The sequence below is a fragment of the Schistocerca nitens genome, chromosome 1 (genome assembly GCF_023898315.1).
Source record: "Schistocerca nitens isolate TAMUIC-IGC-003100 chromosome 1, iqSchNite1.1, whole genome shotgun sequence".
In the NCBI taxonomy this organism is placed as follows: Eukaryota; Metazoa; Arthropoda; class Insecta; order Orthoptera; family Acrididae; genus Schistocerca; species Schistocerca nitens.
In genome coordinates, this window is record NC_064614.1 from 1,102,437,241 (window position 1) to 1,102,509,329 (window position 72,089).

Sequence of the window (72,089 nt, forward strand, 5' to 3'; positions counted from 1 at the left end):
GCCGGCCGAAGTGGCCGTGCGGTTAAAGGCGCTGCAGTCTGGAACCGCAAGACCGCTACGGTCGCAGGTTCGAATCCTGCCTCGGGCATGGATGTTTGTGATGTCCTTAGGTTAGTTAGGTTTAACTAGTTCTAAGTTCTAGGGGACTAATAACCTCAGCAGTTGAGTCCCATAGTGCTCAGAGCCATTTTTTTGGTAAAGGAAAGAAGACAGACAACAAGAAACCAGGAGAGAAGCCTTGAAGGGAAAGACGATCCAGAGTACAAATGTGGTGCCTTCTGAAGAAGTAAGGAAAAAAGTTATGCTGAACTTTAAATTGCGTTTCCTGAAAAGTTTGTTTTTTAAAGTTTATGTACCTTTTCGTTAGATTCTATGGAAGCTAGAATTATGAAATTTTGTACACCTATTTCTGTAAACCTAATAAACGTTGTCTCAAGAGAAAATTTTGAAATTCTGATTGCAAGCTGAGATATGGGGCAAAGTGCTTAGAATTTTGCACGAATTTAAAATTGTACTTGTGGAATTATAATTAAAAAATTATGATAATTCTCCTATTTGACCTATTCCAAAAACCTCATGAGGCAAGCTTAAAACATATAAAGAGATGAAACAGAGAAATGTTTGTAGAAATCTCTTGAATACTTTCTGAGGAAAAGGAACATACATTATTTTTTGAAAATAGAACTTCAAATTTCATTCAAAAAAAGTTGAATATATATAATCAAAGTATTTTACATGTAAATGTGTTACGTTCATGTAAAGCGTGGTACAAAATTTCGTTGCCATATCTCCAAAACTGTGGATTTGGTGCATTTTTGAAATAGTGCGTGTTTTTCATCAATGTCCGCCCTTAACAATTCATTCATAGTCTACAAAAATAAATAAATAAATAAATCCTGAAAGTAGCTGAGTTGCTTCCTGGGACAGAGTAAATTATTACGTATCATGCTTTATATCTGCTTGTAGCTAACGGACAAAATAACACGAAAAGCAGAGTCCTTCAATCTCACTTTTCAATCTTTGGTACAGACTATTCCTAATGCCTAAATAGTGGAATGGTCCTCGAGTACAACATGATTTTTGAGCAGAATTTCAAAAAATCAAAATCCATAGGAAAATTGTGGTAGTTTTTTTGTAGTATTGAAGCACTTATCACTTTTCGTGAAAATCAGCGAATGATAGACCAATTAAGTTTTCTTTTTTTCTCTATTTACTTTACTACTTCGATTCTATTTATCTTTAAACTGAGGGAGCCAAAATGTTTTGAATGTTTGTACGACTTCTACCCTTATTGGAGGAAATAATAGGAATAAAAAACCGAAAATCGGTAACTTCTTTAACCGGTTATTTTGAGCTGTTTCAACACTCGGGCTTGAACTGGGGTGGACAAAAACCGATATAATCGAAAAACCGGTGGTTTCAGCGACAACCGCCATTCCTACGGGTCGACCTACCGTAGAGACGAGAGTCGTCGGCGCAGTGTCTTAGCGGGCGACGCGTCACGGAATTTGATTCCGCGGCCGTCCAAGCGACGCCCAGAATGGGGTTATGGTCATTACGGCGGAGGCGAAAATCGCATTCGGCAGGCGGCGTGATTCGATTTGGAGGAATCGAGCCACTCAGGACAGGTTCTCCGCACCGGAAGGGAGTGTCGCAGCGCGTTTCTGTCCTTTTCCCCAGTGCGTCTCCTGCCCGGGCACTCTCGGAGCGCGGAAACCCCGTGTGGCCGGAGCGCGCTCTGAGGCAGGCCTGTGAAATACACGCACACTTCGTTCAGGACTTTCCCTCCTCCCCCAACTCCCCCCACCATTGCCACACCATCTTCCTCGTCTGTGGTCGGGCAGCATAGGCGTTTCTCTGAACTCACGGGATAACGCCTGCTGTAGCCTTCACAGATGTAATTTACGCTAATAGACGTTACTTTCGGCTAACAGGTCCTCATAGCTCCAAGTTTCCTGCTTGTTCCCAAAGGGACACTAGTGAGTAGCCTGAGCTAATTAATACACTGCGTTGCGGGAGGGCTTATTCGATTCATCTTCTAAGCAAAAGCGGCCCTGGGTAACATCATCTATATCCAATGGCCCCAATTCCGCCAGTCTACAAAGTTCTTCTAATATGCCACATACAGCTAAAGTCACACATTGATGACTAGCTTAGCTCCCGCTGCTTCGCTCGCTTAGACTGTATGATCTACAAACGCCTTTTTTCTTTTTCTTTTTTAAATAGAGATTTATGTTGTATACAGATTGCAAAACTAAAATTTTTCATGCCAATTCCGAATATACTTGTGGCCAAAAAGAAATTCTGGTAGCTCAAGTTAACGTTTTTCGTGGAGGTATGTACCGTCTATGCAACTAATTCAAGGCAGTTTGTTTATTGCCATACGCGTTTCGCTTCTTTTATTTGGGAATCATCATCAGTGGCCTGTAATACATGTTTCCTTTTATACATACATGTGATAAATATAACATGCTGCTATATTACATTTTGTCGTGTCTTTCTCTTGTTTTTTAGATTAAAATCAACTTTTACAGCACAACGTTCGTAATATGAACTTATCGTTCGGTGTTACTTACGATTTCATCGTTTTTATTTAACATGCCCTTGGAGCTCTTGTGATGATACTTCCACACAAACATTCATTTCCTAGCACATATTTCTTCATAACCAAGAAAGAAGTTAATTCTCTGTTTTCATAGATTTAGCTTTAAAATTTTTTTAATACAACAAAATACTCTCTTGAGAAATTTCATCCCGTCTTTCATGCCCCTAGGGACTGTATCTCCAAACACAACGAAACACGTATTTTTTATTTCTGACAGAGAAATACAATTAATAACTGATTTATCTTTGAAAATGCGTTTGTAATTAAATAATTTCATAAAACTTTTCACCTATTTCACTCCCTTAGGAGGTTGAATCCCAAGAACACTGTAAACTTATTTTCTTATTTCTAACCGAGAAGTCAAATACCAATTTTCGAATATGTAGATTTAAAAATTACTTTAGTAGTTCTTTAATAATTTATTTTCAAAAAAGCTTTCACCCAATATTTAATCCGTGTAGTTATTGACTTTCGACAAATGCTGAAACACGAATTTTTTTTATCTCTGACAGACAAACCGTTTACCGATTTCCGTAGTTCTAGCTTCAAAATTGCCATAATAGCGACATATTTTCAAAAAGTCTTTCATCCCCTCTTTTACCCTCTTAGTAGTGGAACTTCGAATACTCCGCTCTAAATCTTGCCTACAGTATAAGATCCGCATCTTCTCCAAATACCACGTTTCTATGCTTTGGGCTGGGTGATAATGACTCAGTGAATCAGTTTGACTTATTTCAGCCCTTAGGGTTTGAAATTCCAAAAGCAGTGAAATATGTATTTTTTCTACTCTAACCGAGAAGCCAAATATCAGTTTTCATAGATTTAGCTTTAAAAATGCTTTCACAATCAAATATTTCATAAAAAATTGCATGCCCTCTTTCACCGCTTTACGGGTTGAGTTTCCAAAAATACTCAAACACGAATTTTTTTTATTTTGTAACCGAAAACTCAAATACCAATTTTCATAAGGTAGCTTTAAAAATAAAAAAAAACTTCTCACGTCTATTTCATCCCCATAGGTATTAAATTTCCAAAAATGCTTAAACACGTATTTCTCTAGTTCTGACGGGGAAACCTTTAAAATTGCCTTAATAGCGACATACTTCCAAAAAAAAAAAAAAAAAGGTAGCTTTAAAAATAAAAAAAAACTTCTCACGTCTATTTCATCCCCATAGGTATTAAATTTCCAAAAATGCTTAAACACGTATTTCTCTAGTTCTGACGGGGAAACCTTTAAAATTGCCTTAATAGCGACATACTTCCAAAAAAAAAACCTTTCATTCCCAGTTTCACTGTTTACCAGAACTGGCATCATGAATCTGTGTAATCGTTGTCTGTGGGGTACAGATAATCCTAAGGGAATGGCTGAGGCTTCTCATCGGCATATGGTCGGCATCAGTGTGCAGGCGGGGATTCTTGGCGACCACATACTTGAATCCGTTTGGCTTCCTACTGAATCCTCTGCCTCGGCTGCTTGAGAATGTCTCTTTGGCAGTACGACAGGTTATGTGGTTAACATGACGGAGCAACACACCACTTCCGCATTACAGCTCGCCGACACCTCAACAAGATTTTCCCGGGACGGATAGGACGCGAATGCCCTAGACTTAGAGGATGGCCTGCTAGATCACGGGACTAAAGCCCCATGGATTTTTACGTCTGGGGGCATCAGAAAAGCGTTGCGAATGCTAAACCATTTCCTGATGTGCAGACCCTTCACAAAGCCTGTGACGCTATTCGGAGAATGGCTGGAACGTGCGAAAGAGTGCGGCAGTCCATGACGCGACGCATGAACTCGTGCATTGCATGCCATGGAGGGCACTTTAAACATCTGTTGTAACGTGGGTTCGGTGCAGCTGCTTACTGTGTCCCGGGACAGTTTGTTGTCGTTGCACGCACACCGACCATTTCCGGACACATGTTCATTGGACCTTTTTCCCCCTATCTCCGGCCAGTAATCCGTCCCTCCAGGCTGTCGGTTTTATTAATGTTCGCACTGTATAGATTAGATCCTCCAGAGCTTCCAATTTGCGGAGATATTGACTGTTATGTTTTACCCACAGTTCCATACAGTCACAGACGTTTCTCGTGGGATTACATTTAGCGGAATACTCTTGGTTCGATAGGGTGCCTGAGCAAATCAGAAACGTATGCACGCAGAACGGTGAACGCGTAAACTTGGAAGATGGGAGTGTACACATCATACTCATGATAAAAAATATACAACATAGGACAATACTTGCACACCGAGAATGCTGAAATAATCGTCGTAGTTCACGCTGAAACCTGTGTGGTCGGGTCTAAGCATCACAGAACCACATCCATCCAGGAAAATACCTTCCACAGATTGCTGGTTAAACGCTTCAGTGGGCACACTCCGCGTAGCGTTGTTTCAACGGAGGCAAAATCGCGACTTACCGGACCACGGTGCGCACTTTTTGACCACTACTATTCATGATTTATACAATATATACAATATCTGTATTCATACAGTGTCATATTACGTTAGAATCTCCTTCAGGCATACATGTACGTCTAAAGTGAATCGTAATTTAATATACCGACACTGTATAAACACAGACATTGCATTAATCATTTGATATACAGGGTGTTCATAAATTATAGATAATTATCTTTACAACTTAAGACTTTGATAACTTTAAAACTACACTAGATATTAACAACTGGTTTTCAAAATGTGAAAAGATAACTCACAAAATTTTATTATCTCATTGACACACATCAATGTGTGCACCTTTAGTAGCACGGGTAGTTTGTAGTCGCAATTTCATTTCTCTCCAAGTACGGTTTAAGATCTCCACGGTGACATGTCGGAACGCATTACGAATGCATGTCTTCAAGGCCTGTACGTCCCTAACCTTAATTCAGTGCGCTATATCCTTTACAAAATCCCACATAAAGAAGTCTAGAGGCGTGAATTCAGGGAATCTTGGCGGCCATCGAATTGGACATCGCCGAGTTAGAGGAAGGGTTGATACACGGTTCTGGAACTGCAGACCAAACGTAAGCAACTAAAACACTTTTTTTGGTAAAATTTGGTTAAAATTTGTCAAAACATAATTCTTGGTCCGCGATGTAGAACTAGCCATTTTGAATGTGGAAATCTAACTTTACATAAAAAATATATAAAAACATGTAGTTTTTATGCAATGTGAAATAATAATACACATAAAAGTTTCCCTAAGCTTTAAACAGGTTTTTGTCGAAAATCGACTTTACAACGCTGGGTCCAGCATAAAATATAAACGGTTCAACCTATTAACCTCTAACTTCGACGCCCGGAAAGTATACACTTTTCTTGGGAGCTTATAACTATAATATATGAAATTTGATGTTATTAACTATTTTTGTAAAACCATAAAGAGTGAATAAAGCAAAAATCGAACTCAAAGTTCAAGTTAGCACCATATCGTTAAATTTAAGGTTATTTCATTGTGGTTAGATATAAGCTCCCATAAGTTTAATGTAGTCTCGACTGATGTTATCCATTTTTGATTTCAGGTAGCTCCTGAGGGGCTGCACTGCATGCAGTCTGCGTATTTCAGCCTCGTAGCCCCTTGATCAAACTATAATTACGGCCACCATACTGTTTGTCTTTGGATCGAAAATCTAAAATAAAGTTCAATGTATTATCAGTCATAATCTCCAAACAGATCCTTTGGATGTCTTTTCTTTGTCTCAAAAAATTTCCAAACTATTACCATTTTTTGATAATTTGAATGAAAACCTGGCCTTAACGTGCTCTTTAGAGGAGCTGACTATCGCTTTTTTCCTATGAGTCCACTAGAAGGGAAAGACAGGCAATATACAACATGTACAAGAATCAAGATGAGGCAATAGGAACGAAATAAAAGGGATACGCGCTCGGATTAAAAAGTGCGTTAGTGATTAAATCTCTCACCTTGTGTACCGTCAAAGCCAAGTGAAGTCCACCCCATACTCAGGAGAGTCTCGTTGAGGCTAGATGTGGTAATCGCTGTTTCCCGTCCTGGGCAAGGTTCTAATGGAGGTGTCTTGCCGTTGAAATTCTCTGACAAGTTATGAGGCGACGAGTGTGTGTTTATTTGCATCACTTTGATGATGTTCGTATGATGTTGTGTTGTGTTGTTATACATGCACGGAAGGGAGAGGGTGTCATCCGACGTCAGTGTAACTACGTATACGTACACATCATTTGCGAGTATCTAAATGATTAAGAGTTGAAGCTCTCGGTGACTGGGAGAACGGCTACCAGAGTGCATTACTGTTGTTAGTGTTTAGTGTTGTTTCCAAGCCTGGTAGGGCATAGAAGGGGCGTATACAGCGTCAACTGCTGAGTGATTACTGCCAACGACTCTAAGATGTCGTGTACTGGCGTGAGAAGAGTTTGGAATTGGCCTCATTATGGGTCTCCATTTGGTCAGCTGATCAAACCACGCAACATCCAGATTTGTTGTGCATTTGGATGTCATAATGACCCAATGTTGGACAGCGTGGGAACGTTAGGGCAGGCGCACACGTCGTCAAGGAACCAGTCGACCATGTCATATCACAAGGAGAACCTCCATACTGTGTGCCAAACAAATAGGATCACCATCACATCTGCGCCCGTCATCCGAAAACACCTAATGGTCTCCCTGTAACACTCTGGGTTCTCCAGCACCATTGGTCTGAGACCAGAAGCAGCCAGACTGGAGAAGTACCGTGCTATGCGTAGGCCGCCGGTAACGCCACAACGTACCGGCTGCCTTTGGAGAGGTGGTGTGACCTGGAAACATCGACTGGCGTCATGTTGCGCATAGTGATGATCTAGGTTAGCGGTCGCTGCTTCGCTCGTATAAACTGTACGGCCTGCGCATTTTTTTTTTCTTCAACCGAATTTTCATGTTGTTCACAAACTGCAACAGCACTCCGTCTTCAGGCCACGAGTGGCCTAGCGGGACCATCCGACCGCCGTGTCAACCTCGGAGGAGGATGCGGATAGGAGGGGCGTGGGGTCAGCACACCGCTCTCCCGGTCGTTATGATGGTATTCTCGACCGAAGCCGCTACTATTCGATCGACTAACTCCACAATTGGCATCACGAGGCTGAGTGCACCCCGAAAAATGGCAACAGCGCATGGCGGCTGGATGGTCACCCATCCAAGTGCCGGCCACGCCGAACAGCGCTTAACTTCGGTGATCGCACGGGAACCGGTGCATCCACTGCGGCAAGGCCGTTGCCACAAACTGCAACACCTTTTAAACATTTCATGCTGATTAAGTCATAGAAGCATGAACTGCTCCATATGTACTGCTGACCAAAAAGCTAGTCTGTTAGCTGCAGTCCAAAGTGTTTTTAGTCATACCTTTTACGTCCTTGTGGTGATATTTCATAAGAAACTTTCATCTCCTGACACATATTTCTGTATATCTGACCGACAAGCCAAATACCAGTTTTCAAAGGTTTAACCCTTTTTAATACAACTAAATATTGCTTAAAAATTTTCATCCATTATTCCACTCTATAAAGGTTTCAATGCCGTAATAGGTCTGTAACAATGATTTATCTTAAAAATTAGCTTTCACCCACTATTTCGTCCCCATAGGCGTTGAATTTTCACAAATACTGAAACACATATTCTTTATTTTTGACTCAGAAATCAAATACCAATTTTCGTTGGTCTAGCTTCAAAACTGCCTTAATAGCGACATTTTTGAAAAACTTTCATCCCCTATTTCACCCCTTTAAATGCAAAATTTAAAAAAAAACTCTTTTTAAACGACGGCTACAGTATAGGATCAACATCCTCTGCAAATTTTCAGTTTCTATTCTCAGTGGCTTCGGCTGGTGAGTCAGCCAGTCTGGCCATTGCCATTTGTATACAGAGATCGCAGGTCTCCACCGTCCTGGGTGACTAACGTAGGCGACTGTGGTGTCGACGAGGCAGGGATCTCATTTAAAAAACCTCTTTTTAAACGACGTCTGCAGTATAAGGTCAACACTCTCTGCCAATTTCAAGTTTCTATCCTTAATGGCTTCTGATGGGCTATGATGAGTCAGTGGGTCAGTTAGTCTAGACACTGACATTTGTGTGTAGAGATTACGGTTCTCCACTGTCCTGGGTGACTAACGTAGGGGAGTGTGACGTTGACCAGGGCAGAGATCTAATTCTTTCATTGTTTTATTTCCCTAGCGTCATCGTGTTAGGAGCCATCGAGTGTGACTTGAAGTCATGGGTGATAGTGACTGAGGGAAGAATGATGTCACAATGGTCCGTCACGGTCATTCCCATTGTCGTGTGTTACCTCTCACGCGACAGTATGATTGTGTAAACTTTCAACAGGAAAATCGCCCAGGCATGGTACATGTCTCTACGAACTGTGCGCGTGAAAATGAGGAACTACCCTCGACAGTGAGATCTCTGCATCTGTCCCCAATACGACGTGTGAGAGCACTTCGGACGTCATCTTCGCCCAGTGCCACTATCGAGGAATTGAAGGGCCACTTAACAACAGTTGTGTGCCAGCTTGCCTACCGGATCAGAGTATGCATGCAGTCCAGAGGGGGTGCCACGGCACAGTGATACATAGGCTCAAACTGCCAAGTCCTTTGTAAATTGGGCTCCATTTTGCAATGACTGAAATACCCTCTCAACACCAGAAGTTTCATTTCACACCCGCCTCTCCCGAGTGCTTCACATTTTTGTTCGTCAGTTAGAACCAACGGGATCGCCAAGCTTAACGTCCCGGACTGACAGACTGTTCACCGTCAACAGTGTCACGTGCTCTTACTATTGATACGCTGGCCGGTGTGGCCGTGCGGTTAAAGACGCTTCAGTCTGGAACCGCGTGACCGCTACGGTCGCAGGTTCGAATCCTGCCTCGGGCATGGATGTGTGTGGTGTCTTTAGGTTAGTTAGGTTTAATTAGTTCTAAGTTCTAGGGGACTGATGACCACAGATGTTAAGTCCCATAGTGCTCAGAGCCATCTTACTATTGATACAAAGTTTTCAAACCGGTCTATTAATAAATTTCGTAACATTTGTGGCTATGTGGTGTATTTCCTACCTGTAGAAAAAATTAGTGACAGCTGGAGCTGTTCCTCACTACTGCTGTCGAATAACTGAAACTGATCGAAAAGGAAAGCTGGAACTGGTTGTTCACAGCGTTGTGCAATGCTGCCGCTCCGATGAAGAGCGTAAAGCTGCTATAATATATTCTCACAGGCGTTTTATTGTGGTGATTTGTATCTATAGTTCCAAGAGCTTTGCTGCAGGACACAGGTCATTTGATATTTTTATGTTTAGCTTTTGAGCTTACTGTTGGGTGCGTTTGCCGAAAACTGCGAGTGAGAGTCGGAGGGCCTAAGTAATGTGCACCGGAGATTGACTTGAACGATTGAATAACAACGATTTAATTTTTGCTCTCTCAGTAGAGCGATTTCGCAGAAGTCGTAGATTGAGAACAGTAGAGACTGAGTAATGCGTATGTTACATATGCTTGAACGATTCTATAATAGAAATGATGTGGAAAGAGTCAGCTACCGGATATGTATACATGATTAGTATTAACGCCAGTCAACACATTTTTATAGCAACTCGCGCGGCTACACTTCGAAAGATTATTTTTTTCACGCTACCAGTTTTTAAACTTGCTCTCTCAGTAGAGCGATTTCGCAGAAGTCGTAGATTGAGAACAGTAGACAATGAGTAATGCGTATCTTACATATGCTTGAACGATTCTATAATAGAAATGATGTGTAAAGAGTCAGCTACAGGGTATGTATACATGATTAGTATTAACGCCAGTCAACACATTTTTATAGCAACTCGCGCGGCTACACTTCGAAAGATTATTTTTTTCACGCTACCAGTTTTTAAACAGAAATTTGTCCATGGAACAGAAGAAATTGTGCTGGAGAAATGATTTTAAGTAAGATTTAAACCTTGCTCTGCTACCTGTCAGACATTTTATATTATTACACAAATGATCAAAAATCTTTATTTGTGCGTATTGATCTGTTTGTGAGCCTCTGACAGCCTTAACAACAGTAACAGGTAAAAAGATCATTATTTGCACTAATGTTGTAGGTATGAACATCACTGTTCTCAGATTGATACGAATCATTTATGACAAATTACATTGGAGAATATATGTGATGACGATGCAGTTAAATGCCTATTCCTTGAAAGAGGTTCTACATGACTATTGCGGGAAATATGAAAATATATGTCATGCTATTGATTCGTTAGTTTGCAAGACGAATAACCGTATGAAGGGGAGAGGTAGCTGAACTCAACTGTTTGAGAAGATCAGTAATAAGTTCCTTCAAGACTTTTTATCAATAAGAACACCCAGAAATTTGGAGTATTCTGCCTTCTTAACTGATTTCTGTTAATTAACTGTTGGTATTCCACTATTTGTTATACAGAAATGGATGCAGTGTGTTTCCTCAGACTTTAGGGAGAGTCCGTTTTCAGAGAGCCCGCAATAACCCTTTGAAGAACATCATTAAAGAGTAGTCTCACATTTAAGCAGAAACAATTTACATAGCATATCACAGTTATGATTCTAGAAGGGTTGCTCAACTGAGAATGCTATTTATACGTTCACCTCTTCTCTAGCCTTCTCTCTAATGGGATTTATTAAAAGGCTAGTATCGTCTGCGAAAGTACAAATTCTGCTTCTTGAATGTTAAGTAGAAGGTCCATCACATATATAAGAAACAGCAGTAGACCTAAAACTCAACCCTGTCAAACGGCTTATTTGATTTGTCACCAGTTACTCAAATTTTCTACCCCTGCTGCATTGATTGAATTATTCAGCAGAACTTCTGCATTCTGTGTGCTGTGTAGGATTCAAACAAGATGCGTGTAAAGCCATCAAGTACATGTAACTCGACTTTTTTCTTAGAGCGTAACATGGTCAACACAATCAAACGCCTTGAAGAGATCGCAAAAAATACCAGTTGGCGATAATTCATTATTTAAGGCTAGTAATATTGTTGAGTGAATGTATAAATAGCATTCTCAGTTGAGCAACCCTTCTACAATCATAACTGTGATATGCTATGTAAATTGTTTCTGCTTAAATGTGAGACTACTCTTTTGCACATAATTTTATCTGGTATTTTGCAAAAAAGATGTAAGAAAGGAAACTGGGCAATAATTATTTAAATCTTTGTTGTTGCTTTATATGACTACTGAAATTAGACTGAAACACTCAAACAACGATATCAGCTGAATTTTCAGTCTGTATCTTTCAATAAATCTACACTGAAATCTATGCAAACTACTAACTGTTCCTCCTTGTGTGATAGGTTACTCAATAACGAATCTTCATTTCTCACAACTAGCTGAAAGTTTCCTAGAGGATGTCTTTAGACTGTTATAATTAGCAGAGATGTGTTCTGTAGTAACACCTCACAAGAACATGCTTCTGAGTACTGACCTACACAAAAACTATTTGTTTCAAGCTTTTTGACTTACGGTCCAACTTTCTTTTATGACGCAGCCCTCCCTTTATATGTTAAAACTACGAGGGCAGTTCAATAAGTAATGCAACACATTTTTTTCTGAAACAGGGGTTGTTTTATTCAGCATTGTAATACACCAGGTTATTCCCCAATCTTTTAGCTACACAACACTATTTTTCAACGTAATCTCCATTCAATGCTACGGCCTTACGCCATCTTGAAATGAGGGCCTGTATGCCTGCACGGTACCATTCCACTGGTCGATGTCGGAGCCAACGTCGTACTGCATCAATAACTTCTTCATCATCCGCGTAGTGCCTCCCACGGATTGCGTCCTTCATTGGGCCAAACATATGGAAATCCGACGGTGCGAGATCGGGGCTGTAGGGTGCATGAGGAAGAACAGTCCACTGAAGTTTTGTGAGCTCCTCTCGGGTGCGAAGACTTGTGTGAGGTCTTGCGTTGTCATGAAGAGGGAGAAGTTCGTTCAGATTTTTGTGCCTACGAATACGCTGAAGTCATTTCTTCAATTTCTGAAGAGTAGCACAATACACTTCAGAGTTGATCGTTTGACCATGGGGAAGGACATCGAACAGAATAACCCCTTTAGCGTCCCAGAAGACTGTAACCACGACTTTACCAGCTGTGGGTATGGCTTTAAACTTTTTCTTGGTAGGGGAGTGGGTGTGGCGCCACTCCATTGATTGCCGTTTTGTTTCAGGTTCGAAGTGATGAACCCATGTTTCATCGTCTGTAACAATCTTTGACAAGAAATTGTCACCCTCAGCCACATGACGAGCAAGCAATTCCGCACACATGGTTCTCCTTTGCTCTTTATGGTGTTCGGTTAGACAACGAGGGACCCAGCGGGAACAAACCTTTGAATATCCCAACTGGTGAACAATTGTGACAGCACTACCAACAGAGATGTAAAGTTGAGCACTGAGTTGTTTGATGGTGATCCGTCGATCATCTCGAACGAGTGTGTTCGCACGCTCCGCCATTGCAGGAGTCTTGCTTGACCTTGCAGCGATGATGACACACGCTTTGCCCAACGACTCACCGTGCTTTTGTCCACTGCCAGATCACCGTAGACATTCTGCAAGCGCCTATGAATATCTGAGATGCCCTGGTTTTCCGCCAAAAGAAACTCGATCACTGCCCGTTGTTTGCAACGCACATCCGTTACAGACGCCATTTTAACAGCTCCGTACAGCGCTGCCACCTGTCGGAAGTCAATGAAACTATACGAGACGAAGCGGGAATGTTTGAAAATATTCCACAAGAAATTCCCCGTTTTTTCAACCAAAATTGGCCGAGAAAAAAAATGTGTTGCATTACTTGTTGAACTGCCCTCGTACACAAAAATGGTGCTACTCCTGACATTTAATTTCTTCATCCCTATGGTTACACGCTGTTCAGAGGGTCACGGAACATCAATCACTTCAGAGTCTTCCACATCGAAGCATAAAAGATGCTCGCCTGTCTTCTTTTTAAAATTTTCTGATGAAACAAATTAAGTTTAGTTTTCTGGAAATTGTTACAAGTACATTCTTATGGTCCTATTCTGCTTCAATTTCTTTCCGTACTGTCACTATGTAAACTGACTACAATATAAAACATGTGCCTCTCGGCCTCCAGTAAACACAGGGATTTTGTTTTGGGTACCTGTGGCCCCCCTTATACTTTCTGCAAGATTCTCTGCTAATCTGTCCTCAGATGCTATTTTTTTGTTTCCGAAACAGTTCTTATAGTTGTGCTAAGTTTAAGAATTCCGATTCATAAATAAAATTGCAGGAGATCATTCCTCTTGAACCACTTAAGGAGGATTATACTACAAATAATGCTTACGTGAATGCATTACGTGACGTTAATAGCGATTGCGACAATATACAAAGTGATCTGAACAATAAACCTGAAAAGATCTCGAGCAACGGTCTTATGTATCACGAGACTTTAATTTCCTTTCAAAAACTGTCATAAAACTACATTCCATTCCTTTCAATGAAATGCTCATAAAATGTTGAGGTATTATTCTTACCAGTAAGTAACAGGTGCTCGAAATTCCGATGTCTTACCTGAAAGAAAGAACAGACTGATTAGATTTTGTCTGACAAGAAACAATAATCATGTGTAATATTTCGAGAACAGAGTGTTACAATTAAATAGTCGTCGATCTGATTTATTATAGATTACAGTTTGCACGCACAGAAGTGTGAAAGTATCACATTCCTTTTAGTGGATAAAATGCACCGATGCTTCATGGAGAGGCAGAACGCAAGTGAATCTAGACTGCGGACAAGCAGATAACAATGAAAAGACCTTACACGAACGAGGAAAAGGGTGAAGTGAGCGAAAAAGCAAAGGGACAGTGGTAGAATGTTAAAACAGTTGTAATGAGAACTGATGCATAGGCTTCGAAACGCAGTCCGTAGTTCACCTAACTAAAAACCAAACGACAGAATTCGAAAATCAACCACATCTGTTTCCACTGCTATTTCCAATCGTATAGTTCAAGCGAGTATTACAGGAGATTTCACACGTTCAGTGTCTTTCTTCCTCACAACAATGCAGTGTAGCAGTTCTGAATGCAAATATAATGAATACATTTGCTTAGTACAGTTGACTTCACGTTTTTCATTTCTTTACATTTTGATTGCTTAGGACTACAGTCCTACAGCATTTCAGAAAGACAAAATGTTCGTCTGAAGTGTTACTGTAATTATGTGACTCACAATAGCGATTTTGGCGTGCGAATAACCTAACGTGACGTACATCAGCATACATTCTTCCAATTATAAGAGGGGATATGTAACGCCACCAGTACAAGACCAGGCAGATTTTTCGTCACACACACACACACACACAATTAAAACGCACATGAATGCTTTAGACGCGAGGCAGACTTGCGAGCTCGGTGTTATGGGTTCTCCGTGTTATTACGCTGGCGGAAATGAAAAGCATTACAACTTGAACGCGTTGACCAAACGCTACCAGACGTATACTGCAGTATTTCCATGCCCGTAGGATATGTTCAATCGAAATTCATCACTATATCATTTCATGTTCAGTAAAAAAGTAAATAAAGAAGGAAAGAAAAAGATTGTTACAAGTGAAGAACGGTGAGTGAATGAGTGTGTCTACTGGAACTTTTTTGGCGGAGATCACAATACAGCATCCCCAGAGGACAAGTCCGTGAAGTTTGTATCCATCTTTCGGACTCTGAAACAGGTAGAAGTGGCGTGAGAGAGACTTGAGCAGACACATCAAAAAGAGAGCTAGCTGCAGTGCAATAGCTGCGTAGCTGCTATTTACCATATTAACGGCCGTGTCGATGTCGCGACTTCCGTTCCCACGAGCTTACCGAAGTTAAGCACCGTCGGGCGTGGAAAGTACTTGGATGGGTGACCGTTCTGGTACGGCGCGTGAAGTTCGCACTTTTCGCTTTACCTTTACGGCAGAGGTAACAGGAACGGTGGAAGGGTTGTTTAAGTCCCTGATCAGCAGTGTCTCATGAATCACTGCTATGGCGATCCGTCCGTCGGATGAGGGCGTTAAGCTTGGCGGTCCTCTTCATGATTTTCGACAGCAATGGGCTATGTGCCGGCACCGTGTTTCACCACCTCCATTCTCTCTTCATCTCCAACACGAACTTGATACGGCACTTCACACTTTCGGATACTTTGCGAGGGATAGGGAAAACCTTACCACAAAAATAGCAGAACTTGCCCTTCGGTATCTCCGTCTCATGACGCTTTACTACTACGTGGACACAGTAGAAAAGTGCGGATAGAATATTATGCACCGGATCCTTGAAGAAAGCCTACACCCCGAGATAATTGTATGATCCTTCGACTGCATCTGACCAACAGACAAACGACAACAGAAGTTACACCGGTGTGCCGTCATGAAGCGTCGAAAGCAGAGCACCAGAGGCCAAGATGAGATCTTGAGTTGCCATTCCTCGGGTACGTCTGGGTGCATATCATGGAGTCTTGGCTGACATAGAGCCCGAGTCAACTGCGGCACTGAGTGGCATTTTATGGTCTTCAGTAATGAGTCTCTCTTCTGTTCGTGGCAATGAGGGGAACTAAGAGCTAGTCAACTAAACAGGAGCCGATAAATCGTGGAAGAAGCACCAAGCAGCCACCGCAAATCAAGGTAGCCGCGAAATTTGACAAGAATCTTCCGCCGGCCGGAGTGGCCGTGCGGTTCTAGGCGCTACAGTCTGGAGCCGAGCGACCGCTACGGTCGCAGGTTCGAATCCTGCCTCGGGCATGGATGTGTGTGATGTCCTTAGGTTAGTTAGGTTTAATTAGTTCTAAGTTCTAGGCGACTGATGACCTCAGAAGTTAAGTCGCATAGTGCTCAGAGCCATTTGAACCATTTTTGAAGAATCTTCCACAAATATCACACATAAAAGTTACCCGCCGCGTTTACTTGTCGGTACGTGAAGGCTAGTCTCAGGCGTTGCATCATGAATGTTGAGAAAGGGAGAGAGAGAGACGATGCATCACGAACGTTGAGAGAGAGAGAGAGATGGACGGTGCATCACGAATGTTGGGACAGAGCGAGAGAGAGAGAGAGGGAGAGAGAGAGAGAGAGAGAGAGAGAGACGATGCACCAAGATGTTATCTTACGCTCTGATATTATCTTTCTGAAAAGTAAGCCCAGTATGGCTTGACTTGAAGGGCAACGAAACGGGGCCTAGAAGATTGTCGACGTACAGCTGTGCTGTAAGGGTATCGCGGATGAAGGGTAGCGCAGTATGGCGAGCGATAGTCTGGTTGATAGCCCACCGCTGTCCGGGTCGTCTATAGACAAACCTTCGGCCTGGAATCTAGAGTGATGAGTCCCGCATCGAACTGAGCCACGGTGACCACAATGCCCTCCCACACACGGCGAGAGTTTCTACTGCTCGTCTTCGTGCTCGCCAAACCATACATTGGCCGTATCTCTCCCCGACTGAGAACATTTGGAGCATTATGATCAGGTCCCTCTAGTTTGACAGGACGTCCTACAACTTTGTCAATCAATGCCGAACCGAATAACTGCTCGCGTAAGCGGCAGAGGTGGACCAATGCGTTATTCACTTCCAGAGTTCGCGAATCTCTTTCTGTTGAATAATTCATCCTGCTTTCTGCAATTGTACAAATGGCTCTGAGCACTATGGGACTCAACATCTTAGGTCATAAGTCCCCTAGAACTTAGAACTACTTAAACCTAACTAACCTAAGGACATCACACACACCCATGCCCGAGGCAGGATTCGAACCTGCGACCGTAGCAGTCCCGCGGTTCCGGACTGCAGCGCCAGAACCGCTAGACCACCGCGGCCGGCTTTCTGCAATTCTAATCATTTGTTTGTTTGTAAATGTGCATCACACATACTGATTTGCGTCCTGTTCGGATAATTCCTTTGTGATGAGTAGAATATCTTTTTTTTACGTGCAGTGTATATGACGTAGATATTATACACTGGAGAGCCAAAGAAAAAGATTCACTTGCCTAATATCGCATATGGCCGCCACGATTACACAGAAGTGCCGCAACACGACGTGGCATGGACTCCACTAATGCCAGAAGTAGTGCCGGAGGGAACTGACACCATAAATCCTGCAGCGCTGTCCACAAATCCGTAACAGCACATTGCAAGGCATCGCAGAAATGCTCAATATAGTTCATGTCTGGGGAGTTTGGTGGACAGCGCAAATGTTTAAATTCAGAAAAGTGTTCCTGGAGCGCAGTGGACATGAATGGCTGCAGATGACCAGACAAAATGCTTACATGCGTGTCAGCAGTAAGAGTCGTATCTAGACGTATCAGGGCTCCCATATCACTCAAACTGGTCACGCCCCACACCATTACAGAGCCTCCGCCAGCTTCAACAGTCCCCTGCTGACGTGCAGGGTCCGTGCGTTCATGAGGTTGTCTGCATACCTGTACCCGTCCATCCGCTCGATACAATTTGAAACGAGGATCATCCGATCAGGGAACATGTTTACAGCCGTCAAGAGTCCAGAGTGAGTGTCGTCGGGCCCAAGCGAGGCGTAAAGCTTTGTGTCGTGCAGTCATCAAGGGTAAACGAGTGGGCCTTCGACTTCGAAAGCCCAATCGACGATGTTTCGTTGAACGGTTCGCACGCTGACGCTTGTTGATGGCCCAGCATTGAAATCTGCAGCAATTTGCGGGAGTCGTCGTTGGTCTCGTTCTTACAGGATCTTTTTTCGTCCGCGGCCTTGGAGATTTGTTGTTTTACCAGATTCCTGATATTCACGGTACACTCGTGAAGTGGTCTTACGGGAAAATCCCCACTTCATCGCTACCTCGGAGACGCTGTGTCCCATCGCTCGTACGCCGGCTACAACACCACTTTCAGACTCATTTAAATCTTGATAACCTGCCACTGTAGCAGCAGTAACCGATCTAACAGCTGCGCCACACTCTACTCTTACACTGGCGTTGCCGACCACAGTGCCGGATTCTGCCTGTTTACGTGTCTCCGTATCTGAATACACATGCCTGTACCAGTGTATTATGTGGTTTTTCTATGGCCTTTAACCCAATCTTTGTGTTAATTTTTCTCTTACTGAACTGCAGGTCACCTGAAGCAGCTCATTTACAAAGAAATCGATTGTGGTATAGTAAACTTACGTCAAATACGGATGTGGCTGTTTTGTTTTTTTAAACATTTACACCATTCAGCTAAGGAGCACTAGATGATCAACATTATTTAATGCCCGTTATGTGACGAATATCACCAACCCGCCAGGACAGCCGAGAGTGTGCAAATGTCAGCATACTTCCGTCGGGTAACGCCGAATCATATCGACCCCAAGACTATCTTATTCCCGGATGAAACGTATTACCCACGCACTAAAACTAATGCAATGCCGTGGCTTCGTGGACATGCAGTGCATTATTTGTTTCAAGACGGCACTAAGGACACTTTAGACTTTTGGAACTATTTGCAGGAACGACATTGCAAGATCCTCCGTAACCCTAAGTATCGACAATATTTTTCCAACTTTTTGTGGAGTGTATTCCACGACCCTCCACGTAGCTAGAACATCACGGGTAAGAGAAGCTAAAATTACAATACGATGATAGAACACTACACGGTACAACGTGGGATCTACTTTCATCATTACGAGAAGTCATACCTGGATGATACAGCAGATGGAGAGTTTCGTTGTGAAGCCTCACACTCTGTAGCAGTATTTGCCCCATTTCCTCTTTTTGTCCCCGGTGCGAAAAGGTCTTCGCAGTTTTAGTTTTCCCATCCGGTGCAAGATGTAGCACTGGTTAATGGTGGTATGGATTCCACCCTTCAGTTTTGTTTCATGGTTTCCTTTGCCCCGCACTTTCCTCTCTTTCTTTATACCTTTTTCTACAACTAATAGCATGGTTTAAGTTATGTGCGTCCCCAATTTAAAAAATTAAAAAAAATTAAAAAGTGGCAAGCGACGTGCGTTCTGAACTTATAGTCGCCTCTTCGCGTCCAACTGCATTTTTTTCCCACATTTCGGTCTAAAGTTATGAGTCAAAAAAAAAAAGCGGTAAAAGTCGCGCATTCTAAACTGATAGTCGCCTGTTCGCGTCCACCTTTATGTATATTTTTTTTTGTTACTACATTTCGGCCCTTGTATAAAGTCATGAAAAAAAAGAGTGCTAACGCGCTGCTTCCTGGAGTCGGGTAGGCGCGCCGGCCCCGGATCGAATCCGCCCGGCGGATTAACGACGGGAGCCTAGATGTGATTTTTAGGCGGTTTTCCACATCCCGCTAGGTGAATACCGGGCTGGTCTCCACGTTCCGCCTCAGTTGCACGACTCGCCGACATCTGAACACGTTCGCCATTTTCCATGAATTACACTAGACGGAGACAGCTGGAGTACACTAATTCCGTCCCGGGGGTACGGGGTGGGGGCAGGAAGGGCATCCAGCCATCCCTTCATCCTAACCTTGCCAAATCCGTTCCTATCAGTGCCGACCGTGCGTCAGTGCGGGACATGGCACCAGTGAAAGAAAGATGTGACGAATATCACCACATGTTTGATAAATATCGGACTACGGCTTCACGCCGCTTGACTCTTCACCTTCACCAGCGTCTTTTTTTTTAGAGCTTGTGGCTGTGAGAGGTAGGCAGCAAGTGACGTGAGGCGCAGGAATAAATACACAAGAGCGGGACTAGCAGACTATTAGTCACGCCCCCTGATATCCGGAAGCCGGTGGCTCTCTACAGAGAGGCAGCCGCAGCGCCGTCTTAAAACGCCGTGGCGCACTCTCTGCCGTTTATCCACTCTCCGATACGGAGCGCTTCCGGCTTTTGAAGTTACGTCTGGAAAACGATCCGCCGCTCGGAGCTGCGGCAGGGCCCAGCGCGCCGGCCCCAGATACTGCGGGGTCCTCCGTTCATTAATACGGCACTCTCGCGAAAGCCGAGCCGGCGCATCGCGCCGCTACCTCCGCCTCGCCCCGCGCGAGCAGTGCAGTGCTTCCGTCCTCCCTTCCAGCGCCGCCCCCTCCCCCACTCCCCCCCCCCCCCTCGCCTAGCCGCGCTCCCTTTGTGAAGAGTGCGACGGCAACACGGGGGTACGCAGCGAGGGGGCATCGATCGAATTACCCGCTTCCTCCTTTTGCGTATTATGCCGCGAGTTCTTTCACGCGAAGCCCATTGTCGCGGAATTCGTACCGCTGGCGGAAACGGGACAGACAGACTGATACGAAAAGAAACGGGTAGCGAATTCTAGCCCCCGCCTGCTGCTGAGTTTTTCGATTATGTCAGGGCGGAAGGTTACTTCAACAGAAAAAAAAAAAATAATAAACGCGCGCGCAGAACTGATATCTGCAGATACAGTAAAACGCAAGCACAATCTTGCGCTCTGTCGCTGTCTTCGCTTTATAAGTATAACGAGTAGCGCTAATTTTGGATAGGGTTGTGACGCTTCCTTCAAGACCCGTACTTTCATTCCAAGCTGCCATATTTAAGACTGAAATAAGTCGCTTTCAGCGTATTTTTTTTTCAGAGATGCGTAACTGATTTGTTGCACAGTGGGTATGGGGTAACCAGTGTATTACCAGTAGCCGGTCGCGGTGGCCGAGCGGTTCTAGGCGCTTCAGTCCGGAACCGCGCTGCTGCTACGGTCGCAGGTTCGAATCCTGCCTCGGGTATGGATGTGTGTGATGTCCTTAGGTTAGGTTTAAGTAGTTCTAAGTTCTAGGGGACTGATGACCTCAGATGTTAAGTCGCATAGTGCTCAGAGCCATTTGAACCATTTCTTACCAGTAGTACCCGTCCGGGTATGCTGCCTACAACGGAAGTGCGATTTTTAACGTTACTTTTAAAATAGCACTGTTACTGAGTCGAGGTTTTTTCGGAAAGTAAGGAACGATCGGTTGTGAATGGAAACCACAGTGAATATCCGATGAAGTTTTGCACAGTGCCCTTAGTTGCGCAGCACGTTAACGCGCTCGTCCACCCGCACGGGTACTACTGGCATGATACTGGTTACCCTATATCCACTACCTCCAACACATCAGCTACGCATCTTGCGCAGAAGTTTCATGAGAAAGGTGAAACATACCTCATGGCTGCAATGCGCTGAAGGCGACTTATTTCATTCTTAAATAAAGCAGCTATTACGTCCTCCCAAAATATGAAATGCCAAAAGGATGCAGTAAAAGAGGAGTGTTTCATAGTATAGGAGTTGAACAAGTGCTCATATCTCTTACGGCATGCGCTTTAGAGCACTTGTTTACTATAGATACACGTCTTTTCCTGTTGTGGGGTAACGAACCTGTCGCTAAAGTTTATCGGTGTTCTTTTGGGACTTTTTGGGACTGGTATTGGTGCGCGCGCGCACACACACACACACACACACACACACACACACACACACACACACACACACGTTCATCAGTATTTACTTCATTTGGAGACCAATAGTTATAGCTATTAGGAATGGTACTCATATGTTTTAGATTGGTTAGTACCGTCAAGTACAGGTTTTAAGAGCAAGCATATCGTTAATGCTCTTCTTCCCTTGGGCAGTAGGTCAGGTGACGTGTTTGCAAGAAGACTGTTAGACGGAGAGAAGAAACAGATAACATAAATATTTTCAACATTTCGCGGCCCAGTCAGCAACTGCATAAATATTAATTACAATTTTAAAAATCAACAGCCTCAGTTGCACAGATTACCTAGATTTTCATAGGCTTCATTCGGGATAACCCAACATTCTTCACAATGAAAGTAACTACCGTTTGTCCATAGTGGACATCGTCAAGCTAAAACTACAAGTCCATAAATTATCGTCAGACTGTAAAGACTTATCTGAAACTGTCTCGGCCCCACTCCGCGACCGCGATGCGGCAGCCACGAGTAGTGTACTGAAACTGAGCTCCAGTCTAGCCTGTATAGGGTGTTTTACTTCCTTAGCATCAAGCATCTAGGAGTGACAGTTCACGTCATAGGGAACAAATTTTGTTAACACATGATCTTCGCTGACGATTCCCAGCGATGTACAGTGCCTTTATTGGTTGTGGAGCAGGGCGTAGCCTCTCTGCGGCATGGATATCCAAAGTGTGTTGCCTATAGCGCAGTCTACTGCTTCGTGGAAAATGGGGTAGACCGAACAAAATTTCCTCCTAGGATAGCAGCTCAGAGACACTCATTCTTAAGGCTTTCTTGCTGAAAATCACTGGGGTGGTCCGCATCCGTAGCGCAGCGGTAGCGTTATCGCCTACCACGCAAGGGGGCCCGGGTTCGATTCCCGGCAGGGGACTGGGTGTTGTGTGTCCCACATCATCATTTTCATCATCATTGACACGAAAGTCGCCGAAGTGGCGTCAACTAAAAATACTTGCAATACGGCGGCCGAACTCCAAAGGGGATATCCCGGCCGATAAATGCCATACGATCATTTCACTGGGGTACGTAGTATACAGCTGCAGCACAGCTGGTTAGCAGCCGCTGCTAGTTTGCTGAAATTTCGTCGCCTCAGGGACGGCGAATACAGTAAAACGACACCTATCGTAACAAACGTTGTTGGTCCGCAGCTCGTGGTCGCGCGGTAGCGTTCTCGCTTCCCGCGCCCGGGTTCCCGGGTTCGATTCCCGGCGGGGTCAGGGATTTTCTCTGCCTCGTGATGACTGGGTGTTGTGTGATGTCCTTAGGTTAGTTCGGTTTAAGTAGTTCTAAGTTCTAGGCGACTGATGACCATAGATGTTAAGTCCCATAGTGCTGAGAGCCATTTGAACAAACGTTGTTGTCCATGCCATGATCTATCAACGCTCGACGTTTGATTCAAAGATTTCGAATGACAGCAAAATCGTTACTATCGAATATACGCACCTGAATTTGGGGATTGCCCCTAAATTCTAATACTATCGGCAGTGCTTCAGCTAAAATGAATTTCGTCTCTGCACAGAGACTCGTAGAGCGCAGCCATCAAGAGAGCTCGCACCGCGTCTGCCTCTCTGTAGTTGCACCTGGCATCGGCAGAGCGGGACTATTCCCGAACATCAAAGGCGCTGTGAGCGCAATCCGCCCGCGACGCGCTTCGTCCGAGTATTTATACGGCCCGTGCTGTTGCCTGGAGAGGCGGGCACGCAGCCCGTGCCCGAACAATGGCGCGCCACGCGGTCCGGACTGCCACATTATGCGTGCCGGCAGCTCCGTGCGCACGCATGCCGCGCGGGGCGCGTCGCAGGTTGCGTCTGCTAGGCGCCAGGCTCCGGCGCGGTAACGAGGTACTACCCCCGTCATTATCCGCACACACAAATCACCTGCCACAAAGAGGGTATTAACTCCACCTCTTTCTTGCGCGTTTACCAGGGATGCTGGATTGCTGGCCACGAAAACTGCAACACCGCCATGGATAGAAACTAAGAATTTTTAACATGTTGCAGCCCTGTCGCAACTATGATAATATGTCTAAAATCCGCCTCAGTTGCGATGCCTTATTCTGGCATTTATTAGTTTATTTTATGAAACTTCCTGGCAGATTAAAACTGTATGCCGGACCGAGACTCGAACTCGGGACCTTTGCCTTTCACGGGCAAGTGCTCTACCAACTGAGCTACCCAAGCACGACTCACGCTTCGTCCTCACAGCTTTACTTCTGCCAGTACCTCGTCTCCTACCTTCCTAACTTAACAGAAGCTTCCTGCTGTGAGGACGGGGCGTGAGTCGTGCTTGGGTAGCTCAGTTGGTAGAGCACTTGCCCGCAAAAGGCAAAGGTCCCGAGTTCGAGTCTCGGTCCGGCACACAGTTTTAATCTGCCAGGAAGTTTCATATCAGCGCACACTCCGCTGCAGAGTGAAAATCTCATTCTGGAAACATCCCCCAGGCTATCGCTAAGCCATGTCTCCGCAATATCCTTTCTTTCAGGAGTGCTAGTTCTGCAAGGTTCGCAGGAGAGCTTCTGTTAAGTTTGGAAGGTAGGAGACGAGGTACTGGCAGAAGTAAAGCTGTGAGGACGGGGCGTCAGTCGTGCTTGGATAGCTCAGTTGGTAGAGCACTTGCTCGCGAAAGCCAACGGTCCTGAGTTCGAGTCTCGGTCCGGCACACAGTTTTAATCTGCCAGGAAGTTTCATATAAGCGCACGCTCCGCCGCAGAGTGAAAATCTCATTCTGGAAACATCCCCCAGGCTATGGCTAAGCCATGTCTCCGCAATATCCTTTCTTTCAGGAGTGCTAGTTCTGCAAGGTTCGCAGGAGAGCTTCTGTTAAGTTTGGAAGGTAGGAGACGAGGTACTGGCAGAAGTGAAGCTGTGAGGACGAGGCCTGAGTCGTGCGTGGGTAGCTCAGATGCTAGAGCACTTGCCCGCGAAAAGCTAAAGTCCCGAGTTCGAGTCTCGGTCCGGTACACAGTTTTAATATGCCAGGAAGTTTCATATCAGCGCACACTCCGCTGCAGAGTGAAAATCTCATTCTGGAAACATCCCCCAGGCTATCGCTAAGCCATGTCTCCGCAATATCCTTTCTTTCAGGAGTGCTAGTTCTGCAAGGTTCGCAGGAGAGCTTCTGTTAAGTTTGGAAGGTAGGAGACGAGGTACTGGCAGAAGTAAAGCTGTGAGGACGGGGCGTCAGTCGTGCTTGGATAGCTCAGTTGGTAGAGCACTTGCTCGCGAAAGCCAAAGGTCCTGAGTTCGAGTCTCGGTCCGGCACACAGTTTTAATCTGCCAGGAAGTTTCATATCAGCGCACACTCCGCTGCAGAGTGAAAATCTCATTCTGGAGTTTATTTTATGATTCTGAAGAAGGCTAGATAACTCTACCTGAACCTGGGTAAAGACCAGTAACATTTCGTAATTGAGGTGGATTTTTGACATATTAAGGATAGAAACTACTGCAATTGTTCTTACTGTGCATATGCAAAGGAGCATATAACAACACTAAACTCGTCTTGCTCAACAGACTGTAGCAAGTCTTTTTATTGGTCGCCACTTCGGTGAGGCGTGAGTTGTAACCTACCCGAGTAATGCTACTGCGGAAAGGGGACCTACGGTTTGGCTTGGAATCCGAACCATCGGCGTTTCTTGTCGAATCTTCACATCATTTAAAGTGAATTGCATGATTTGACCACTATTTTTTCCAGCTGTCTTTCTGTTTCCATGCACGCACCTCAGCGTTGGACCACCAGACCCGACATGCAGTGGAGTGGGAAGAATAGATGAATGAAGTATTAGGTGGTTTGGGAGAATACATGGAGCGAAATTTAGTACACAGAGTTACAACCTCTGCCAGAAACTACGACTGTAAACCGTGCGGGCACCGTGTCAAAGTGAGCCTGGATGCCCGATGCGGGTATGTCATTCTATGCCGAATTTCATAAATCGTAGTCACTGCTTAGTGGTGGCGTAACAGTCTCTCGGCGACATATGACCACCCACTTTCAGTGGATGGGATATCTGCATACAGTGCTGGCCAGGGCAATAGTCGAACACCCTCTGTGTCCAGAACAACATGGACAATATGCACTTGCGTTTTCTTGTTGAAAAGCAATTTCAAAAAGATTACGAAGACAGTGCACAACCAGATAACTTAACACGCCAGAAGCTAACGCCTGCTCTCCGAATTGTCTCTCAAATGAACTGAAATTGTTCTTACTGTGCATATGCAAAGGAGCATATAACAACACTAGACTCGTCTTACACTTGTTGTGTACCCAGTAACACTCTATATTGCTAATCAAGTTGCTGGGCTCATACTATGATGAAAAGTGATGTTCGGTGACCTTACTTCCCCTCGGAGTCTCCACATAAAAATACATTCATCATGATGCTGTGCAGTGAATAGGGGCTCGTCTCAAAAGACGGCGTGGTGCCACTCCTGAGCCCAGTGTTTCGTTGAACGCACCACTATTGGCCCACGTATCTGCAGCCGCTTCAAGAGAACCCGCAAAAGTTGTCTCCTTTCTGACAGTCTGAGCTGCACCAAACATTGTCTAACAGTCCATGTGGGTACTTCTCTTGCTGTAAACGAGCTAATTTCCTGACGCAAGGTAGGTGATGTGACTCTACAGTCCTACACAGGAAAATGAGCAGTATAACCGACCACTCGGGTGCTATTCTAAATCCATCAAATCTGTGTTCTCATGACAGACGTGTGATTCCAACAAACGCAGATAGCAGTATCTTGGAACCATAAACTGGAGCCTCATTGGGCTAGAATCTTGCTGCTGTAGAATTCTGACACAGCTCATAGACGTTTCTCATTGCTACACGACGTATCACACGATCTTCTAGAAAATAATCAATATTAAAACGCTATTTATGGGTGAAAAATTTGCTGTGTAATCTTTCCTTATTCGGAGCGTCCCAGAAATGTAGCAACAAAGTTTGAGGGGTTATAGAGATTGTCTTGAGGAACAAATCAGTACCAGGAACCCAAGTCTGGAAACATCATCCAACGACGCTACGTAGCGTCGAAGTTACAGGCGCTGGCAACCATGACTTGGTACACCGACAGACCATATATGCAACGTCTCGTAACGTTATTTGATATTCAAAGATGGCGATCGATTGCTACGGTCGCCAGTGGACGAGATGGAGCCAACTGCTGTGCAGAAGGGCCTTGTCTCCTATGAATACAATGCTGTATTGCTTCAGTGGATGACGATTTCAGACATGGGTTTTCCAGGATACAGAAGAAAAATAAACAGCGAGGCAACAGAGCATCATATTCAAAGGAGACAAGCTCTTTCTACTGAGCAGCCGTTTCCATCTTCTCCATGACTATTTTGGCAGTCAGTCATTGTCAGTGAATAACAATCAACATTACGAGATATTACACCTGCAGTGCATGAGCGTACAGAGTCACTTTTGCTGTCGAATGGGTGGCCTAGTCACAGGCGCCAGCGCCTATAACTTCGGCGCTCTGTAACGTCGTATAAAGTTTCCAAACATGGATTCCTATCCCTCAATTGTTCCTTAAGGCACTGTCTACAGCCCTTAGAAGTTTGGCATAACATTTGTGGGACACCCAGTATACAGAATGTGGGTGGTGTTACTTTTATTTAGCATGTGCAGTTAGGCAGAAATGCAGATTCAAGTATGTAGAACACTTCATGCAGTTTTAACATTCGTTGCATGTCGCCTTTATGGTGCCACAATTTTAATGGTTGGCAGTGTACTTATTGAGACAGCAGATTCTTGATATTGCAGGAAATCTTTGGGCAAATTTTCGCTTCCTTAATTAAACAGTATATAAGCTGCTGGCTGGTAATCACCACAAAAATGGAACATTCCATCAGTTGCATTGGACGAACGAGCACTTCGAATTTCCTGCCACTTGATTTCTGCAACCCTCACCTTTTTTTTTTTTTTCGTCACCATTGTTCTGATTGGTTTGGTGCAGCCCGCTACAACTTCCGCTCCTATGGCAACCTGATTTGCACTTGGATATGCCTTAAGCTGCATATCTCCCTGTAACAAACTATGTAAGTCAGACATTGCGATCATAGCGACCGCGTGCCACGATAAAGACAAGGGCAATCCACATCGAATAGCATCACAGCTAGTAAAACTCTGTTGTGTTAATGACAACTTTTCCTCGCATTATCATGTGTCGTATGTATTATCATCACAGGGCACCGTAGTGGTTCCATGTGGAGTTACAGATTGTCCAAGACCGCTCCCCGAAACGGCAGGTGCAGATGAAGTCTGCGATACGGACTGCGCTGGCTATGGCGGCATTCACTGGCGAGGACAAAGCGACCGAGGAACCCTCCACTCCGACTCTGTCTGCTTGGAGAGCTAACCAGGTTACAGATTGCTATCCGAAATTCTTGACTGTCTTAGGAGGGCGCGGGGAAGTGTTCTACAACCCACCCTCGGTCTGCCACACAAACATTCACCAAAAATATCTTTCCAGTCTATCTGGCGCCATTACGTACGGTTAACTCATGTTTTAAATGTAGGGCAGGCACGAATCGCCAACGTTTCTTTTTCATTCGCTGGTCTGACACTAACATGGGTGAGTAGTAAAGTCCCCTTATGCCCACCTAGATTTAGGTTTGCCGTGAATTAAGTTCTAAAGACGGGTTTCTTAGGAAAAGCTACGGAGAATTTCCTGCTCCATCTTTGTCCGATTCGCCTCTAATAATCCTAATCTTTCATGTCATTACTCAAAACACAGATCAGTGTTGCAGTTGCCAATGTGTTCTTTATTTATTTAATTGTTGCTGTTTCCCCGAAATATCATCCTCTATGCAAACCGCGTAATACTCAAAGCGGTTTCATGTAGCTCTCCACTGTTGAATTAATTACTGTCATAAAGTTGTTTTCGTAACACAATATATTTAGTGATACTTAATACTTACAATCAAATTTGATGAGATGTGTACAAATCCACTGTCAACTAACGAAAGGAAGTACATACTGGAATTTCTTCCTTTTCTAAACAAGTTAAATGTTTAGTGACGGTCTCGGAAAACTTAAAATTTTGTCAGTCCTTGCTGTTTATCTCAAGTGACTGTTGTAGTCTGACGAGAAAGGCAGGCCGCTGCCCGTACGTCACGAAGGTAGGCTCGCTCGCTCGCTCAGCTCAGCAGGTTCAAATGGCTCTGAGCACTATGGGACTTAACTTCTGAGGTCATCAATCCCCTAGAACTTAGAACTACTTAAACCTAACTAACATAAGGACATCACAGACATCCATGCCCGAGGCAGGATTCGAACCTGCGACCGTAGCGGTCGCGCGGTTCCAGACTGTAGCACCTAGAACCGCTTGGGAACTCCGGCCGGCAGCTCAGCAGGCAAAAGGCGTTTCTAGACTAGTTACCTCGCAGCTGGGCGTGTAAGTACTAATAAGAATTGCATCTTCTTCTGAAATCTGCTCTTATGAAATCTTATTGATTAACAGTATTACATAAAAATTTAATTCAACATCAGTACTCGATATAAATGGTGCAACGGCTTGTTTGTAGCATTCTCTCTTCTGCTTAACAGAAGAAGAGTTGCCTTGTGCAATTGATAATCATTTTGGCGTGATTTTAATTTTATTGTACGCGAGTAGAACCGTAACAAATTATAAGTACGCCTATGGACTTTCAATCATTGGAGGACTGAAACTGTAAGACTCTATAATAGCGGATTCCAGCAGAAGATGCAATTCTTGTTTGTAAGTACACATCTAGTTACGGGTTAACAGGTGTAGAAACGTAGTTTGTCTGCTGAGTTGAGCGAGCGAGCGCAGGCCTACCTTCGTGGCGTACGCGCCGCGGCCTGTCTTTCTCGTAGATCTCGTTCAACACTTTTCATCCACGTTTCCGACGTTTTCGACTCCACGCGTCTTATATTAAATTACTCGCCTCAGCGTTATCTTGGTCGTTTTGTGGGGTCGGAGGGTTTAAACATTAATAACAATCATAATGTACAGGAATAATTGCAATTATGTTCTGCCTCAGAGGACATCTATTCGTGGTAGACATACGTCGCGTTTCGGAACGATAATGCGTAGTCGCTTCAGAATTTTACTCAGATGAAAAGGTATAAGTTGCCAGTTGATTTATAAGATTCACATATCCAGTAAAACCACACTAGCAGCTGACTAACAATGGGCGGGAAGATAACGACGAATGAAGTCGTTTGTCCCTATTCCTAGAAAAGTAGTTAACATCCTTCTCCTAGGATAATGGGAACGGCGTATGAGACAGAACAGGACATTATCTGATTACACAATCGTATGTAACTCGTAGAGTGGCACACGTGGAGAATTATTCGTATAGTAACGAGGCATGTTGATGTACTTTAAACGCTTGGGGGACGTGCAGCAAGCAATAAGGCACTCGTAAAAGTATTTTGTCTACGCTAACTGCTTTTAGAAATAACGGCGACGTCAGTAAAAGCAGTGTGATGCTGGTGTGATCTCGTCAAGCCTTCCACGGTCAGCTGTTAACGGAGTCGTGAGGAATTTAAAACTCGCGACACAGACCATGAGCGTTTTAGCGTCGGACAACACTGAGTGTTGGGAAACAAACACCAGAGATAAGGGAACCAGCACCTGAGATAAGGGGCCGACAGCTGAGTGACGCAGCGCCGGACTTAGCGGCTATCCACTTTTCCCCGGCTGCTAGATAAAAGTCCTGAGCTCTCAACAGTACAGGCGACAGCAATTTGCAATACGCTGTGTGTCACGGAAGTGGTCGAGAAGTGAATAAGAATACTGCACCAGGAGAAAGCAGAACGATGAGCGAAACACATAGGGAGATATGCCATGCACACCAGCACGTGGGACTTGGTGTGTTTAGTGGAGGTATCTAATGTGAACGGGGCTACAGACCTGCAGTAAGTCCTAACTAAATACTATCTGTTACTATAAGTTATACGTCATGAGCTGACAGCAGTCTAATTAAAAAGAATTACACAAGACGCGTTTCGCTTTTATTTACAAAGCATCTTCCGTGGTTGACACTTTCGTGGCAGATTAAAACTGTGTGCCGAACCGAGACTCGAACTCGGGACCTTTGCCTTTCGCGGACAAGTGCTCTACCAACTGAGCTACCCACGCACGACTCAGGCTCCGTCCTCACAGCTCTACTTCCGCCAGTACCTCGTCTCCTACTTTCCAAACTACTGGTACTGACTGAAGTAAAGCTGTGAGGACGAGGTGTGAGGCGTGCTTGGGTAGCTCAGTTGGTAGAGCACTTGCCCGCGAAAGGCAAAGGTCCCGAGTTCGAGTCTCGGTCCGGCGCACAGTTTTAATCTGCCAGGAAGTTTCATATCAGCGCACACTCCGCTGCACAGTGAAAATCTCGTTCTGAAAAGTGATGATGTTTGGTTATGTAACGTTGTTCTCTGGTGTTTAGTCATAACTGTACTTAGCGCCCTGTACACCGAATTACCTCTACACCAGACAAGTCGTCCGTCCATAGAGAATGCTACCTGTAAAAAGCGGGCGTGGACCACTAGTTTACCTACAAATTTAAAAGCTCTTTCTGGATATTTCAGACAGCCTAGAGATGAGCTCTTTGTTGTCCTTCCTCTCGGTCATTAGTACGTAAACTAGTGTCTTCGCCAAGACTTTCCAATGAACTGAAATATGTGTCATACAATTTATGATATTTAAACGATCACCTGCCACAGTTTGAAATCCTGATGAATTTTGTTTTACATTGTGTTGTCCATCTTGTCTATTGTGACAAGAAATATAGAAATTATGCATGGTGTAGAAGAACCGTTATGTTTCAAGCATTTGTTTACTGATGACCTACATTGTAATGATTTTGTATCATTACAGCGAGTCAGTAACTATTTTCAATTAACATAATACACGTATGTGAAATGCTAAACTAAAAAAAGAACAAAGAAAAAACTTGAAGCCGGTCGGGGGTGGCCGAGCGGTTCTAGGCGCTACAGTCTGGAACCGCGCGACAGCTACGATCGCAGGTTCGAATCCTGCCTCGGGTATGGATGTGTGTGATGTTCTTAGGTTAGTTAGGTTTAAGTACTTCTAAGTTATAGGGGACTGATGACAGAAGTTAAGTCCCATAGTGCTCAGAGCCATTTTTTGAAAAAAAAAACTTGAAAATAAACCATAAAATTACAATTCAATGCATAAAACAAAATAAATAAAATGAATAATTTGAATAATAATTAACGTTTACATGTTTTAATTAAGTTTCCTGAAAATATTCGAACAACACATTGTGTACAGCTTATTTTCCAAAAATGATATTTCAGAAGCCAGCTTTATTATGTATGGATGACCGTCGTGTGATGTGCAAGCTTCGTTAAATTATGTAGAAACAAAAGATTTTATTTTTCGAAATTCATTAATGGTGATGGGCTATTTTGTAAGAATTCAAATTATTACAAAAACTGATTACAGTTTTCACGAAAGTTGATTATAGGTAAACTTCTACATGAAACACATTTTTTATACGCCATGGTTACAAGGATATTCCCTCTAAACTTAATGTGTCATATTACTTTTTGTGGTGAGTTTTACTCCTTAAAAGTGAAATTGGGCAAAAACGAAAAAAAAAATGCTTATTGCATTATTATGAGCACTCTACACGCCCGCAAAGTTTCATCAAGATAGTTTATTTACTCCTGGACATCTACCCTAGATAATATCTTAGCTACAGATAACAACACACGCAAAGTGTCATTTCACTACTGCTTGATTGCAGCAGGGCATGTAATACACTCAGTTTTCAGATGCTATTTTTAAAACTTATGTTGCTGAATTTATCAGTCACTCAAATGATTCAACTTATACGTAAGGAACATATATCAGTGCGTCATCTCTAGGTAGGAGAATTTTTGGCGTATTGAAGAGCTCTGTGAAGTTCGCTGTGAAAGACGGAGAGAAGATTACAGTTTGCAGTGGACGATGATGTCATTAGAGATGGACAAGAAGCTCGGATTAGGGGAGGATGGAGATGGAGTTTTTCAGTGCCTTTGGCAGGAACCACTCCAGCATCTACGTCAAGCGATTTCGTGGGTTGGTCATATAGAGGCGGTAAGAGGCTATCAGTGGTATTAATTGAAGTAGTGATCACAATCACGAAAGACATTCGAGACATACAAAATCAAGTGCTCTTGTGTAGACTACAGTTTGTCGGATAAGTTAGGGAGGAAGGGCGCTGTTCAGTTCGTCTCCTTGCAGCCGTGCACGCATCTAGGAGCGAGGACGTTTGGTGGTGTTTGAGAATTTCTGCTGCGACGTCTGCGCTGCCCGTGCGCGGGGACAGCACTGCAGCAGACGCCGTTTCCGCCGCAGTGTGGAGTCACACACGCCGCGTGCAAACAAACGTCCGTAGGCCCGCGGCCAGCGGAGACGCATTTACAAATTAAAAGTGGGCGCCGCCAACAGAGGCAGACGTAAACTGGGATAATTTAGTGCGGCCGGCTCTCAATTCCGCTGCATTAACATAATTAGAGGAGTCCCTCTTTTTTATGCGCCTCTATGCTGCGACGCGGGCGAACGCCGCGTCGCTGGCGAGCGCAAAAATTGACCCTGCTGCGCTGCCCGCAGCTGGGAGAGTCCGTCAAGATAACAGGTGCTGTTATGGGCCACGTTTATCGCCGTTTGCAGCTTTATCGTAAGCACCGTGCAGCTAGTACTCACTAACAGACCGAGCTCTTTTGTGCATTCTTTTACGTTAACGCTCCAACGAAAGAAAGTGATTAACAACGGCATGCTACGTCAGGGGGGGGGGGGGGGGGCTGTGGGGAACGATTGTGCTACAGAGTCGACCAGGTGATTACCTTCACTCATTGTTTGGTGGTTGGAGAGGATAACAAAGTATGGAAATTTGTGGTACGTTCCTATGGGTCCAAACTGCTGAGGTCACCGGTCCCTAGGCTCACACACTAATTAACTTAAACTTACACTAAGAACAACACACACACCCATGCCCGAGGGAGGACTCCAACCTCCGACGAGGGGAGCCGCGCGAACCGTGGCAAGACGCCCAAGACCACGCGGCTACCACGCGCGACGGAGGACAAAAAAAGTATTTCGCATTCAGAGTTGCAAATGTAAAAACGATGCAATATACAAGCTGCGACATCGTCGCGAAAAAACACAGTGACCCGTATATGTAATAAGTTTCCTTTAATTATCGTCTATAGTCACAATCTTTTCTGTTTAACACATTACCGGTTTCGGTCTTTAATGACCTTCATCAGATCTGTCTCATAAAATCAAAGTCCTAATGCCACTATGGGTGCAGTGCATTAGGACTTTGATTTTATGAGACAGTTCTGATGATGGTCATTAAAGACCGAAACCGGTAATCTGTTAAACAGAAAAGATTGTGACCATAGACGTTAATTAAAGGAAACTGATGCAATGTACGACGGCGTGCGGAAAAGCAATATCTCTGAATTTTTTATGCGAAAATTCTTAAAGTTTTTTCACTAAAACTATACTAACATTCTTCATCTTTATTCTTCATGTCTACCTCAGCCTGGCGACGAACACATTTCTCCCATAGTCCACTTTCTTTATACAGATATATTGATATTTTCCCAAAACATTTCTTTTCTCGACCCCGTCGGAGGTTCGAGTCCTCCCTCAGGCATGCGTGTGTGTGTTGTCCATAGCGTAAGTTAGATGAAGTAGTGTGTTGGCTTAGGGACTGATGACCTCAGCAGTTTGGTCCCATAAGATGGTTCAAATGGCTCTAAGCACTATGAGACTTAACATCTGAGGTCATCAGTCCTCTAGTCTTAGAACTACTTAAGCCTAACTAACCAAAGGCCATCACACTCATCCATGCCGAAGCAGGATTCGAACCTGAGACCGTAGCAGCCGCGCGAAGTTCCGGACAGAAGCGCCTAGAACCGCTCGGCCGCCGCGGCTGGCTTGCTCCCATTAGACCTTACCACAAATTTCCAAATTTCTTTTCATGATATATCGATATCGAAATGGCAGTATAGAGTGCCGATATTTTTATTTCATACTACATTTTTTTGTCATTGTTGGTAAATATTTGAAATTGTAGTAGAACATAATTTTACTGTCTCTGTGTGATGGGTTGTTACTACTGTTTGAGCTGTCATCCAGTCCAGTCTTTCTCTTTCACTATGTGAAGCAATTATGGGTGGCACAAAGAAGAAGTTCGATTGCACCAGGGGGAGGGGGGAGGCGGGGGAGTGAGGGGTGAGAAGGAGCGGTGTGGGTGGAATAACCAGATTTCCGATGTGAAGATATAGCACACAGGTTGCGTTAAAAAAAAACTAGTGTGCTGTCTCTTCATATCGGCGTTCTTCAAAACCAACTGATGAAAATGATGAAAGAAATCTAAACGACAACATTGCTTTTTGCGGTGGGTGGGGACGTGTGACGGGAAATGCTGACGTAATCGGCGCTATGCGCTACTAACGGAAAATGCGACGTTAGACTTCACCATGCAATTTTGGCATTGCAACTGCTAGGTCGCTAGCGATAGCAAAAAAAAAAAAAAAAAAAAAAAAAAAAAAAAAAAAAAAAAAATCCGATACGTGACGAATCCGAACGACGGACCCATCGGCCACGTTTTATTGTGGCATTAACGTGCAGGTTACCACTCTTTGCAAAGTGGTCGTCGCCAAGCGTGAACATACATGTTTTTCCTCTCAATCCTTGCTCGAAGGTTGTTGAAGAGGCTGGAAGCTTGTTGATATACAGAATAGCTAATAATAAATGGTTCAAACGGCTCTGAGCACTATGGGACTTAACATCTGAGGTCATCAGTCCCCCAGAACTTAGAACTACTTAAACCTAACTAACCTAAGAACATCACACACATCCATGCCCGAGGCAGGATTCGAACCTGCGACCGTAGCGGTCGCGCGGTTCCAGACTGAAGCGCCTAGAACCGCTCGGCCACACCGGCCGGCAGCTAATAATAAATCAGTACTTAAATATACAGTTCTAAAGCCGGCCGTATATTTACAATGTGCAGTTGATATTTTTAAAGCCCGCTACGTCGATATATGGATGTCCTTTAATGATGTTTTATTCAATATCGATGTATCGGATTCCCGCTATTTTTAAAAATATCAACATTCCTAATAAGGACACTGTAGAATGTTTGACTTTGACGGAGCCACAGCCTTACCTCTGCTTGCGCCGCTTCATCACGCTCAAAGTGAACTCCTCGAAGGAGTTCTGTTAAATTTTGGAAACAGATGGAAATCGAAAGAGGCCAAATCGCAACTGTATTGAGAAAGATCGATGACAGCGAGGCGAGTTGCAAATGTTGCAGCGCTCGTAAGACGTCTGGCATTTTCATGCTGAGGGAGAGTGCGCTCCATATGTGGACGCTTCCTGGTCGGACGAGTCTCGTTTCAAATTGTATCGAGTGGATGGACGTGTACGGATATGGAGATAATCTCACGAATCCATGGGCCCTGCATGTCGAGGAGGGGACTGTTCAAGATGGTGGAGGCTCTGTAATGGTGTGGGCCGTGTGCAGTTGGATTGTCTGATACGTCTAGATACGACTCTGACAGATGACACTTATGTAAGCGTCCTGTCCGACACCTGCATCCATTTATGTCCACTGTGCATTCCGACGGACTTGGGCAATTCAAGCAGAACAATGCGACACCCCACACGTCCATAAATGCAACAGAGTGTCTCCCGGAACACTCTTCGGAGATTAAACACTTCCGCAGGCCACCAAACTCCCCACACATGAACCAACGTGCTGTTCAGAAGAGATCTGCACCCCTCGTTCGCTTACGGATTTATTGTGTCAGTTCCCTCCAGCACCACTAATGTCGAGTCCATTCCACGTCGTATTGCGGCACTCCTGCGTGACCGCGGGGGCCCTACATGATATGAGGCAGGTGTACCAGTTTCTTTGGCTCTCCAGCGTATCTTTATTTTACTGGAGGAGATGGACGTTGTTTTTACTCAGTTTTGGCGTCGCCTGCTATTACCGGAGATTTTAAATGGGGCTGGCAAATCATCTATTCCACATGCCTTCCTATTCTTCATCTCCTTCAGCGCCTTTTCTACTTCTGCTTCCAAGATGGTAAATCCCTTTCCATCTTCCGGCACGTATTGCTCCTCTTCAACCTTAATTTCGCTTTGCATTTCATCCCCCTTCTACAGACATTCAATATATTCTTGCCATCTGTTCAAAACCTCCTGTGGTTCTTCTGCTAGAGTAGATGAAGAATAGGAAGGCATGTGGAATAGACGATTTGCCAGCAGAACTGTTGAAGAGTCTGGGAAACAAGGCAAGAAAAGAAATAGTCTACCTCTGTAACGAGATACATGACTAAGGGGAATGGCCTGAGGTCTTCGCTGCAACGGTTATGATACCAAAAGAGAAAAAGAGAAATACTAAAAAATGTGAAGAGCACCGGACCATAAGTCTAATTTCTCATGCAGCTAAAGTCGTGCTGCGAGTGTTGAATAGAAGGTTATATGGCAAGCGGCATAGAGGGATTGCAGAAGAGCAGTTCGGATTTAGAAGAGGGAAAGGAACAAGAGATGCTATTGGCCTGCTAAGAACTATAGGGGAAAGATATGTGGAAAAGGGTAGAGAAATCTTTGCTGTTTTTATAGATTTAGAAAACGCTTTTGACAAAGTTCAGTGGAACAAGCTGATACATGTATTGAAGAGGAAAGAAGTAGATTGGAAAGAGAGACGACTGATACAGAATCTATATTTACACCAGAAAGTAAGGATAAGGATTGGAAATGAAATGTCAGAAGGAAGCAGCATTGGACGAGGTGTTAGACACGGTTGTTGCCTTTCCCCACCGTTGTTTAACGTATACCTTGAAGAGATTATTGCGAAAAGTTTAGACGGGAAAAGAGGAATATGTATTGGTGGAAAGAGAAAAGAATGTATAAGATTTGCTGATGACATGGTATTCGTGGCAGAAAGTGAGCGGACAGGGAATAACATGCTCAACGATCTGAATGAAGCTTGTGTGGAATATGGGATGCAAATAAACACAGCAAAAACAAAGAGTATGGTCATCAGTACAAGACGCAGACTGTCCAATATTAAAATAGGACAATCTACAATTAGCCAAGTAAGTGAATTTAAATATCTCGGAAGCACAATAACTGAAGACTTGAGATGTCACCAGGAGGTGAAAACTCGAATTGCCATAGCGAAGGAGGCATTCAACAGAAAGAGGAGACTCTTATGTGGCAAATTAGATAAAGGACTAAGGAAAAGGCTTGCCAAATGTTTTGTCTGGAGTGTGGCACTATATGGGGCAGCAACATGGACGCTGAGGCGAGAGGATGAAAAAAGGTTAGAAGCATTTGAGATGTGGATGTGGAGGAGAATGGAGTGAATAAGCTGGATGGAAAGAGTGAGTAATGAAAGAGTATCGGAAAGGGTTGGTGAGAGAAAGTGTCTGCTGAAGGTTGTAAGAGAAAGGAAAAAGAACTGGTTGGGACATTCATTAAGAAGGGAGTGTTTGCTAGTAGATGCTTTGGAAGGACTGGTTTGTGGGAGAATGAGAGGAAGAAGGAGATACAAGATGCTAGACGACACAAAGGGAAGAGGAAATTATGCAGACCTGAAGAGAATGGCAGAAGACCGGACAGCCTGGAGAACTACCATGTGACAACCTGCCTTTAGGCAGAACACTGATGATGATGATGATGATGATGATTAAACGGGGAAGACTCGGGAGTCGCTCCTTTGTGGTGTTCTCGTGTTCGCCCGCGGACGCGGTATCGGATGTCCAAGGGCAGGACAGGGTGCCGTCTCTGCGGCTGCGGGCAGTGTGGTCGTCCTTGCAAGGAGCTCACACGGCGGCCGGCAGCGCAACCTGGCCCGTTAAAGCCGTCTTCACACGGGATGTGAAAACGCACGTGGACGTACACGTTACGGTGTGGAATCCACTGCCGCTGTTCTGCGAAGCGTGAAATGAAGACTCTGGTGTGTCATACACTCCTGGAAATTGAAATAAGAACACCGTGAATTCATTGTCCCGGGAAGGGGAAACTTTATTGACACATTCCTGGGGTCAGATACATCACATGATCACACTGACAGAACCACAGGCACATAGACACAGGCAACAGAGCATGCACAATGTCGGCACTAGTACAGTGTATATCCACCTTTCGCAGCAATGCAGGCTGCTATTCTCCCATGAGACGATCGTAGAGATGCTGGATGTAGTCCTGTGGAACGGCTTGCCATGCCATTTCCACCTGGCGCCTCAGTTGGACCAGCGTTCGTGCTGGACGTGCAGACCGCGTGAGACGACGCTTCATCCAGTCCCAAACATGCTCAATGGGGGACAGATCCGGAGATCTTGCTGGCCAGGGTAGTTGACTTACACCTTCTAGAGCACGTTGGGTGGCACGGGATACATGCGGACGTGCATTGTCCTGTTGGAACAGCAAGTTCCCTTGCCGGTCTAGGAATGGTAGAACGATGGGTTCGATGACGGTTTGGATGTACCGTGCACTATTCAGTGTCCCCTCGACGATCACCAGTGGTGTACGGCCAGTGTAGGAGATCGCTCCCCACACCATGATGCCGGGTGTTGGCCCTGTGTGCCTCGGTCGTATGCAGTCCTGATTGTGGCGCTCACCTGCACGGCGCCAAACACGCATACGACCATCATTGGCACCAAGGCAGAAGCGACTCTCATCGCTGAAGACGACACGTCTCCATTCGTCCCTCCATTCACGCCTGTCGCGACACCACTGGAGGCGGGCTGCACGATGTTGGGGCGTGAGCGGAAGACGGCCTAACGGTGTGCGGGACCGTAGCCCAGCTTCATGGAGACGGTTGCGAATGGTCCTCGCCGATACCCCAGGAGCAACAGTGTCCCTAATTTGCTGGGAAGTGGCGGTGCGGTCCCCTACGGCACTGCGTAGGATCCTACGGTCTTGGCGTGCATCCGTGCGTCGCTGCGGTCCGGTCCCAGGTCGACGGGCACGTGCACCTTCCGCCGACCACTGGCGACAACATCGATGTACTGTGGAGACCTCACGCCCCACGTGTTGAGCAATTCGGCGGTACGTCCACCCGGCCTCCCGCATGCCCACTATACGCCCTCGCTCAAAGTCCGTCAACTGCACATACGGTTCACGTCCACGCTGTCGCGGCATGCTATCAGTGTTAAAGACTGCGATGGAGCTCCGTATGCCACGGCAAACTGGCTGACACTGACGGCGGCGGTGCACAAATGCTGCGCAGCTAGCGCCATTCGACGGCCAACTCCGCGGTTCCTGGTGTGTCCGCTGTGCCGTGCGTGTGATCATTGCTTGTACAGCCCTCTCGCAGTGTCCGGAGCAAGTATGGTGGGTCTGACACACCGGTGTCAATGTGTTCTTTTTTCCATTTCCAGGAGTGTATTTTTGCCTCGTGGAGAGGAACGTTGCCAAGAGATGTGGCATCATTTTTACTTCACAAGCAGTACATAGGAGTAGCCATATTGTACGCTTTTTCTTGTTTTCTTTTTCATTACAGAGCACGTGGTATGAATATAAGGTGTTTCAAAAGATCTGAAAATTGAGGATCTCTCGAAAGCGCATCGGAGTAATTCGCTGAATTACAGGCCCATATCACTTACGTCGGTTTGCAGTAGGGTTTTGGAACATATACTGTGTTCGAACATTATGAATTACCTCGAAGGCAACGATTTATTGACACATAGTCAGCATGGATTTAGGAAATATCGTTCTTCTGAAACACAACTAGCTCTTCACACTCATGAAGTAATGAGTGCTATCAACAGAGGATGTCAAATTGTTTCCATATTTTTAGATTTCCAGAAGGCTCTCGACACCGTTCCTCACAAGCATGTTCTAACCAAACTGCGTGCCTATGGAATATCGCATCAGTTGTGCGACTGGATTCTTGATTTCCTGTCAGAAAGGTCACACTTCGTAGTAATAGACGGAAAGTCATCGAGCAGAACAAAAGTAATATCCGGCTTTCCCCAACGAAGTGTTATAGGCCCACTTGTTCCTGATCTACGGGTATATTAACGACATAGGAGACAATCTCAGTAGCTCTCTTACATTGTTTGCAGATGACGCTGGCATTTATCGTCTTGTAAAGTCATCAGATGACCAGAACAAATTGCAAAAATGATTTACATAAGATTTTAGTATGGTGCAAAAAGTGGCAATTGACCTTGAATAAAGTAAACTATGAAGTTATTCACATGAGTACTAAAAGAAATCCGCTAAATTTCGATTACGCGGTAAGTCACACAAACCTGAAGGCTCTAAATTCAACTAAATACTTAGGGACTACAATCACAAATAACCGAAACTGGAACGATCACATAGATGATGTTGCGGGTAGAGCAAACCATAGACTGCGATTCATTGGTAGACCACTTAAAAGGTGAAACAGGTCTACTAAAGAGACTGCTTACACCACGTTTGACCGCCCTATTCTGGAGTATTGCTGTGCGGTGTGGGATCCGCATCAGGTGGGACTGACGGATGACATCGAAAAAGTTCAGTGAAAGGCAGCTGGTTTTGTATCATCGCGAAATAGGGGAGATAGTGTCACAGACATGATACGTGAATTCGAGTGGCAATCATTAAAACGAAACCATTTTTCGTTGTGACGTGATCTTCTCATGAAATTTCAATCACCAGTTATCTACTCCGATTGCGAAAACGTTCTGTCAGCACTCACCTACATAGGGAGAAATGATCATCACGATAAAGTAAGAGAAATCAGGGATCACACAGAAAAATTTAAGTGCTCGTTTTTCCCGCGCGCCTTTCGAGTGTGCAACTTTACAGAGACACCTTGAAGGTGGTTCATTGGTACCTCAGACAGGTTCTTTATTTTGAGTAGCAGAGTGGATGTAGATTTAGATGTAGATGTACTATTTGTTATGAGAACATGACAGGAAACTACATATCGTTAGTTAAACTACGTAACGTTAGTCAGCGTGCTGAGAAAGTATACTGTTTCGGTGCTATGGCACAATGATGAGCCATCAAAAGCGAGTCGTTTTGGTACATTTTGTCATAGTGAAATTTCAAATAATAAGATTTGTAGGTACACCCTTTACAAACTCTGTACCACACGCGGAGGAATGCTTGCTCTGTCGAAGCCGAAGAGGACTTTATAGTGTGATGAACTGTAAAGACAATGTAGTAGATTCTCATCCACCTCCTTCAAATGTTTTTTTTTTCTTTCTTTTCTAAAAGATTCTGGGTCTATGTTATTAATGTAACGGAAGTATTATCTGCAGAAGTCGAAATTATGTATTTTAAATCATGTACGTGCTGCAGTTCTTGTTGCATATGTCAATGTCTGGAATGTTTTCCCAGTGACCAGAGATCTTAATACGACTGTCGAATTATGTCAGAAAGTAAGAACAAGTTACACACTGGAAGCTTTTGCTGTATGAACCCTCGTATACCATAAAAAGCAGAATATAACAGGAGTAAGTGCAGTCATTGTTAGTGCTGACTGAGGACGGTGTACTAAACAACAGTACATCAATATTCTTTTCATTTGCAGTACAAGAATTATTGCTATTACGAGTAGCATGTTTTTAGATTGGTTAGTACCTCGAGGTACAGGTGCCAAGAATAGAGTTGCGCTCTAGCAAACTGCGGTTCGATAGTTTTGGTACACTACACAAATGACATAGTGAATGGTAGGATTACCTGTAGCACTGGTAGGGAAAGACACATAAAGGAATGTGTAAGTAAGAAACTCGGAACCTGCGATTCCTCTAGATTTTTTTTTGTTTGATTGTTTGTTTCGAGTAAGTTCTTCTTTATTTTCACTAAAACCATCTCCTTTCTACGTCACAAATCAATTTTTTTTAATAAAACCGAAATAATACACTGACTTGTGCTATAAATACTATTTATTTTTAAGTAACAGACCCGAGGATAAATATCTAGAACAAAAATATTCCTTAGGTTATGCAGTTACCCTCACTCAGTTTCTAGACAGTTTACCGCTTCCCTTTTTTAGGAGAATCTAGTAAGAAATTGATAGCATACGTAAAGAAAGTGACTGTTATGAGGTAATGCACAGTATGATGCAACACATCTAACGTTCAGGTAACGCGGGTATGACCTTAACCAGATTAGTTCATATTGAATCAAATGATGTTCGACGTTGATTTTGCCAAGTGCAGTTTTATTTTAAGTTGACCCAACGGATTCAGTGTGGCTAATGTTGGCACGGCGGCAAAAACCCGCAAAGGTTTGGATTTTATCATTTTACAGACAGAGTTCACATTCGTGCGCCCTAAAATGTCCTAGGGGGTGGAGGGGGAAGGGGGGAATAGATAATAGCGAAAATTTATGAAATTATGTGTTTATTTAAATATGCAGGATATTTGCTTCGCTGAGGGAACTATATCTTTCATCATGATAATGCTGCCTGTCTGTGATGTGTCTGGCTTATCTCAGGTAGTCGTCACAAACGCATAATGACATACGTAATATCTTTGCATTGTCCCCAGTGTGATGTAGCCATAAAGTTTTACGCAGGATGTTTTCCACCTATCGGTGTATTCTGGTTCCTTTGTTATTTCCCAAGTATTCGAATAACAGAGTTATAGTGTAATCAACCAACATGTCTTCCTACATGTCCGACGGTAGGGTAATAAGTTTCTCGCTGTATAATAAAAGAAAAATAAGTGTATCGCAGCCGTAAACTGACAATCAAACAGCAGAAACGGGCGTTCTTAAGAATGTGTTGTCCGTTATTACCACGTGAGCTGTTCACGTTAGAGAGAGACCAAAATAAGAATGCAAGACCATTCGTGTGTTGTTAATCCTTAGGGTAAAATGGTCTATTACTACATGATTTTGTTACCTGCGCATACATGTTTGAGATATCCTGCTTCAACTTGCAGCTTCCGTGTCCTGAATTTGTGCAGTTGTAATTAGTGCATTTTCTCAGATCCACTCACGACAGAGACCGAGTGAGCTGGTAAGGCACTAGACTCGCATTGGCCCACGGGCAATACTGGCTCCGCACGAACTCGTGACGTCATACCAGTTGCCGTATATCGCGCACGCTCGGCGGCCACCAGGCGAGAAACCAGTACCTCAACGGAAAGATACCGAGTAAAATTCAGCGTTTCTATGTGTTATCGAGAGCGTTAGTGTATTTAAAAGCGCATCTAAGGCGTATTGGACTGGTCTAAAATACTAACTCCCTCCCCGCTGGAGACGGTCGCTGCAATTCGTAAAACCTGCAGTGTCACGTGCTGTGATGCGCGCTGCAGGGCCCGTTTATCTACAGCAGTGAGTGACGTCACTACGATAGGCGCCGTGGCCTACGATAAATATGGGCCCAAGCGCACGTCTATGTGACGTCAGCAGTGTAGTTTTAACAGACGGCCGACACAAACGCACGTTTTGTCGAATACTTCGTGAAACTTCTTTGACCAAACTACTTCACTGGAGTTATTACACGACAGTAAAACTTTTCGTCATAGTTGTTCGGGAATGCATGCATAGCAGTTAACAACAGCATATGTTGGTGAGATTTCTGGAAAAGAGAGAAATAGAAACGTAGGTGAAACTGTGGGCAGCGAATGGAGAAGCTTGAAGTGTTCACCAGATTAGCTTCGTGAGCTAGAATGCGAGGACATAAAGAACAGCGAAAATTGTTTAAGAATGGGCGAGCAAACATTTCAGTCTGTCCTTATGTTAGTGGCCTCTTTATCTGCATACGCGGTACTCATTTAAGAAATACCGTTTCGTACTTTCATTCATCACAATTGATATTTTTTCGAAAGCCAGCAGGTGTTTCATCCTTGATTTAAATGATGAAACACTGACTAGTTACATATTTTTTCATGCTTAATATGACGTTTTTCAAGAATTTATTCTCATTATCAAAAGGAAATGCTCCCGTAAGTGTTTTATGTGTTGTTTTATGCTGTTGTTCTGCTTCTCTTGGCCTGCAGCTGTGTTATTAAGTTCAGCTGCAACTGGGAAACATCACATAAAACACCGTCCAAATATTTATACTTGATCACGAGAATAAATTCTCGTAAATCATTGCATACATTGTGAAAAAATATGTGACTGGCGCAGTGTACCATTCTACAAATCATGAATGATATTTTTGCTAAAGATAGTCTCATGGCTAATTTAAGATTTTTAGCAACAAGCGAATGCTATTCCAACTTTCAATATAGCACTCGAACACCACAACGTGCCATTTTACGTATTATTCCAGAAACATGGGAACCAATATATAAATCACCCAATGAGGAATTTATGAAGGTTATTTTGGGTTACTTGGAGAACAAATAGACACATTTATTTCAGTTATATATACTTTTAACACACCTGGCTTTCCATACCTCCACCTCCTTCCATATTCCATTTTTTTATATTTAAGCTTAACATTCTCCACAGCGCAGCAGATTCGAATGCAGCTGATTGCGACAGCTATTTCTTTGTAAGAGTACAACCGCTTATTATGGTTTTTGCAGTCAGAATGCTTAATGGCATGAAGAATTTCACATTTTTCATTCTTTGCAACGACCAGTGCGGTGGTCGCCACGCACCAAGAGTACTTCATCATTTTATAGCTTAAATGCAGTGAAGCAAGCGAAGCGAAATATAAACAGCGGCTCACTCTGAACTTCTATCAAAAATCTTTGCTAAAAGCTTCCCTACTAACACTGTCAAGGAACTGATCAAAGGGCTGTGGGCTTTGGTCAGTATTTATCTTTGGCGACGTCACTCAGCCGTCGTAGATCACTGCTAGACGCGTAGTGCAGCGTTTCGCCGCGCGGCGGCCCTGCTGTATCTTGCGGCAAAACAACCGCAACATTTATGAACAAGTGTACTGTGGTTTGCTAACATGTAGTGCCTCACAGCGTTTTAGCGAAATTTTTTAGTTACCGTACAATTTTTTCATCAGGAGGAATAACACAGACGTGAATTTTTCCTCATTTCTCTGGCCGTGGTGCCTACAACACAGCTGGCCGAAGTGGCCGAGCGGTTCTAGGCGCTACAGTCTGGAACCGCGCGACCGCTACGGTAGCAGGTTCGAATCCTGCTTCGGGCATGGATGTGTGTGATGTCCTTAGGTTGGTTAGGTTTAAGTAGTTCTAAGTTCTAGGGGGCTGATGACGTCAGATGTTAAGTCCCATAGTGCTCAGAGCCATTTTGAACGTACAACACAACACAACATTCGTAGGTCCTTGTGTTTCATTCCGGGTAGCTTTCTCTTTGCTGGTTATGTTGCTTCTTGTCCGACGCTCCAACATCGATGATATTAAAAATGAACACTTAATGCTTGTTGCGCAAAAGTGGGAGAAAAATATAGTTAGTTTTTTGGAGAAGTTGTAATCCTTTCAGAATACTGTAGACCAGCAACTGGCTTGGTGCCACGCATTATTTCTTAAGTTACTTACGTATCGAGTCGATCCTGTACCGTGGCAAGGCTACTGTATATTTGCGATTTTCAGTTGTTAGAAAGAAAGTAAGAATTACTTATCCGAGCCATGGTTCCAACAGATTGTAGGTCTGCAACTGTTTATTGCTGAGGAAATCGGATATTTTTTTAACAGCAAGGTGTGCGGTTCGAGAACGGGCTTGTCAGGCCGAAACAGGTAATCACTGCAGCTGAATTTTATATCAGTGCAACTGAGACGGACAAAATAAATTTATCCAAGAAAGGGAAATGTCCAGTTTATAAAGAAAAAGTTTTATAACGACTACACATTGCATTTCTTGACTAACAATTGGTAGTCCGCAGCTCGTGGTCGTGCGGTAGCATTCTCGCTTCCCGCGCCCGGGTTCCCGGGTTCGATTCCCGGCGGGGTCAGGGATTTTCTCTGCCTCGTCATGACTGGGTGTTGTGTTATGTCCTTAGGTTAGTTCGGTTTAAGTAGTTCTAAGTTCTAGAGGACTGATGACCATAGATGTTAAGTCCCATAGTGCTCAGAGCCATTTGAACCATTTGAACAATTGGTATTCACAATTAATGTAAAATAAACATACCGTAACTTTTTTTAGGCAACGGCCTTGCCGCAGTGGATACACCGGTTCCCGTGAGATCACCAAAGTTAAGCGCTGTCGGGCGTGGTCAGCACTCGGGTGGGTGACCCTCCTGGCCACCATGAGCTGTTGCCATTTTCGGGGTGCACTCAGCCTCGTGATGCCAATTGAGGAGCTACTCGACCGAATAGTAGCGGCTTCGGTCAAGAATACCATCATAACGACCGGGAGAGCGGTGTGCTGACCCCACGCCCCTCCTATCCACATCCTCCACCGAGAATGACACGGCGATCGGATGGTCCCGGTAGACCACTCGTGGCCTGAAGACGGAGTAACCCTTTTTGCTTCCTGTCGTTGTAGATTACGTTGGCTCTTTAATTTTTTTATATTTTCCCCTGGAGTACTCCCTAGTTTCAATGTTATGAAAATGAGCTGTGCGAAATTTGGACTAACAAGGGAACCTCCCCATCGCACCCCCATCAGATTTAGTTATAAATTGACACAGTGGATAGGCCTTGAAAAACTGAACACAGATCAATCGAGAAAACAGGAAGAAGTTGTGTGGAACTATGAAAAAATAAGCAAAATATACAAACTGAGAAGTCCATGTGCAAGATAGACAACATAAAGGAAAATGTTAGCTGATGAGCGCCATGGTCTCGTGGTTAGAGTGAGCAACTGCGGAATGAAAGGTCTTTGGTTCGAGTCCTCCCTCGAGTGAAAATTTTATTTTCGCAAAGTTACGTTCTGTCCGTTAATTCATTGACGTCTCTGTTCACTGTAATAAGTTTAGTGTCTGTGTTTTGCGACCGCACCGCAAAACCGTGCGATTAGTAGACGAAAGGACGTGCCTCTCCAATAGTTCCGAAAACATTTGATCGCAAGGTCATAGGTCAACCGATTCCTCCACAGGAAAACACGTCTGATATATTCTTTACGACACTGGTGACGGTATGTGCGTCACATGACAGGAATATGTTGTCGACCCACCTAACTTGCACACTTGGCGAATGGGTAAAAAGATTCTTCTACCTTGCCCGATTTAGGTTTTCTTGTGGATGTGATAATCACTCCAAAAAAAGTGATGAAAACATAAGAGTTTGTCACATAAACTGCATCAAATGAATGCAACAGTTTCAGAGTCGCACAGTTTTCCCTGTGCTCTGTCAAAACATATGTTTTTTACGTTTTCAAATGTTTCCGTGCGTAGACCGTCAAATTCTGTATATGTCCACGCAAATCTGAACATGTCCTGGAATTTTGGAGAGCGAAGTTGATTATGTGTGAGTGCCTGAACTTTGATAATTATCTGAAAATAAAAAATTAAAATTTTCACCCGAGAGAAGATTTGAACCAAGGATCTGTCGTTCCACAGCTGCTCACGCTAACCACGGGACCACGGCGCTCGTAAGCCAACACTCTCCTTGATGTTGCCTACCTTGGGCATGGACTAATCGGTTTGTATATTTTGCTTATTTTTTTCATAGTTCCACACAACTTCTTCCTGTTTTCTCGATTGATCTGTGTTCAGTTTTTCAAGGCCTATCCCTGTGCCAACTTATAACTAAATCTGAGGGGGGTGCGATGGGGAGGTTCCCTTGTAAGTAACATTAGGGAAACGGTGTCTCTGCGTCTCAAAACTATAAGATCCAAAAAAGAGAAAACCTCCAACTTTATAAAATATTTCTTGTTCGTAAAAATCAGTTAATTATCTGAAGTAGACAATTTGTTTAGTTTTGTCTCCGTGGCCGCATGCGTTGTTATGTCACAGTTTGCACAGGTCTAGTGACGTTATAGGTCTGTCACCGAACTCAGGGAATGGAAGGGCACAGCAAGACAAGAAATTCCTTTTCATGAAACCCACTTCCGCGGGTAGGTAACAGTTACAGGGAAGTTAATACTGAACCTTCAACATCAATTCATTTACGGAAGAAATGTTATTTGTTCGGGTATCGCTAGCGTGATATAACTGGAAGCAAACTCTCATCAGAGATAATGGTCTTCTTTCACAATCTGTGGGTGTGTGATTTATGTCAAAGTGGAACACTAGCTCCTACCGATACGCCAGTATACCAACAACTCTCTCATCCCTCAGCTGTATCTCATAACAACACTGGGCGCACACAGTGCTTCATTATCGCTTCTTGTTGTATCCTCAACCTGTGCGAGTGAAATATGTTATGTTTGAGTAAGGAACCATGGACCTCTTACATGTTCTTATTGATCGTATTATTATACTGCAGTAATAATACTTAATTTGAAAGTAATGGGTCAAATGGCTCTGAGCAGTATGGGACTTAACTTCTGAGGTCATCAGTCCCCTAGAACTTAGAACTAATTAAACCTAACTACCCTAAGGACATCGCATACATCCATGCCCGAGGCGGATTCCAACCTGCGACCGTAGCGGTCGCGCGGTCCCAGACTGTAGCGCCTAGAACCGCTCGGCCACTCCGGCCGGCGAAAGTAATAAATACGTTAGTTAATTGGCTATTTTCTTACAAAAAGGATTTTTATCACTTTTTCTAGTTTGTGTACTATTTCCTTTTCGTATTGAGACCAAACCGTACACAAATCACGGCTTGGTGCAAAGGAATCAAACTGGTGGAGGGGGGGAGCGAGCGGGCAGCGCAAAGGAAATGTCAGTCTTTGTAAATAATTTTCAACATCTGGGATACATCTTTAGTCTGAGGTTTCTGTGATTGTAGTCTTTAGCACCTTATTCTAAAAAATTAAGCCATTCCTTACTTCGTAATTATTGTATCAGGTATGACCTCTAGACAATGGCGCCGACTTTCCAAAGTTTCTCTGGGTGCATATCAATGTCGGAGCTCCCGTGTCCTTCAAAGCCATTGTCTCAACTAACAAAACGATAAAAATCCAGATTACATCAAAAACATTCACTGAAATTTTAAACCACAAAGTTCTAACGTTAAAAAAAAAATAATAACTGTTGAGGTAGTCTGAAGCGTTCAGCTTCCTTGTATCTTGAATTATTCTTTACTACTACTCAATATTGGCAAGCAGAAATTTTAAAACATTTGTTAACGAATGAAGAGGGCATATTGTAACGTGTCACTTGTAAGGAAACGGGAAAGCAAGCAGATAAGACGGGATTCCATTCACAGTACAGTGCGCCTGTTATTCTGGGGAGTGCCTTTGTCTTGGCCAGAGAAACACAAGCGACGGGGGTGTGTGTTGCTTGGTTGCCTTTGCACATACATCTGAAACACATGTGTTTTAGACGTCAGAATTTGTAACTTCCATCTCACTGTTTTAATAGTTCTCTTTGATAAATGCGAGTGAGAAATATTTATTTTATTTTGTTCTTACCAAACTAAAAATTTTGCCGGTGCAACAAATCCACAAGATTACGTATGTGGGTGCACGAACTCCGGCACACCCACATAGTTAGCGCACATGCCTCTAGATCTTAATCACTGTCGCAGATGTGCCATGAAGGGGCAGGTGTAACAGGCTGGAGACATTTTCCTTCCGACCGCCTCTCTGCGTAGTCTGCTGTCGACACCTGCGCCACCATCAAACCGACTGCAGCATCAGCCGCTGGACACGCCGCATGTTAACCGGCCGCTTGCTCTTGTTTGTCCGCCGCAGCGACAAACCAGCCGCAAGTGAGTGCAACTCAGTGAACAACAATGAATTGCAATACTGTGGCACGGCGAAAATAAACGCGCTGCGTTTTCGCCGGCGACAGTTACGACAGCGCCGCGCGCGGCTGTCGTTTTTTGGGCGGCCAGTAACGGTGGCGCCAGCTGGCCGGTGCGGGATGCGGGCCTCTGCCGCCTGGGGCAGCACCGGCAGCTGCGGCGCCGCGCCGGAAGCCGCTCACCTGGCCCCGCCACCTGGCCACCGCAACCTGCCGCGCCACGCCGGGCCACGCCAGGTGCACTCTCCCCAGCAGCCACCAGCCTGCGTCAACACGACGCAACTCTCCGTGCAAACTATCCCTACTGCCTCCAACAAGTGCCATCTGCCTTCATACCTCTTCACATACTGTCAGGCTTCTGAGGTCCCCGGCGGGCCGCGGTGGTCTAGCGGTTCTAGGCGCTCAGTCCGGAACCGCGCGACTGCTACGGTCGCAGGTTCGAATCCTGCCTCGGGCATGGATGTGTGTGATGTCCTTAGGTTAGTTAGGTTTAAGTAGTTCTAAGTTCTAGGGGACTGATGACCACAGATGTTAAGTCCCATAGTGCTCAGAGCCATTCTAAAGTCCCGAGTTAGATCCCTAAACGGCGCTATGAAGTTTCCTGTCACCATAGTCTACTTTTGGCGATGCTTCTTACAGGCTCTTGTGGTCCTAGCAACACGCTGATACACTACTGGCCATTAAAATTGCTACACCAAGAAGAAATGCAGATGATAAACAGGTATTCATAGGACAAATATATTATACTGGAACTCACATGTGATTCCATTTTCACGCAGTTTGGGTGCATAGATCCCGAGAAATCAGTACCCCGAAAAACCTCTGTCCGTAATAACGGAACTGATACGCCTAGGCATTGAGTCAAACAGAGCTTGGCTGGCGTGTACAGGTACAGCTGCCTATGCAGCTTCAACACGATACCACAGTTCATCAAGAGTAGTGACTGGCGTATTGAGACTAGCCAGTTGCTCGGCCACCATTGACCACGCGTTTTCAATTGGTGAGAGATGTGGAGAATGTGCTGGCCACGACAAAAAATGGTTCAAATGGCTCTGAGCACTATGGGACTCAACTGCTGAGGTTATTAGTCCCCTAGAACTTAGAACTAGTTAAACCTAACTAACCTAAGGACATCACAAACATCCATGCCCGAGGCAGGATTCGAACCTGCGACCGTAGCGGTCTTGCGGTTCCAGACTGCAGCGCCTTGAACCGCACGGCCACTTCGGCCGGCCTGGCCACGACAGCAGTCGAACATTTTCTGTATCCACAGAGGCCCGTAGAGGACCTGCAACATGCGGTCGTGCGTTATCCTGCCGGAGTGTAGGGATCGAATGAAGGGTAGAGCCACGGGTCGTAACACATCTGAAATGTGACGTCCTCTGTTCAAAGTGCCATCAATGCGAACAAGAGGTGACCGAGACGTGTAACCAGTGGCAACCCATACCATCACCCCGGGTGAGACGCCAGTACGGCGATGACGAACACACGCTTCCAATGTGCGTTCACCGCGATGTCGCCAAACACGGATGCGACCATCATGATGCTGTAAACAGAACCTCCATTCATCCGAAAAAATGAAGTTTTGCAAATTCGTGCACTCAGGTTCGTCGTTAAGTACACCATCGCAGGCGCTCCTGTCTGTGATGCAGCGCCAAGGGTAACCGTAGACATGGTCTCAGAGCTGCTAGTACATGCTGCTGCAAACGTCGTCGAACTGTTCGTGCAGATGGTTGTTGTCTTGCAAACGTCCCCATCTGTGGACTCAGGGATCGAGACGTGGCTGCACGACCCGTTACAGCCTTGCGGATAAGATGCCTGTCATCTCGACTGCTAGTGACACGAGGCCGTTGGGATCTAGCACGGCGTTCCGTATTACCCTCCTGAACCCACCGGTTCCATATTCTGCTAACAGTCATTGGAGCTTGACCAACACGAGCACCAATGTCGCGATACTATAAACCGCAATCGCGATAGGCTACAATCCGACCTTTAGCAAAGTCGGAAACGTGATGGTAGGCATTTCTTCTCCTTACACGAGGCATCACAACAACGTTTCACCAGGCAACGCCGGTGAACTGCGGTTTGTGTATGAGAAATCGGTTGGAAACTTGCCACATGTCAGCACGTTGTAGGTGTCGCCACCGGCGGCAACCTTGTGTGAATGCTCTGAAAAGCTAATCATTTTCATATCACAACGTCTTCTTCCTGTCGGTTAAATTTCACGCTTGTAGCACGTCATCTTCGTGGTGTAGCAATTTTAATGGCCAGTAGTGTAATTCTTTCGTTGTGCGCCTTTTTTTTGTCTTACAATATATTTGCCAAAATACTCAGTATCAATTATTTCTCTGCTACCGCATCCTTCCCAAATCCGCCCTCGTGTTCCGGCTCTAGTGACCTCGTGAATGGAAGGTTAAACTCTAATATATCTTTGCTCTTCCATTGCTTACATTTTTCCCCTTGGATAACATTTTCAAAGAACTCTACAACTGAAGAAAATGTGGCAGATGTGAAACACTATCGCTGCAAGCAATCCACCATCCAGGAAAGTCATCTCACAGTACAGGGTCTGTCTATAAGAGCCTCAAAACGCACTGAAATTGGTGATGTCGTTTCTGAATATGAGTTGTAAAGGGAAACTGCCAATGGAACTCAACTGCTAACCATACAGAAATTTAGTATAATCTGTATCTACCACTTTTCCGACAGTTTTTCCTCTGGAATAGTGCCTACAATTCTCTGCTAATATGTTTACGTCATCTTCTGACAAATTAGGAATTGAACATTCAAAATATTTAGAAAATACCAGGGACAGAAAGCGGCAAACATGATAACAGCTACCAGTTTAACAGAATGGCTCAATTGTTGTGTGGTTTTCTCCTAGGACTGGTTTGATGAAGCTCTTCAGAATACTCTGTCCCGTGTAAGCTTTTTCATCTCTTTATAACTACTGCAAACTACACCTATTTGAACCTGCTTCCCGTTGTCATGTCTTGATTTCCGCTCCACCTCCCCCTCCCTCCCCGTACAGTTCTTACCCCTACCATTACGAAATCGACGATGCCGTGATGCCTCAGACCGTGTCTGGTCAACCGATCCCTTCTTTCAAGTAGTGTTATGAATTGCTTTCCTTTCTAATTCAGTTCAGTACCTCTTTCAAGCCGGCCGCGGTGGTCTAGCGGTTCTGGCGCTGCAGTCCGGAACCGCGGGACTGCTACGGTCGCAGGTTCGAATCCTGCCTTGGGCATGGGCGTGTGTGATGTCCTTAGGTTAGTTAGGTTTAAGTAGTTCTAAGTTCTAGGGGACTTATGACCTAAGATGTTGAGTCCCATAGTGCTCAGAGCCATTTGAACCACTTTTTTGAACCATTTTTGAACCTCTTTCAAATCCTGACATTTCATCTTCGTTACACTTCTACAGCAACACATTTCAACAACTTCTTGCCGGCCGCGGTGGTCTAGCGGTTCTAGGCGCTCAGTCAGGAACCGCGCGACTGCTACGGTCGCAGGTTCGAATCCGCCTCGGGCATGGATGTGTGTGATGTCCTTAGGTTAGTTAGGTTTAAGTAGTTCTAAGTTCTAGGGGACTTATGACCACAGATGTTGAGTCCCATAGTGCTCCAAGCCATTTGAACCAACAAATTCTTCTCCATACTTGTCCACGTTTCACTTGCGTGCAATACTCACTCCAGACAGACACATTTAGAAAAGACTTCCTAACATTCAAATTTACACTCAGTGTGAACAAATTTCTCTCCCTGAGCTGCTGTGCGTTCATCTACGTTTTATTAGTAATAGAAAGTTCTCAGACTATTGGTCTTGAACATGTGACAAGAAAAGTGCAAACCACGTATCTGTGTTTATGGTACGATTGGCTAACAGACAATTATTGTCTTAAATAAAATTGAAAAACTTTGGTAAAGTCTATGATTTGCGACTGTGTTTCCGTTGCCTCTAGTTAGAAGATTTAGTGACTGGTTACTTCAGGGCCCCAGTGCAGCGATAGCTATCCCCAAGCAGTGATTCTAGCACGTTCACCATAGCCGCTAATTGTGCACCGTCTGCCTAGCGTCAAACAAAGTGACGTTGGCTCTTAACTCTCTGAGATTACACAGACAACCGACTACGAATGGCCATCGCTACGCCAAGCTCTCTCTCGATCCGAAAGTGCTCTTAAAATTAACTGACCCGTAGAGTCGCCCATTTTGCTGTTTTACTAATGCTAAATATCCACTTCACTAGCTTTCATTGGCTCTAAGTGTTAATGACTTATGTACTAAAAAAAAGCTACTTTGATTTAACAGTTAACAACATATGATTACAGAAATACTCCAGTTTACAAATACTGCAGTTTATAGTTGTCTACAGCAGATTAGTTTGATGAACTACAGTTATCAGTTAACAGATAATTCATTTCAAAATTGCTCAAAGTGGAGATACAAGGGCAAACATGGAAGCTTCTGTAGTCTTTGTGAGGCACAGAATTCTGTTACAGTGAATGCGTCAGTGAACATTTTATCTCTAACTAAAGTTGTCCCACTTAAAGTGCTCTGTCACCCCTAGATAGTTGATGCAAAGAATTGGAAACACGCTCTGTAAGGGGTAATTATGAAGTGCATGAAACATTTCAAAATGTCGGTGCAGCTAATTGGCCAATACATGAAGATGAAGATATATCCCTTTGGAAAAAAAAGGACGAAAAGGAAAAAAAGAGAAAAAGAAGAGAAGGAAAACAGTAAAAGCGGTAGACACGAATGCCGAAGTGGAATAATTTTGCTGTACTCAGCATTCTAATTATACGCAAAATTAATGACAGGAAGACTGAAACCCATATTGAAATAAAAATCACTTGGGCTGATCGAAGATACCGTTTAACTTGATACCTGACACTTCCCGGCAGATTAAAACTGTGTACCGGACCGAGACTCGAACTCGGGACTTTTGCTTTTCGCGGGCAAGTGCTCTAGCATCTGAGCTACCCAAGCACGACTCAGGCCTCGTCCTCACAGCTTCACTTCTGCCAGTACCTCGTCTCCTACCTTCCAAACTTTGCAGAAGCTCTCCTGCGAACCTTGCAGAACTAGCACTCCTGAAAGAAAGGATATTACGGAGACATGGCTTAGCCACAGCCTGGGGGATGATTCCAGAATGAGATTTTCACTCTGCAGTGGAGTGAATATCTCATTCTGGGAACTTGATACCTAATTAAACTGAGAAGTTCACAGTCTTTGTCACATTTTCATTTATTTGAGTAGACAATCGGTGTCGACTTCACAGCTCTCATCGGTTCTTATGAAGAACAACGACACAGACGATGGATAGATGTAAGATATAGAATATTATACTGAACAAGCAATAATAATCATTTAATTTGAGCGAAACGCTGATGTTTTGTTTTTCCCCGAACTGTTTTTATCTGTTTACGTTGAGTGAAAACGTAGTGGAAGGCTAATTTTAATCATAATCTAGAATCTTCCACTCGCAGATAGAGAGAGGGAAAAACGACTGTCTATATGCCTCCGTGTGAGATCTAATTTCTCGTATCTTATCTTCATGGTCCTTACGCGAATATATGATGGTGGCAGCAGAATCGTTAGGCAGTCATCTTCAAATGCCGGTACTCTAATTTTTCTCAATAGAGTTTCTCGAAAACACTTGTTTCGTCGTACATGTTAGCATATTCCAGTGCTTTATACGAGGGTCACTCCAAAAGAAATGCACTCTACTTTTTTTAAATCCATCTTTTATTCTACATGTTTGAAAGTTTTGCAGTGTGTAGATGCATCCTTTAGGAACAATATTTTCTTTTCTCCACATAATTTCCATCCCTCTCACCTGCCTTACGCCATCTTGGAACCAGCGCCTGTATACCTGCACCGTAAAATTCTGGACGAACCTGTTGGAGCCACAGTTTGACAGCGTGCACAAGGGGGTCATCATCTTCAAACCTACTTCCACGAAGAGAGTCTTTCAGTTTCTCAAGGAGATGATAGTCACATGGAGCCAGGTCAGGACTGTAAGGCGGGTGTTTCAGTGTTGTCCATCCGAGTTTTGTGATCGCTTCTATGGTTTTTTGACTGACATGAGGCCGTGCATTGTCGTGCAAACAGTAAAACATCCTCCTTTTGCCGATTTCGTCGAACACGACTCAGTCGAGCTTGAAATTTCTTCAGTGTCGTCACATATGCATCAGAATTTGTGGTGGTTCCACTTGGCATGATGTCCACAAGCAAGAGTCCTTCGGAATCGAAAAACACCGTAGCCATAATTTTTTCAGCAGAAGGTGTGGTGTTGATTTTTTTTTTTTCTTGGGAGAATTTGCGTGATGCCACTCCATTGATTGCCTCTTCGTGTCTGGTGAAAAATGATGGAGCCATGTTTCATCACCAGTCACAATTCTTCCAAGAAATTCATCTCTACCATTCTCGTACTGTTCGCTGCATACCGTTTTTCTTGTTTCTTTGTGAGCCACTGTCAACATCCTGGGAACCCACTTGGCACAAGCCTTTTCTAACGCCAACACTTCAGTATTCTGCAAACTCTTCTTTCCCCTATTTCAACGTGGCGTGACAATTCGTTCAGTGTGATGCGTCTGTCAGCAGTCACCAGTTCGGTAACTCTCTGCATATTGTCTGTAGTGTGTGCAGTACGAGGCCTGCCTCTACGAGGACAATCCTCAATATTGCCGTGCCCGCTTTCATCACGTAACCTGCTTGCCTACCGACTAACTGTACCGCGATCGACAGCAGCATCTCCGTACACCTATTTCAACCTCTTGTTGATGTTTCCCACTGTCTCGTTTTCACAGCACAGGAATTCTACGACAGCACGTTGCTTCTAACGAACATCAAGTGTAGCAGCCATCTTGAAGACATGCCGTGACGCCGCCACTCACGGGAACAGGTCGAACTAAGTTTGAAAACAAGCGGGAAGGATGTATCTAACAAGGGAACCTCCCCGTCGTACCCCCCTCAGATTTAGTTATAAGTTGCCACAGTGGATAGACCTTGAAAAACTGAACACAGATAAATCGAGAAAACAGGAAGAAGTTGTGTGGAACTATGAAAAAATAAGCAAAATATACAAACTGATTAGTCCATGCACAAGATAAGCAACATAAAGGACAATTTGAGCTCAGGAGCGCCGTGGTCCCGTGATTAGCGTGAGCAGCTGCGGATCGATAGGTTCTTAGTTCAAGTCTTCCTTCGAGCGAAAAGTTTAACTTTTTATTTTCAGACAATTATCAAAGTTCAGGCACTCACACATAATCAACTTCGCTCTCCAAAATTCCAGGACATGTTCACATTTGCTTGGACATATGCAGGATTTGACGGTCTACACACGGAAAAATTTGAAAACGTTAAAAACATATGTTTTGACGGAGCACAGGGAAAAGTGTGCGATTGTGTGACTTTTGTATTCATTTGTTGCAGTTTATGTGACAAACTCTTATGTTTTCATCACTTTTTTGGGAGTAATTATCACATCCACAAGAAAACCTAAATCGGGCAACATAGAAGAATCTTTTTACCCATTCGCAAAGTGTACAAGTTAGGTGGGTCGACAACATATTCCTGTCATGTGACGCACATGCCGTCACCAGTGTCGTATAGAATATATCAGACGTGTTTTCCTGTGGAGGAATCGGTTGACCTTGCGATCAAATGTTTTCGGTTCCCATTGGAGAGGCACGTCCTTTCGTCTACTAATCGCACGGTTTTGCGGTGCGATCGCAAAACACACACTAAACTTATTACAGTGAACAGAGACGTCAATGAACGAATGGACAGATCATAACTTTGCGAAAATAAAGAAAAATTTCGCGCTGGAGGGGAGACTTGAACCAAGGACCTCTCGTTCCGCAGCCGCTTACGCTAACCACGGGACCACGGCGCTCCTGAGTTCAAATTGTCCTTGATGTTGCATATCTTTGCGTAGACTACTCAGTTTGTATATTTTGCTTATTTTTTTATAGTTCCATACAACTTCTTCCTGTTTCCTCGATTGATCTGTGTTCAGTTTTTCAAGGCCTATCCACTGTGCCAACTTATAACTAAATCTGAGGGGGGTGCGATGGGGAGGTTCCCTTGTAAGCACTATGAAACTTTCACACATGCAGAATGAAAACTGCATTTTTACAAAAATAGTGTGCATTTCTTTTGGAGTGACCATCGTATTTAAAAGAATTCTGATTTATCGATTTCGGGTGTTTTTATTCGAGTAATAGTGTAGTCTGATTTGCATTTAAATTTCCCGACAAGAACATTTTCGTTGTCACACGGCAGCGTGACATTTGTTCACCGCCAATGGAACATGAAATAACGGTGAGGACCAATCTGGCGACCTCCGAACGCAGCGCTGCCCCTGAAAGAAGTCTGGCGGTGGGACACGCAGTCCGTCTTGTCAGAGAGGCTGAGCTGTTTAGCGCTGCGCGGGGGAGGCTGACACGGCGTAATTGGCCGGCTCGCCAGCATTCCTGGCGCATTCCGGCAGCGGCGCTGGCGCCAGCGCACCCCGGCGCAGCCCGCTCGCCTCTTAACCCGCTGTACAGCCCCGTCGCCTCGCCGTTTAGCGCCCACCGGCACAACGCTCACCCCGGTATTGGGAACAGCAATCGTTTTCTCCACTCGTCATAAGTGCTGCTAATGGCGGGTTTCCACGAGCATGAATTTCTGACACGTGTATCCCCCACCGTCACAACTCGCGTAAGTCAACTTTCATGTGGAGACACCTCACTTGCACACTGCCATGCCAACTTACACATGAGCTGCGGAAGATGAAAGGAGGTCTACTTTCTTGGAGTTGCAGCTTCCCCCACCATCGTCCATGAGCTTCAGCAACTGTCGACAGGTGGATCTGCTCTCATTCTGCTCTGATTCGTTCAATCCAGAATAGTTTGTTTATGTACGTGGAAAGTTGCGTAGTGACAAAATGATGGGCTCAGTCTTCAACTAAGTAAATAGATATTTTCTAAAGTGGCAGAATGTTCAACAGTGTGACTGAAATATCATTCTAACACTCAGCAACACCTTATCTACAACAGTAACATACCATCGTTTGAAGCGACGGAATTGATTAAAAAGTATTGAAACTGGGAGTGTGGACTTCCCGAGAGCCGCCAGGTTAGCCGAGAGCGCTAATGCGCTGCTTCCTGGACTCGGGTAGGCGCGCCGTCCCCGGATAGAATCCGCCCGGCGGCTTAACGACGGAGGCCGGTGTGCCGGCCAGCCTGGATGTGGTTTTTAGGCGGTTTTCCACATCCCACTAGGTGAATATCGGGCTGGCCCCCACGTCTCACTTCAGTTACACGGCTCGCAGATATCTGAACACATTCGCACTATTCCATGGATTACACTCGACACAGGCAGTAGGGGTACACTAATTCCGTCCCAGGGGGTACGGTGTGGCGGCAGGAAGGGCATCTGGTCACCCCTTACATCAACCTTCCCAATTCCGATTAACCATGCCGACCGTGCATCATTGCGGGAAGAGGCAAAAAAAAAGTGTGGACTTCCTGAGGTTCGTATTACTGTAGAACAGTCAATACTGTACAGGTATTTTTTTTATTTCAGTTCAACGATAATAATTTTTGGTTTTGTCTTGAATGTAAATATGATTGTGAAACGGAAATTTATTTGTGGCTTAGAAATTTAAAATTACTGTTGACTCTCATTAAAATCCCATGCAAGTACGACAGTGTTGGTGTTGGTGCTGTCATAGAGAGGTGAAACGATCACGAAGAAAAAGTTGTGGGGAAAGCGAACCAAAGATTGCTTCCTACTGACAGAACACTTGCAAGATGCAACGGAACTGTCAAAGACACTGGCTACGCTACACTTGTCCCCAGTTTACTGGAGTACTGCTGTGTGGTTTGGGATCCGTAATACGTACGATTCACGGAGGACATCCAAAATGTTCACACAAGGGCAGCTCTTTTGTATAGGAAAGGGATACGATCCGCCCGTTCGCGTGGCCGTCATTAAAACAAAGGAACTTTTCGTTACGGCGAGATATTCTCATGGAATTTCAATCACCAACTTTCTCCTCTAAATGTGAAAATATTTTATTGACGTCCACTTACATCGGGAAAAATCATCATCGAAATAAAATAAGAGATACTTCATGTAAAAATACAGCAACCAGCCACTTTTTAATGCGCTTTTATTTATGCCAATATGCATTTCGGGCTTGTACCCATCTTCAGCTGGCAAATTACATGTATCTTCAGTTACCACAGTAGTACAATCTCGACAGCAGTTTGGATGCTGCAGCAGGCCTGTGCAAAAAAGAGGAAAAGCCAAGAAAAAACAAGGAGAGGAGAATGTAAGTAAAATGAACAACTGATAGTGCATAACTTTAAACTCGCGAATGATTGGAATCGTTGCTTTTGCACAGGCCTGCTGCAGCATCCAAACTGCTGTCGAGATTGTACTACTGTAGTAACTGAAGATCCATGTACTTTGCCAGCTGAAGATGGGTGCAAACCCGAAATGCATATTGGCATAAATAAAAACGCATTAAAAAGTGGCTGGTTGCTGTATTTTTACATGAAATATTATTATCCACGGCCACGGAGCTCAACAGACCAAATAAAATGGACAAATTGTTATAAAATAAGAGAACTCAGAGCTCGCACGAAAAGATTTAAGCACGAAAGATATAAGGGTTCGTTCTCCCCGTCCGCTTTTCCAGAGTGGTGCGGGTGTCTGAAGGTGGTATGATGAACCCTCTGCCAGGCACTTAACTGAAAATTGCAGAGCAGTCGAACAGACGGAGGTAGGACAGTACTAATTGGTTCAAATTGCTCTGAGCACTATGGGACTTAACATCTGAGGTCATCAGTCCCCTAGAACTTAGAACTACTTAAACCTAACTAACCTAAGGACATCACACCCACCCATGCCCGAGGCAGGATTCGAACCTGCGACCGTAGCAGCCGCGCGTTTCCGGACTGAAGAGCCTAGAACCGCTCGGCCACCGCGGCCCGGCATAAATTGGTCATCTGGAGATATTGCTTTTCGTAATGTATCTTATAAAGAGTTATGGCCTGTGTTTGTAAATAAAGATGAATTGATTTCACTAATGAACATGTTAATAACAACGCATCATAATATGAAATTCGCACTTCATAATCTCTATCAGCGAGAAACGTGTGCGCTCGGTGTGCCCGTACACCACGCGGTGTCGTGTTGCGAGCGGTTCATCGCTGACGTCATCACCTAAACCACATCTGCACTTCATACCTATAGCGTATTCTGCTAACCGTAGGTGTAACATATCGATGTAGGCAATGAAAACCTCCTAGCTCCATTTTGTTAAATTTTACAGGAGAAGCGAAAACTGATACAGATAATGTTGCTACATGTGTAACTATATATTAGAAGAGGTTGAAAAATCAGCCGACCAGTTGCAAATAGAGGTTTATTAGCCCTTGACAATGGTTTCTATATTTGTAAAAACATCTTGTTGAGAAGCAGACATTTTTACAAGTATCGAAACCACGGTCAAGGGCTAATAAACATTTATTTGCAACTGGTTGGCTGATTTTTCAACCTCTTCAGATTTACACAGTTGCTGTTTCGAGGCCACGTTTAAAATTTTGATATATATTAGAGGCCTAGCTATTTACAGATGAGAGGAATCCTTGCGCTTTCAAATCTCTCTTTGATAATGGAATTACTGGTTGTATTGTATTGTATGTTAACCGGGGACCTAGAAACGACGGAGAGGCTCCGTCCCCGCCGCAGCCGCAGTGGTCCACAACCCCACGACGACTACCGCAGTCCACGTCACCCTTCCGCCGCCCCAATCCGAACCCAGGGTTATTGTGCGGTTCGGCTCCCGGTGGAACCCCCAGGGAACGTCTCACACCAGACGAGTGTAACCCCTATGTTTGCGTGGTAGAGTAATGGTGGTGTACGCGTACGCGGAGAACTAGTTTGCGCAGTAATCGCCGACATAGTGTAACTGAGGCGGAATAAGGGGAACCAGCCCGCATTCGCCGAGGCAGATGGAAAACCGCCTAAATACCATCCACAGACTGGCCGGTTCACCGGACCTCGACACAAAGCCGCAGGGCGGATTCGTGCCGGGGACCAGGCGCTCCTTCCCGCCCGGAAAGCCGTGCGTTAGACCGCACGGCCAACCGGGCGGGCCGAATTACTGGTTACTGAAATTACGAAGTTTTCGCAGGCAGATCGAGTTACGAGGTTTTCATTGCCTACCATCGATATGCTGTTACGGTACCACGTGATTCTCAAATATTTTCAAGAAATCAAAAAAAAAAAAAATGGTTCAAATGACTAAGCACTATGGGACTTAACATCTGAGGTCATCAGTTCCCTAGATCTAGAACTACTTATACCTAACTAACCTAAGGATATCAAACACAGCCATGCCCGAGGAAGGATTCCTAACTGCGACCGTAGCAGCAGCGCGGTTCCGGACTGAAGTGCCTAGAGACGCTCGGTCACAGCGGCCGGCCAAGAAATCGAGGTTCAGAATTTTATGAGCCTGTTGAACACCAAACGAAGTACATTGTTGTTAACACCGCAACAGGAACGTTAGGTCAGAGCCTGGAGTAAGTGCTTTTTGGTATAATGTCATTCTTTTTATCATTACTTAGACATTTACTTGGGACATTTTATAGATTCTATAGTGATTCCGTTGACATTCTGAAGATGATCACTGGCAGGTCTAGAACGGTTACTGTAGTGTGATACGACTATGTGATTGTAAACTCATTAGACACAAAAGAATAATAAACTAAAATCTCTAAATTAAGTACCTAATTTACTTACACTCTTCCACGTGCAAAACGTAAAAAATTAAGATGTTATGATCGGCGTGCCATTCGTTAGAAGGAGTTGGTACAAAGACACTAGACGGCACAACTCAAATATTGCTCCAAATAACGGACTACTTTGCAAAGAAATTGTCAAAAAAAAAAAAAAACTTTAAAATTCCACCATATACACACTAGCCCGCATTGCCGTTGCGCTCGTTGAGAGAACGCATCTTTTGCGGACGTTTCTGTGACAAAGCTATAGCGTACATCACTCAGTATCGCACTATGTACTTAACGCGGACAGAATTTTCGCATGAAGAAGCTGCATTTCTGTGCTCTGCGGATGATCTGCCATTTACCGTACAGAGAGCTGTCAGCCTGCATGGTCACTGTGGAGGGCATGTGAAAGCTACGGGAAGATACATTCATGGGTTGTTCAGTGCTCTGGTTTCCCTCCATGCTGCACCATACCTACTCCACTGAGTGGTACTTACAGTGACTAGCAGTGTGGCAGATAGGTTGGCGAAAATATCGCCGTTTCACTTAATTAAGCTGAATGCGCGCCGCTTTATACGGCAGCAATCCACCGCGGGCAATGAGGCGCGCGGGAGTAATCTGTGAGTCGGCTTTGTCATCCGCAGGCTCTTTTGTGCGGCTTTTTCTGCACGTCACGCAGCCACCGAGCTGCGGTACCTGCGCGTTGCTCTCGGTTAACACGCGTCACGTTTCGGGTACCGTTCTTTCTCCGGCAGGTACTTCTTTACCGGAAGCCCGTAGCGGATTCTGTTTCTCTTTTCTCGAAGAACACCAGCTGGGACGCTCCGACCCCCTCTCCCGTCTTTTAGCCGTCCAGCTGCCTTTCTCACGTCAGTACCTTCCCAGAAGCATCATTTAATGCCTCGTCAATGCAACAACTCCTCCCCATTTTATGCTGTCCTTTTGTGACGTCCTTGTCATAAGCGGGCCTTTTTTCAAGTAGATCATTTTAATGTTACTAAGACAGGACTGAAGAAAGAGAATTAAAGTTTGACGGCCGGTGTGGCCGAGTGGTTCTGGCGCTACAGTCTGGAACCGCGCGACCGCTACGGTCGCAGGTTCGAATCTTGCCTCGGGCATCGATGTGTGTGATGTCCTTAGGTTAGTTAAGTCTAAGCAGTTCTAAGTTCTAGGGGACTGATGACCTTAGAAGTTGACTGATGACCTTAGAAGTTAAGTCCCATAGTGCTCACAGCCATGTGAACCAATTAAAGTTTTCGTTATATAACGACCAGTTTCGCTTTCGCAAAGTTAAATGCATCAGAGTAGCAGTTATGGCGTTGCGCTTGATAACATAAGTAAGAAAAATCGAAACACCTTCCTAAGATTTGTCGGCTTAGAAAAAGCGCTCGACCAACTAAAATGGTCCAATGAGTTGAAAATAACTGTTAGCTATAGGGAAAGACAGATACTGTACTATAGTAGAAAGCCCAGAGATGCTTCGTAATTGCTAAATACGTATGGGAACTGGATATTCTATCTGCCTATCTCCTCCATGCCCGCTCTCTGTCCATCTGCTCCTCCCCCCCTCTCTCTGGCCATCAATTCTCCCCCCCCCTCCCCCCGCTCTCACCTTACCCCTCCCCGTGGTCTTGAGTCTTGTTTATTGTTATTGCAAACGGCACCTTAAATGGGGATTGAAGTCGCTCAAAATGTAAATCGGTTGGGTTCATTGCTATACGGAATATGAGAGACATCTCTGCAGCTTCTGGATGTGTTAGCAGTTGTATTGTATTGTATTGTATGTTAGCTGGGGGCCAAGAAACAACGGAGAGGCTGTCACCGCCGCAGCCGCAGTGGTCCGCAACCCCACCACGACTACCGCAGTCCACTTCACCCCTCCGCCGCCCCAAACCGAACCTAGGGTTATTGTGTGGTTTGGCCCACGATGGATCCCCCCACCCCAAGGGGACGTCTCGCACCAGACGAGTGTAACCTCTATGTTTGCGTGGTAGAGTAATGGTGGTATACGCGTACGTGGAGGACTTGTTTGCGCAGCAATCGCCGACATAGTGTAGCTGAGGCGGAATAAGCGGGACCAGCCGACGCAGATGGAAAACCGCCTAAAAACCATCCACAGACTGTCTGGCTCACCGGACCTCGACACAACTCTGCCGGGCGGATTCGTATCGGGGACCAGGCGCCCCAACGTGTCTGATTGTTTACATACCCTGCTATCATAGTTGAAACTGACTGTAAGAAGGAAATCGAAACCACACAGTTTCACATCACAGCACAGCATTATCTTTCTCGCAGACGGTCCGAACAGAAAACCAGTACTTTTTCGTTTAAAAATTTTAAATGTTTATTTGAGTATCATGTAAAACTCTGACGTGTACCTTGAAGTAGATTTCTAGAATTTTTTTAGTAACAGCAACTACCCCTTATGTGCTGTATATAGCTTTCATGGTGCGTATATTTAAAATGTATTGCCTGTAAAAGTCCGAATGTTCGATAGGGTATCGAGTAAAAATCTGAAGTTAATTGGTCATGAACTTTTCGAAATTTTTGGTAACATAGTTCAACGACGTCTTGTTTTCATGCAGTAGGATGGAATAGACACAAATGCGCAAGAATCAAGATGGATAACAAGAATGAAAGACAAACAACGAAGCACTGTGGTTGTAAAGAGTGTGAGAGTGGTATGAAGTCTTTTGAACCTCGTGTTCAATCTGAGCCTTGAAAAACAATGACAGGAACAAACGAAAGATTCAGGAGTGGAATTAAAAATCGGTGGAAAAGGATATCAATGGTAGGAAGCGCTGATTACATTGTTAGTTTAAAGGGGGGAACAACTGCTGAAGCTTTTCGACTGAATGAACAGTCTAGCTGAGCACGCACTATAGATAGACAGTACAGCAGAGAAAGACGAAAATAACGAAGAGTAGCACGTATGAAATATGCGATAAAGGCAACGAAACAGACGAAGAGAAAGAACTCTGGTACTTTGGAAGCAAAAGAATATATGAGAAACGGAGCAAGGAAGACACAAGAAGGAAGCTGGTAGAGGCCAAAAGAAGTCTACTAATATAAAACAGCGACCCTAATCTGAGGAACAGTTTTCTGAGAATATGCATTGCTTCACAGTGTGGGAAGGAAGTGAGTAATGGGCCGTGGGAAACACAGAAAAGCAGATTATCCAAGCAAGCGTTTATGATGTTTACCGAAGGATGCTGAAAGCTACATGTATTTATTTTATTTATTTTTAGATTCATAAATTACTACACTTCCTAGATGAGGGGCTTACAGAGCTCTTGAATAGTAGCTTACAGAGGTCAACAAGTGTAGACGAAGGCTTTTCTCACGGGCACAGAGCCTGAGCATCACATATGCCGAGCGTAATCATTCTTATGTAAGTCCATGGTGTGAGGAGCAGGTCTCGGCAAAGTATCTTGCACACTGACACCTAGATTGGGGAGAACCTGGAGAATGAGCCCCCAAAAGTAATAACTTACAAATATTAATAACTATAATGAATTTTATATCGAAAATGTCAGGGGAAAGAGCTCAGACATGAGCCATGATTGTGGAATAACCAGAATACAACTAACTCCGACTTTTGCTAAATAAAAGATGTGTACAGATTCACCTGAGAATGTACGAAGACATTCAGTAATAGCCTTGTCGGTTTGAGACATTGTTGGCCACATTCAGACCTGCGAAGTCACTGCATAGTGACTGACTACATCTTGTTCATTAGCACTGCTGCATATCGTAATGTGATGCTTTGAACCGTTGTGGTAATGCAGGCGGCCCACAGTGACTGAAACCTGAAATTTGGTTTCTCATTATCCGAAATTATATTTATGCCAAACGTTCCCTGAAAGTACCTGTCTAAATCACGTGATCTCCAGTCAATACATACGTACGCGGCTGATACGAATCCTCACCTTTCGCATCGCCTCAGCTAGTAGCAAAGTAGAGGTAAATTGTTTTTGTTTACTTTATAGCAAGTGCAGCGAATGTGGTTTCTACGCAAACAGAAATCCTGTAGAACACTTATTACATCAGGTATTTCAACCAGCTTTCGTCGTATAAAAGCTGGATGGGCAAGCGACTTGACATGCTGTAGAGAACGTTCCCACCACGAAAGGCGCCTGTCTGCTACCAACAACAAAATTGACACAATTCGAGACTACGTAGGTAGGATCGACAAACTAAAGGAAGCTCAACGAGCCAATACAGAGAGCAAAAGCTCCTCCACTCAGTAAAAGTAAACAAATAAGCAAGAAAATGTTGTTCAAATCAGGTGTTACGTTGGCTTGAACGTTGGTTTTGTTACTCACTTTCCCTGTCGTTTCCTAGTAGGTGCGATTCGTTAACACCAAGTCTCGTAGCCCTTGATGATATTTTTCAGAAAGAGTTGTCCGCGTTATTAATTTCAATCAAGTCGCGAGAGTCGTCCACATGTCGTTGTTTTTGTTGGGGAGCCAAGTTGTGAGGGAAAAACTTGGCAAGACTCTCTATTCTTCTCCAAAACTCTTCAGAGAATGTCTTGATTTACTGATGTTTCTTTACCTCGATTTGTGACACAACAAGGTTGACGTACTACGGTCTAACATGCACTACTTATCACTGCATGCTCACAACTGACTGGTCGAAGGCACGTCTGTTGTTTACAATTGTTAGTTCAAACTACCACCGTAGCTACCGCACTGACGTCGCTATTTGAGCCAGAAATGAAATCAGTCAGGGAACTGCTTAAACATTTTATTTCTTCTATTGTTATTGTAATCGCAGGCAGGTGTGTCGCATTAAAAGCGAGTGTCAAATGTTTTTTATTCCAGCCTTTGATCACAATATCAGTTCTTTTGACGATGACCGGTTTCAGTCAGTAACGTCCATCCTCAGATCTGGTCTACATCATGTCCTAAAGTGTAGAGAAGATCTGAGAATGGACGTTATTGACTGAAACCGGTCATCGTCGAAAGAACTGATATTGTGATCAAAGGCTGGAATAAAAAACATTTGACAGTATTGGATCACTGTTCATAAACGCGACTGTGTCGCAGCTGGTGAAAAGCGAGTGTGATGGGAAAGGTGGGGGGGGGGGGGGGGGGCGAGGCGACTGAAAAATGAGCGTCCGCCCCCCCCCCCCTCTCCGCCGCCTCACCAGAAATGGGTCCGAGCTTGACAGTATATGCACATACACTGTGTATATGAACATATACAATACATGCACATATACTGTGCTCGAACATTATAATCACCTGGAGGAAAACGGTTTATTGACAGATAGCCAACACGAATTCAGAAAATATCGATCTTGTGAAACGTAGCTAGCTATTTATCCTCACGAAGTAAGGAGTGCTGTCGACAGGGGATTGAATCCACATTTGTAGATTTCCAGAAGGCTTCTGACACCGTTCCTCACAAACGACTCCTAATTAACTTGCGTGCCAGTGGAGTATCGTCTCAGTTGTGTGACTGAATTCGTGATCTCCTATAGAAAGTTCACAGGTCGTAGTAATTATGAGAAAGTCGTCAATAAAACAGAAGTAATATTGGCGCTCCTTAAGGAAGTTTTGTAGGCGCACTGTTATTCCTAATCTACACAAACGATTTACGAAGCAATCTGAACAGCCCTCACAACTGTTTGCAGATGATCTTGTCATTTACCGTCATGCAAAGCCATCAGACAATTAAAACGAGTTGCTAAATGACATGGACAAGATATCTGTATGTACAAAAAGTGCAAATTGACTGTAAATCACGAAAAGTGTAAAATAATCCTTGTTGCTTTGTTGTGGTTTTCAGTTCTGAGACTGGACTGATGCAGCTCTCCATGCTGTTCTATCCTGTGCAAGCCTCTTCATCTCCAAAAAGTAATGCAACCTACATCCTTCTGAATCTGCTTAGCTATTCACCTCTTGCTCTCCCTCGCCGATTTTTATCTCCTTCGCTTCCCTCCAGTACGAAATTGGTGATCCCTTGATGCCTCGGAACATCTCCTAGCAACCGATCCCTTCTTCTTGTCAAGTTGTGCCACAAATTTGTCTGCTCCCCAGTTCTAGTCAGTTACTACTCATTAGTTATGTGCTCTAGCCATCTAATCTTGAGCATTCTTCTGTAGCGTCACATTTCGAAAGCTTCTATTCTCTTCTTGTTTAAACCGTTTTTCGTCCATGTTTCACTTCCATATATGTCTACACTCCATACAAATATTTTCGGTAAAGACTTCCTGACAATAAAATCTATACTCGATGTAAACAAATTTCTCTTTGCCAGAAACGCTTTCCTTGCCATTGCCAGTCTACATTTCATATCCTCAATGCTGTGACGATCATCAGCTATTTTGCTCCCCAAATAAAAAACTCATTTACTACTTGAAGTGTCTCATATCCTAATTTAATACCCTCAGCATGACCTAATTTAATTCGACTACATTCCATTATCCTCGTTTTGCTTTTCTTTATGTTCATCTTATAATCTCCTTTCAAGACACTGTCCATTCCGTTCAACGGCTCTTACAGGTCCTCTGCTGCCTCTGACAGAATTACAATGTCGTTGCCAAACCTCAAAGTCTTTATTTCTTCTCCATGGATTTTAATTCATACAAATTTTTCTTATGATTCCTTTACTTCCTTTCCATACGAGAACTAAAAAGAAGCCGCTACATTTCAATTATACGATAAATCATACAAATGGAAAGGCTGTGAACTCAGCCAAATACCTACGGATTACAATTACGAATAATGTAAAATGAAGTGTATTGATAATGCTGTGGGGAAAGCAAACCAAAGACTGAGATTTATTGACAGAACGCTTCAAAAATGTAAGAGATCTATTAAAGAGAGTGCTTACACCTCGCTTTCCGCCCCCTTCTGGAGTACTGCTGTGCGATGTGGGACTAGCATTCAGATAGCAATGACGGAGGACATATAAAAATTACAAAGAAGGGCAGCTCAGTTTGTGTTATCGTGAAACATGGGATTGAGTGCCACGGATATGACACACGAATCAGCATGGCAGTCATTAAAGCGAATGTGTTTTTCGGTTTGGTAGTACCTTCATATGAAATTGCAATCACCAACTTTCTTCTCAGAGCGTGAAAATATTTTCTTGTTGCCCGCCTTCATAGGAAGAAACTATCATCGTAATACACTACTGGCCATTAAAATTGTAAGTAGGCTGTTTAGGTTTTTTTATTGATAACGCCACCTCAGTATGAAAATCACCGGCTGTGCCGTGTGCAGTCTGTGGCTGCTTTGCATTGTTGTAATACTCAACCATTGTAGTGTTAGGCAGCTGGCTGTGAACAGCGCGTAGCGCTGGTCAGTTGGAGGTGAGCCGCCAGCAGTGGTGGATGTGGGGAGAGAGATGGCGGAGTTTTGTAATTTGTCATGATATCAAGATCTATTAAATAATTACTTTATGACCCACATTCTTCGAAAAAGGAGCTCTTGGAATGGAAAGAACAATAAGAAGGGACTAGTAACAGTTACTGCACACATAATTTTCTTTTCAAGTACATGGTAATATTTTTTTTACAATAAGTTGTTGTGGTGCACCACTTTAATTACTTAGACATTAAGATGTGATTATACATTTCCCTTATCTGCATTGTTGTCTTTACTGTAATATTTTTCTGCTTGAGCGTTGTCATGTTTAGATATAATTTATTGCTTTTGCTTCTGCTATTTGCCAGGCATAATGTTACTGAATTTGACTTTGTATTACGCTGTTAAGCCAGTTTTACTAATGATTATTTTATTGTTTGCTGCGCATTGCCTCATATTAGTTGTAATGTTGAATTGCTTGGTAATTTAGATTTACTGTAGCTTGCTTTGCCAGTTTGAAATTTTTGTCATTGATGTTGATTGTTTTATGTGATGCTGCATTGCCTCGTCCCTTGGTATATATATCTGAGCTCAGTAGATTTAAGTTAGCTTAAGAGGGGGTAGACTATATAAGAAACTAACTATGATGAATTGGAAGCAATGCATTGACAAGGTATATAAAAAAAAAGATTTGGGCCTAAATGAGTATTGTACAATGAGCCATATTTATTTTGAAAGACTTATGGTTGGAATACAGAAAAGAGGTACAGATAGGACTTTTTGGGAATAATGATGAACACAGGGAGATCTCCAAGAACAAAAAAGGTTTTGTTCGCACAATACTGCAGTACCAAAAGTTACACTGAAAACGAACCCTATCCATTCCTTTTGTGTCAGCCCTCTATGTGTTTGTGTACCCTTGTGTATTTGTGTTTTTCCTGTCTTTATGTGTTTAGCTGATTAGAGCTATGTTGTAGAATTTTTTTAATACTATGTTATTTACTTGGTAAATTCTGTTTTGTTGCTCATATGTGGAGGTGATGTTTCAAAAGTTATTCTGATCTTTATGTAAGTACTTATGTCATTATTTTTGTAACACTGATGTATATGTTTATTTCTATTCTTTTGTAAAGCCCCTATTACTACGAATGTTATCTCTACTATTATGTTTTTAATGATGTTTTCTGTACCCTTGTAATTGTATTCTTATGTTATAAAATTGTAATTGACACCAGGTCATCAAATTAAGTAACTTGTAAGTTACATTTCACTGCACACGTTTCTGTTGGTCATAGTATATGGACAATATGTGAGAAGTAGGGAGTGATAGTGTTTGCATGTGATTTAATGATTCAGCA

General features: G+C 44.1%; 3 non-coding genes and 1 pseudogene across 3 annotated transcripts; 3 read left to right on the forward strand and 1 right to left on the reverse strand.

Annotated features, from left to right (window-relative positions):
* Positions 1-24,079: 24,079 nt before the first annotated feature.
* Trnas-uga (transfer RNA serine (anticodon UGA)) lies at positions 24,080-24,154 on the reverse strand. The gene has a single exon. It is a non-coding gene; the product is annotated as a tRNA-Ser (tRNA).
* A 102-nt stretch (positions 24,155-24,256) lies between these two features.
* Positions 24,257-24,331, forward strand: Trnal-caa (transfer RNA leucine (anticodon CAA)). The gene has a single exon. It is a non-coding gene; the product is annotated as a tRNA-Leu (tRNA).
* Positions 24,332-31,187: 6,856 nt separating this feature from the next.
* On the forward strand, positions 31,188-31,262 carry Trnas-cga (transfer RNA serine (anticodon CGA)). The gene has a single exon. It is a non-coding gene; the product is annotated as a tRNA-Ser (tRNA).
* A 15,717-nt stretch (positions 31,263-46,979) lies between these two features.
* Positions 46,980-47,097, forward strand: LOC126210956 (5S ribosomal RNA; annotated as a pseudogene).
* Positions 47,098-72,089: the final 24,992 nt, after the last annotated feature.